At 36.8% G+C, this 61,878-nt stretch overlaps 2 protein-coding genes across 9 annotated transcripts; one reads left to right on the forward strand and one right to left on the reverse strand.

Moving 5' to 3' along the window:
• The first annotated feature begins 35,976 nt into the window (after nt 1-35,976).
• On the forward strand, nt 35,977-38,254 carry LOC144702282 (protein NUCLEAR FUSION DEFECTIVE 6, mitochondrial-like). Of its 8 annotated transcripts, XR_013581221.1 has the most exons (6): nt 35,979-36,169; nt 36,256-36,380; nt 36,579-36,647; nt 36,935-36,994; nt 37,251-37,373; nt 37,632-38,254. XR_013581221.1 is itself a non-coding variant. In XM_078574268.1 (4 exons), the coding sequence occupies exons 1-3, from the start codon at nt 36,036-36,038 to the stop codon at nt 36,596-36,598; spliced, it is 279 nt and encodes a 92-aa protein (XP_078430394.1). In that variant the 5' UTR covers nt 35,979-36,035; the 3' UTR covers nt 36,599-36,647; nt 36,935-37,166. The 8 variants fall into 8 exon arrangements, 5 of the variants coding, with proteins under 5 accessions (XP_078430390.1, XP_078430394.1, XP_078430395.1 ...); XR_013581219.1 differs by lacking the exon at nt 36,579-36,647 and having other exon boundaries at nt 35,981-36,169; XR_013581220.1 differs by lacking the exon at nt 36,579-36,647 and having other exon boundaries at nt 35,981-36,169; nt 38,040-38,254.
• A 13,552-nt stretch (nt 38,255-51,806) lies between these two features.
• Nucleotides 51,807-53,591, reverse strand: LOC144702283 (Peroxidase superfamily protein). Its single transcript, XM_078574270.1, has 4 exons — nt 53,321-53,591; nt 53,055-53,246; nt 52,401-52,673; nt 51,807-52,336 (listed from the first exon to the last, which is right to left on the reverse strand). The coding sequence occupies exons 1-4, from the start codon at nt 53,564-53,566 to the stop codon at nt 52,049-52,051; spliced, it is 999 nt and encodes a 332-aa protein (XP_078430396.1). The 5' UTR covers nt 53,567-53,591; the 3' UTR covers nt 51,807-52,048.
• Nucleotides 53,592-61,878: the final 8,287 nt, after the last annotated feature.

Here is a 61,878-nt window from a genome sequence, read left to right on the forward strand (position 1 = left end):
ATAACTTTTTAAAGTTCTCATACCGTAACAAATTCAAGATGCCATTTTTAAAATCAAATGTTAGTGTTCCTAGTTCTGTCAGAGAGAGAGTGCAAGAGAGAAGGAAAGGGAGAGGGAGAGGGAGAGGGAGAGGGAGAGAGTGCGTGAAAGAGAGAAGAAGAGGGAGAGCATGAGGGTGAGTAAGGGAGAGGAAGACAGAGGGAACGAGAGTGATGGTGAGAGTGTGGGACAGTGAATTGGAGAAGGAAAGGGATAGGGAGATAGAGAGATAAAAATAAAGGGGGAATTAAAGACAGAAAGGGAGATTTTGATAGATAGAAAGGGGGAATAAGAGGGAGTGAGAAAATCAAAGAATTAGAAGGAGAGAGAGAATCGGAGATAGAAAAAGAGAAGATCAGCGAAGATAGAAAGGGAGAAAGAGATAATTAGGGAGAGAGAAAGATGGAGAAAACTGGAGACAGAGTTAGGAAATGAGGGGAGAGGAGCAAGCGAGGATAAGAGAGAGTCAGATAATTAGAGAGAGAGCGCATGACAGATTCATTGATAGAGTGAATTTTGAGAATGGTGGAGAGAGAAAGACAGAATTAGATAGTGATAATGAGAGAATGAGTGAATGAGGAAGAGAGGATGTGAGAGAGGTAGAAAGATTCTGCAATTTTTCTCCTCAGGATTTTTTTTTCAAAGGCCGTGATCTCTCCTCATGGCGGGAAATTAAATTTTGGAAGAAGAAAAAACACTATGTGGAGACATGTCCTTGAGTAAACATGTATTTTAATCAAGAAAATGCAAAACGTGGGGTACACCATGTCTATTTTGAAGAGTACGACTCATTTTTAAAAGAAAATAACTGTCTTTAAAATTGAAGTCCCTCTGCACACCCAAACCTTCAAAATTCCAGTCAGATTTTGAGCTGTAGAACTAGCTTTCCGCCTCCTGGCCGAGTATATCTTTCGGCGATGGTTGAATCCTGTATAGCGCCCTCAGCCCGATGACGAGCACTCCTATTCTGCACATGTAAAGAAAATCTTATGATTGGAGACAGAATTAGAGAGACGAAGCAAAACAGAGATTTGATGACGGAGTTACAGAATGAGAGGAAAGTGGAGAGGTTAAAGCGAGGAAAAGAGAGAATCAGCTAATTAGAGAGATATAAGGAAGATAGAATCAGAGATAGAGATGATTATATGCAAAGTAATATGTATATGCAAAGTTGACTGATAAATCCATATAATCAGATAATTAGAACCATAGAGAATTTCAGAGAAGGACTGAGTTGGAGATTTAGAGAGTACTGACAAAATTATGTGAAAGGAGATATTTAAATAGTGAATTAGTGAGAGGGCGAGAGGAATAGAAAATTCAGAGAATTAGGAAAAGAGAGAATTACAGGTAGAGAAGGAGGAAAACAGAGAATGGCAGAAAGAGATGAAGAGATTACTTGGGTGAGAAGAAGAGAGAATGGACGACAGAGAATTAAGGATAGAATTGGGGGACTAAGTAGAGAGAAAAATAGAGTTTTAGGGACAGCCAATTGAAGAAATAGAGAGGGAGAGAGCGAAATAGAGAGAGAAGAATACCACGTCAGATATTTAGAGACAGAGAAAGAAAGATACAGAGATAGTGATAGGGACAAATAAGAGAAAAAAAAGATAGAGAATTTGGGAGAAAGATTGAGTCGGAGATTTAGAGAGGTAGTGAGAACATTATATGAAAAGAAAAATTTTAAATACAGAATTAGTGAGAGGCCGAGAGGAAGAGAGAATTAGACATAGAGGAATAGAAAATTCAGAGAATTAGGAAAAGAGAGAATTACAGATAGAGAAGGAGGAAAACAGAGAATGACAGAAAGAGATGAAGAGATTACTTGGGTGAGAAGAAGAGAGAATGGACGACAGAGAATTAGGGATAGAATTGGGGTACTAAGTAGAGAGAAAAATAGAGTTTTAGGGACAGCATATTGAAGAAATAGAGAGGGGGATAAAGACGTGAAAGAAACGTCGTCGAGAGTCGAGACTCGAGAGAGATGGGAGGGAGGAGACGGGATTCAAGAGAGGAGGGAGACTGGGAGCCTGCCGCCTGGGAGTGGGACTAAGAGAAAGACTGAAAGAGAGCGAGAATATATATTTTTTTTCTTAAAAAAACACTGTAAATAATTCGCGCAATTCGAACAAAGCGAACCGCACAGCTGCATGTGCGAAGTTCTGTTCATTTTCATTGGTGTTCTGTTCGGAAATCCGAACAATTTGCGCAATTCGCGCCAATTCGCACCATCCAAACAGAACTACCATGTCTAGTTGTGATAAAGCCTCATTATCTGGATCCTGAAGAAAAATACATGCTACCTAAATATTTTTGTATAAATGTAATTCAAAGCCATCATTTTTAAATATGTAGGTTTGTGATATTTGGTTACAAGGAAAATGTAAAACAGAAACAGTGATGGCCTTAAAAAATAACTCAGCAGCGCCAATATTAATTATTAAAACAGGAACAGGAAAACATTTTAAAATACATAGACTCTTAGAAAGGGCATAATCAATGGTGGAGTAATTAATGAATTTCTTATTGACAAGAAACCTTCATAGAACTAATATTTGGTCGTTTAGATGCAGGGATAGAGAAAATTCTTGACAAAACAGAGACATCATATCATATTCTTCTGCATATTAAAATATTTTGGTTGAATCAAATGTGAATCATCGTAGTTGTATTTAATTTTTAGGTCCCAGAAAACTCTGGACATTTAATGAGGTTATAACCTAACTTACGCTGGAATCAACAAAGAACAAGAAATATGCAAGGCAAGAGTGTTTCTCATATTTATTCTCTCCATTCTGTTTTGAAAACTGATTTTATAGTAGGAGCTGCAGGCTAATTATTGAAAAAATTCCCAAAAAAGCAATTCCACTGAATTTGAAAATTAACTAGATGATAAAACAAAAACTAGGAATGGCACAAGAATTAGCTAGGATTACATTGTGCCTTTTTTGCTATGAATTTAATATCCAGGGAATGGACCAAAGGACAACAGTTCAGATATTCCAGCAACGTCAGAAAATCACATAACATACATCAAATAAAAATTATGGAATAACACACAAGAAGATAATAATAGTAAAAAGTTAAACGGTATAATGTATCTCATTATTTCCTTACCTCATATCGGCTTTGATATATTTTATATAAATGAAGCATTAAATACAAGTGAATTGGGAATGTTTTGAGGAAACTTGGAACTTTATTTTGATATGGTGAGGTCAGAAGATTTGAAACACAATCAGATAAACTTTTGGAAACTAGAAACATGCAGTTGAGAGTTTTTATGTAGGGATATGAATGTGATATAAGAGTACACACTATTCTTGGAAATAAAAATACTTTTCATTAGATTAAATTGATATGCATTCTTTTTTTAGTTTTGAGGGGAACATCTAGACTGAGTTATTTTGATAGTGACTTTTGGATGACAATAAGAGAGTAAGTGCGTATTGAAGATACATCTCAGATTTGATTTTTGATATTCTATTTATTAACTTTTCTATAAACACTGTTGAACTTATTACATCATCAAATTTACGATTGAAGTGTTTTTTTAAATTGAAATGCTGTCACAGGGAGCAATATTGGGACCCCTAATTGTAGTTTTATTTTTATTTGGCTTCTTGAGACTGGGTACTTAATTTGATATTGGCAGGGAAGTTATATTGATAAAGATGTAGATTTTAAATTACAGTATTTAAATTTTATTCAAACTATGTTGTATTTTGCTCCAACTAACCTGTTTACAAAGAATTAGAAATTTTAGATGTCTTGAAGCTTTGGTGGGTGAATAATCAATTTTAGGGATTATGTTAACATTCACTTAGATTTAACATCCCTTTATCGAAATATAATTGGAAATCTAACTTAACTAAAATTTTTTAAATTATCTGTTCAGAATATTCATATCGAAACAGTACGATATGAAAATTTACAAATATAACTCTTAATTTCATCCACATTTCATATAAATTTGATAATGTGAAATATATATTCTGCATAGATACTTTAAAACCTTTTTATTAAAACCAGATTTCCATTAATATTTTTATAAATATATTTTCCCTATTTATATTTAAAAATAAATTTATAGTTTTTTTTCATTTTTTTATTCATTTAAGCTACTTAAATACTTTGTATAATTATTAATATATCTTATTCCTTGTTACCTTTTACTATGATTCCAATGACTTTAGGTATAATTTTTCTTATTCGGTTTTACCTTTTACTATTATACTAATATGTTTATGTTTAATTCTCTACCAATTATTTTCTCATCGTTCTCGCGCCATCTATATCCCTGGTTAATTATATCTTGTAAACCTTTTTTCTATTCATCCCTATGAGTACTTATTTTTTGTTATTATATATCATATTCGCTGTCACATATTATAAGATATAGATTATATTTATATCCTTAGTGTAATCTTGATATTGTTTTTTCATTGCTTCCATGATTTTATTTGGATCACATATGTAACTAATTGAGTCATCTGGGAATCATATATGGTGTTAATTCGCAATCAAATTTTTGTGGAACTTAAATGATACATATGTTTTGTACCTGAATTGATCAATGTAACAAACTCAAAATATCTTTCAGTTAAAAGTTGGATTTCGTGTGCAGAAGCCTGTAAGGTTGACTGAGAGGAACTGTGACTGGGTTGGTTCTTAAAATCAGCTTTGGAATCACAGTCAAAACTGACAAATTGTATGGGCTGCAAGCTAATCACAGTTTTATGTCTCATTAAGTTTATTACTCATGTATGATATTTATAATACAGTCCAGGAATATATGGTGTGATTAGGAATAATGATGATATCTTAACAAGCGTGTCACTTATTATTAAACATTTTATAAACACTTCTTTTCATAAGATATACACAGATTCTAAAATACACATAGAATATCACTATCTATTCATGCACATGTGATGAGGTGGTTGATAATATAAACATTTTATTGGAGAAACTAAGGATATATAATCCTTGGATGGTATTATACTCAAATGCCAATCAAGTTTATTAATGTTACACTTGCATAAGTGGTTGATGACTCTCAAATATGTCATCAAATAATTAAACTTTTTAGTTTTCATTCATCAAAATTATAATGTTAATTCATGCTAATATCATGCATATGCATCATTTTATGAAATCACTAACCCCACTTGATCCTTCGAATCAAGTGGAATATATTTAACATTTTATGGTTAGTAAACATTCAGAGACAGGTTAAGAAGATCAAGGAAAGAGACGAGGATCAAGAGGAGCGGGCGAAAATTCAAAGAAGCAAAAATTATGAAAATGCCCCTGGGCATGACTTAAGAGAAACCTATAAATACTCTCTTGAGAGTTGATTTTAGGTGGTTCAGAATTCCTCTCAAGGAGCTAAGGCTTGGAGAGGAAGGATTTCTGCACCCTCCAAGAGCTGCTGAGCATTGGAGTTGGGAGGAGAAGGAGCCTGAGGTTTAGCCGAAGCAAGAAGATCTCTACCTCGCCGTGAGGGACGTGATACCGGGTGGAGAGATTGTTGAGGTTTCAGAATTCTCTCTTCTCCCTTCTGAAGACAATCTGTATTGGATTGAAGATCACACCTTGTGTTTTCAGCAGTTCCAATAACAATTGTTGGTAGATTACTCTTAGAATTCTATTCAGTATTGTTTTCATTGATTTTCTTCAGTTATCCATCTCCAATCTTGTTCGCCAGTCTGTTCATCCAAATTCCAGCAAACCCGCAGGTTCAGCGAGAAGAATCGCAAGCACAGACCCTCTGTGCAAGCGATTCAGCGCGCTGAACCGGGCACCCGACCACCTGCGCGCGAAGCCTGTGACAGGCAGGTCGCACGCGCGCAGGTACAGCCTCGCGCTACGAGAAGCACCGCACGGCCGTAGCGCGCGAGCGGCTACGGCGTGCGAGAGTCGCTTGCGCGCAGGCACCTTTGCGCGCAGGCATCGCATGCCCCGCGCGCAAGCGCTCTTGCGCACAGTGACCACCGCAAGCAGCTCGCGCTAGCTTGCAGCGATCGCTGTGCTCTGTGCGCGGAGGCACAAGCACACCAGGTGCTTGTGTTTTTGTCTTCTTCACAAGCGTGAGCTTGTGAGAAGGAGAACCTATAGAATTTTTATAATAAGTATATTTACAATTAAAACGGGGGTCATTCTGCCACAAGAGAACTTACTGTACTGACCTAAGGTGATTAATTAAATTTCCCTGAAGATAGTTAAGTTGATTAAAAGAACTGAATTATATATTCCCCGAGATAAACTAACTCAAAAGCGAGAATCAGTACTGTCTTACTTGCTCCCTGTGGATCGACCCTCACTTGCCCTAAGCCGTGAGGTTTACAAATTCGTTGTATAAGCTCAAATCCTCACACTACACATCAGTTAAATAACCAGTAAAAAACACTTAAAAACTCGAGTTTATCAGTGGTCCTTAGCTATGAGCCATCCACATATTGTGGATGTGCAGTTGTGTTTTGACTATGGCCGATGAGTTCTAATCACAGGGTTCTAATTCATCTCAGTCTGAATACCAAGAAAAGTCATTTTTTAAACTTTTTTTAAAAAAATGGGATTACTGGCCATATGTGTAAGAGAGGGACACACAGGAGGAAGACCATATAAAATCCTTGGCTGAAGAAGCGTAAATATTAAAAAATAAGTTCTAGAATGATTTTCGCAAGCATCATTATAAAATAGGTCGAATTTTTATGTTTTGATAGTTTAAAATAACCTAAAAATTCTTAGGTGTGTCACAAATATGGATTACAATAAAATTTCAACGAAAGATGTATTTAACTCTATAAATTTGAGAGGATATAGTGTAACTTTACAGAACACATCTTTGCCCCTTGATATATATTTTTAAAAATTAATACATGATTAATTAATACATACTAGATATAGTTAATTAATTTATTTAGGTAATAAAGAGTTTTTGGGACATTGAATTAATTACAAGGCTTACATATGGGCCTAGAGGCTCTTGCACACTAGGCACAGCTGAATTTGGAGGATATACTTGGATTTTATTGTTTAAATGTTTTTTGGATCCTTATAAAAGGAGAAGCCCATTTTGAGGAATACCCAAAGATGGTTCCCGATAGTGCCCTCGTCATTTTTTCTTGAACATCCTTTGTGTCTTTAAGTGATTAAAATCTTAAGCAAATCTTCAAAAATTTCTTGAAGTATTGTTTGAGGAGACGATCAGGTGATTAACCATATCATGGATTGACTGGATACATATTGGGCCAGACATTTTTTCAGCAAGAAAACTCATTCAAGGCATAAAATCTTTGTGAATTTTACTTTGTGCAAGATGATTATATCATAATTTAGTTATCAAGGTTCATTATATTCCATTGTTTGATTGATGTGTATCGTCAAACACTGCATAAAACTTAAGAGTGTTATCTGAGGCAGGTTGCTTCTGTATTTGGCATTAAAAATATGCTTTGGTTCATCCAAAATGGGAAGGAAAATGAGTTAATATTCCACTATTCAAGGACAAGAGGTGTGCACACTAGTGAGTACGGGTAGCTCAGGTATCGTTGCGAGTGCTAGTGATAGTGAGCATTGTCACCACATGCAACAGTGGCCATCATTAGTATCAATACCACAATTGATGCCCCCAGCAATCACAACAACCATGTGGACCATCAATGCCACCCATCTATTATGAGCTGAAAATGTATAATGCGCATACCCTACAAATTGACTTTTATCCGATTTGCAAGGGGTGACACTAATGTGTTAGTGAGAATAAGTAATGGCTCGTGTGATGTAAATCATATTTGACACCAATGACAAGAGGGGGCCCCACATGCTCATGAACCTTCCTGATGTGCATGGGTTTGACCCAATCTGCAAATGGCCACATTTCCTATGAGATCCCACTCAACATGTCTGGCCATTCTATGTTGTAGGACCATCAATGTGGCAGGCCACTCCACATGGTATACACGCTGCATGGCAAGTTATATCACAAGGGGGGCTTGTGAACCTCCTGTCATTGGGGTGGTAAGCTGTTTTTTAATATTGTAAATATGTGATGTCCATAGTTTTTAAAAAAAAAATTAAAAGGTTTGCGTAATTCAGAAATAATTATAAATATAAATAATGAGCATATATAAATATGTATTCAATTTTATTGAAAGATTTATATTTTTATTAATATAATTCAAAATTCATGAAAAAAAATAAATAAACACAAGCTATTAGTGTCTATAAAAATCCATAAAATTAGAAATTAAACATTTTGGGCTTATTGTGATTATTTAAGTTTCAATAAAATACATTCCAGCTAAATCATAAGGGTTATACACATCTGCATGTAAATAAATTATAAAATTACCCAAAAACATATCGCCTTATCCTATTCTCCCTTAAAAAAACTAAAAAACACATTAATTTATTTTCCATAATGTATTTCCCCTATACATTATGGAAAATAAATTAAATCAAGTTATTTAAAAATATTAAATCTTATTCTTTCCTCCACTTATATTTTTATTAATGTAATTCTTAAATATATATCTGTACGTGGCGCACATGTTTCTGCCCGTTATTGGATTTAAATGGGAATGCACTGACGTGATGCCCACTGATGTGCCGCCACGTCAGTTGTGACATAGCTAATTAAATAATATAATTGTATTCCTCAGTTTTATCTTTTCCTATGGCAACCGTGGCACGAGGAGAGCCATTGATCGTGGATGATGAGGAAGAATCTGAGCCAATCATCACTTTAAATGCTAGGATGAGACAAAACCCTAATCGAACAGCTTAACAGTGCTGACGAGGATGAGGAGCGAGAAATCTTTTGAGGAAATCAACAACTAGGAATCATCTAACTTCTAGGCTTGATAGCTGACAATCCAGAACTTCAATTGAGCAAAAACTTTAAGGGTAGCTTTCTCTTTATGTCCTTTATCCATCTTCTGGTTGGATCTATAACTTGAGCTTCCAATTTTTTGTAAAAACATCTTTAAGCTCAATTCCTCCTAGAGAGGCAGATTGAAAGAAAGTAGGTTTTGAAGGTCCATCAAGGGTATCTTGGTGTCTCTAATTCTTGGAAAGGGTAAATAGAGAAGTGGGAAGGTTGATCTGCATCAAGAAGATACCGTGATCCTGGTAGAACATAGGGATCTATGGATAGCTTCTTGCCTTACACAAATTCATCTTCTACAAATTAGGTAGTTATTTATCATCAACATCTAGCACTTCCATTCCTCATTCTACCTTATTTTCATTACATCCGTCACCACATCCCACATCATCATCATCATCACCATTCCTTCTCGTGTCTCCATACTCCTGTATTCTATTAAACCTTAAGATAGTAAATCCTAATTATTCAACACTAAACCAAATAAGTCTTATCATTAACTCTAATCTCGTCTCACATCATCATTTTATGCCTTCTTACCCTCTAGCTCTGACTCTATACTAGTCCCATCTTCTTAAATTGCTAGTTACCTCTATTGTAATCACTAGCTTTGCCCTCTTACTATCTCGTATGTTGTACTTAATCCATCTCACCTTATCGAATTCACCAAATAGAAAGAGCTCTTTCCCAAATATCCATTCCCTATGGATATGATCCTTAATAATCACTAACTGATTAAATTATTTTATGAATAAAGATATTGAAATCAATTTCATGATGACATAATAATTTTGCATTCATCAGCCGTAGCACTGACATGTAATAACTGGAGAATTAAAAATATCTCGGACCCCAAAATTATAGACATCCATGCAAGGAAGGATTATAAAATTTTATTTTCTGATCCTGCGAAGCTAATGAATGATCATAGGTCCCTGAAACTCATGCTAACTAACCTTGAGGCCCAATCAGTTCTATCACATTCTTGGTATCAACCCACATGTATTGTCACAAATTTGGATGAGGAGCGTAGCCCTTTCATAATCTAAAAATTATGGTTTTAACTCATCATTGGTATTCTTGAGATTACTGAATAAAAATATAAATGTACATTCACTCAATAATCTTAGCTTGGGAACGGTGATTAAAGATGTGATATTCTTATATGGTCATTGTTGAGATGAGAAGAGATATGTACTAAATACAAAATTATGTGGAAAGAGAATATGAGGCAAGATAGCGATATTAAGTTGAGGAGAGTAGTTAGTAGATAGTGATAATTTGGGTTTGAGAAGAGCGAGTGAATGCAAGAATGAAACAACATTGACACAAAGCGTGATGAGAATGGAGTAGAGAAAAATCAGACCCAATAATTGACGATGTCAAGAAAGGGCGATGAAAGGTGAAGATGCTTACTGTAGATCTTCACGTTCCACCAAGACCATGGCGATTTGCGAGTGCAGGTAAGCTCTCCTTCTTCTCTGTTTCTTCTTCCCACACACCCAGGTCAACAAGAACACAGTTCATGGATCTCGAAAATGCACTACCTTTCAATCAGCCCACTTGAAGATGAATCAATTTTAAGGATGATTTTGACTGTGATACACACTCTATTTATAGATCAAAGGGGAAGACAAAGCATCCCTGAAAATTTCAGCTCAATCAGACCTCTTAATCGTCAGATATCATGATTTGGATTAGGAGAAATCCTAGTAGTCCAATTTTTTCTCTCTACTCATCATTAGCACCGACACTTCGTCTCTTTCTTGTTTCCAATTAAATAGTCCCAATTTCCAGATACATTACTGATTGCATGATCGCCTCAACTTTGACAACAGTGGGCTTAGAAATCACCATGTTTACCTATAGGAGAAAAGACAAAAAACAACTTGAAAGTTCATTTTGAAAGTTGTGATGTAGTGGCATGTCGTCGTGTGACACATCACAATATCCCAGTATTTTTTGAATGATATGTTGAAGTGTGACATTCACGTTAGAAAAAGGGGAAGATTCTTCTTTATTGCTTGATGTGGCACGTGTTTCCACATGTCGCATTAGCATTATCTTCCCTTTTTAATCATTTGTAGTTGTACACATGTGCACCAGGCATACCGCCACAACTTTTAACTTTTATCATTCTTTCTTAGTTTAAAAATCACATTTATTGTAATTTATATCTATCTCTTTTTTTCATTGTTCCACGTCATCTCCCGTGAGAAAGTGCATATTAAAGCCATAGTATGGCGCATTATGGCGTTGTAATTCACGATGCCATAATTGAACCCTTTCGCAATGATTAATGCAGTTAATCTTTGCAGGATTTCTTGATTGGTTGTCATTGACGAATCGAATGGTGACATGTGGCAGGCACATATTAAACACTGATTAATAAATAATTATAAAATAAATAAAATTCATAATAATATAACAAAAATGCGTTTCAACTTAAGTAAAAAAATCATTCAAATATATCGTGAATAGGAAAACTAAGTTCTTTAAGGATACAATGTCAGAAAAATCATTTAAAACATGATTAAATCCAAAAAATATAATATAAATTTAAAATGGTTTTAATAACTTAAAGCTCGATAACACACATTTATATTAATTTTAATCTACAAAAGGTGCAACTTTCCCATGATTAAACCCAAAATTTACATGATATCGCCCTTCACTGCTTGTGCTCTCTTTAACTCCATCATCTTTATCTTCCCTACTTTTTGAGAAATATAGTTCAGGGCCAATACTTATGGCGCAAAGTTGGAGGGCACAATAGAGGAATTAAATGAAGAGGTTGTTGGATCATTCCACACATATTATATATGCCTACGAAAAAAGGCAATGCACAAACACACCAAAAAGTAGCTCCATTCTATGGGGCATTATTTTTTAATACTCCATTGAGGAGGTTCTCAAAATATATATGGAAAGCTTCAACATTTTCTATGTACCATCATTGTTAAGGGACTTTCAAATATTTAAGGAGAAGATATTAAGCTGCCTCATTCCAGACCCAAACATTAATATACTTGACTATGAACAAAGGGATTTGATGATTGTATGCTTGTGGTTTCAAGGATGTATTTGATTCATATTTTTTGCTGCATAAATCTCATGTGGGAGTGTTGATTGTGTCAAATCCAACCACATAAATATTAAATTGAAAATATTAATTTCATTATGAATAATTGATAATGTTGGTGACATACAGTAAAAGATAAAATACATGGAAATAAGCCAATTGGATGCCCCTTTTATCCGACTGTTTTTGGTGGAAAGATGTGTATAAATGTTGGGAAGAAGACTGAATAAAGAAAAAATATTATAACCAATATTAAAGCTCCTTCAATTTCCTGTAGTCTAAAAATTCAGAGGCATAGAAATACGAAAAAATCCATTTCGACCCATGCCAGAAATGGTTAAATTGTCGGAAATCTGGAAATAAATTATTGAACAGATCTTAGGCAATATAAATGGATATCAGAATAGAAGGATAAATGAAATATTTTGGGGGAACGTGATGGGTCGGAATTCAAGAAGGTAACTCAATTTAATAATTTTGATTTTTTAGTTTCATGATAACATGTTAATGTGATGGATGTAAGGAAATTATTTATTATACTTAAATTTTATGGAAGGTTTGAGGATCAACAAGGCCACGAGTTTCATGAAGAAATCAAGATTTTTGAGTCCCTATAGACATTAATCTGTCTCTCTCTCTCTCTCTCTCTCATTCTCTCTCGTCCTCTCCCTCTTCCGCTAGTTCAACCTCATATGATATCTTGCTCACTCACTCTCTCTCTCTCATTCTCTCTCGTCCTCATTCGCCCTCTCCTCTGGCTCGCCCTCTCGTGATCTCTTCCTCTCTCATTTTCTCTCTTTCTCACTCACTCTCTCTCTCTCCATCTCTCTCTCTCTCTCTCTCGTTCTATCTAATTCTCTCTCGCCCTCTCCCTCTCCCTCTTCCTTAGGCTTGCCCTCTTGTGATCTCTCCCTCTCCCTCTTCCATTGGCTTGCCCTCTTGTGATCTTTCCCTCTCCCTCTTCCTTTGGCTTCTCCTCCTGTGATCTCTCCCTCTCCCTCTTCCTTTGGCTTCCTCTCTTGTGATCTCTCCCTCTCTCACGTTCTCTCTCTCTCTCATATTCTCTCTCATCCTCTCCCTCTCCCTCTGGCTCACCCTCTTATGATATCTTGCTCTCTCACTCACTTTCTCTATCTCTCTTTTTCTCTTTCTCATTCTCTCTCGTCCTCTTTTGCCCTCTCCCTCTCGCTCGCCCTCTCGTGATCTCTTGTTCTCTCATTTCTCTCTTTCTCACTCACTCTCTCTCTCTCTCTCTCATTCTCTCTAATTCTCCGTCGCCCTCTCCCTCTCCCTCTTCCTTTGGCTTGTCCTCTTGCGATCTCTCCCTCTCTCACGTTCTATGTCTTTCTCTTTCACACACACATTTTCTCTCACTCGCTCTTTCTTACACTTTTTCTTTCTTCCTCTCTCGCTAAGACTCCCTCTCTCTCGTTGTATCTCCCCCCTCTATCTCTCTCTCTCTCACACACATTTTCTCTTCCCCCCTCTCTCCCTGTGACTCTTTCCCTCTCGCTCTCTCTCTCTTTCTCTCTCTCGTTCCCCTCTCCCTCTGGTGCTCTCTTTCTCTCTTTCTCTCCCATTCTCTCTCTCCCTTTGACTCTCTCTCTCTCCCCCATTCTCTTTCTCTCTCGTTCTCTCTCTCTCTCTCCCATTGTCTCTCTCTCTCTCTCTCACAGTCTCTCTTTTTATTGCGCTCTATCTCTCTCTCTCTCTCATTCTCTCTCCCTCTGGTTCTCTCTCTCATTCTCTCTCCTCTTTCTCTCTCTGTCTCTCACTGTCTCTCTTGTTCTCTCTCCTTCCCCTGGCTCTTATTCTCTCTATCTCTCTCTTTCTCTCTTTATCATTCTTTCTCTTTTCCTTTGGCTGTCTCTCTCTCTCTCTCACTTTCTCTCTTTATGGTTCTCTCTTTTGCTCTAGCTCACTCTCTTTATTCCTTTTTCTCATTATCTTTCCCCTTTGGCGCTCACTCTTATTCTCTATCTTTCCCTTTGGTTCTTTCTCTTTCTCTCTTTTTCTCTCTCTTTCCATCTGGCTCTTTGATGAACTCAAATTAAGGATATTAATTTTTACTCATAAATATTTGAGTTATTCAATAATAATTTATTCTTACTCATAAAACAATTTGACTAGTTAGTGATGAGAAAGGGCCTGCTTCACAGGGAACAAAAAATAGAATTTAAATAATCTTTAAATGATGATTCATGAGGGATGAGAGGAGATGCCTATAAAATAGGTGATTGTGATTTGATGAATAGGAGGTAGTCATGGGGTGATAATAAGTATTTAAGAAGGATGATATGAATAATAATATGACGAATATGTAGGAGGATGTGGATGGATCAGATGAACATGGAAATGGAGATGGATGAAGACGTAAAGTGATCATGGATGCAGATGATCAGTAGTAAGATAGGATGATCAAATGGGTGAATGTGTATGGATAGATGATTGTGAAATAGAATGGTGGCAGAAAAATTATAATGATGTAACTAATGGATGTGATGGAAGAACATATAGGTGGCTATGAGATGGAGAAGATGATGATGGACTAGATGATTTAAGTTTTTTATATGAGATAAAATTCATGAGATCAGGATCTAAGACGGATGTGGTAAGGTCAGATGATGGAAGATAGTAAGTACAAAGAGACGATGAAAATAAGAGTGTAGGTAGAACTAAAGGGATTTGAAGGAAACAAACCAATGTAATGCAAGAGACTAACCATAAATCCCTATGTTCTACCAAGATCAAGGTATTAATATTATGCAGATCAGCCTCTCCACTTCTTTGTTGATCTTTGCCAATCACTTATAATACCAAGAACACGTTGATGGACCTTCAAAATCGACCAGCCTATGGAGGAGGAAGTGACTTAAAGGATATTTTTATAAATATCCCTGAGGCTCTCTATATATATCCATCTGAATGGATGGAAAGAGATGGTAAAAATAAAACTATGACAAAATTTTCAGCCCCAAAGTCCTTTTGGATAATAAGATATGACAATTTGAATTTGGATCATTCTCATCCCTCTGATTTTCTCTCTCCGATTTCAGAAGATCAAAAAAGTCAAACATCCAATCAATAATTCCAAAAAGAAGATATTAATTTTTTTAAAAATATATAACTATATATTTTTGACTGTTAAACATAGTATCTCTTGAATATAATGCCAAACAGATCAGAGAAAATCATATTTCAACTCAATTTTTTATTATTTCAGAATATGATATCATATCATAAAGAACATTAATATTACTTAAAAATTTTATTAAATTTAAAATATAGTTTAAGTTTTTTAATCATTTTAGGTTTGGTAACACGCATATACAATCCATTTAGTGCAAAACAACATGTAAATATGGTCATATTAGCCTACTTAAAATGTCTGTTATCACTCTCTATCTCATTATCTCTATTTCCTTCTGGGTCTCTTTTTTTCCTCACTCATTCTCTTTGTTGGGACATGAAAAGGAATGTTCACAACTCCGAATAAATGTTGTGAAGGAGGTAGAATATTAGAATGGGGGAGAGAAGGAGATCTTTAAGAAGAAGCCTTGTTCCTTTTTGATTTCAAGAAGTACATATTTATATAGAGAATGAAAGAAACTGTCACTAAGAAAATAATTGCATGGAGAATACTTCCCCGTGTAACTCCAGGATTGAATGAAATGATTTGTTTCTTAGAGAAGAGAAAAGCAACAAATAGTGGTGCACCATCTCCACCACTATTCAAAGAGCAGTTTGTGGACTGGGCTTATTGCCTTCACTCTCTCTTTCCCTATGTCTCTCTCTCTTGCTATTGTTCTCTCTCCCCCTATTGGTCTCACTCTCATTCTCTATCTCCATCTAATTTTCTCTCTCACTTTCTATATGATTCCCTCTCCCCCTCTTGCTCTTTATGTAGCTCTCTTTCTCACACACACTCCCTCTATCTTTATCTCTCACCCACTTGTTCTCTATATTGCTCTCTCATGCTCACTCTCTATCTCTTGTTCTCTCTCTAGTTTTTTCAGTCTCATGTTCTCTCTCTCCATGTTTCTCTCTCTCTCCCTCTCCCCCATTTGCTTTCTCTAAAGCTCTCTCATGCTCACTCTCTATCTCTTGTTCTCTATCTAGCTTTTTCTGACTTGTGTTCTCTCTCTCTCTCTCATTTTGTTTATTATACATTTTAATTATTATTCCGTATTAAATCAAACAATTAGATCTATCCAATCCAAAATGCCTGGCTAAAATAAAAAAATTTGGATTATTGAAATCAAACATTGGGCTGGATTGAAAAATATGATCCAAAATGGGCACGAGGATTGAGTACAAATCAAATTTTACCAGGTTTGATTGTGGTCCATATTTGATCATTCAAATTCTCGATCCAAGAAAATATTCGAGCAGTCAGTTTGAATCGACAATACCTCTTTAGGAATATATTGTTAAGGATCTGCCTTCCTTTGGAAAACAACATTTCATGAAATACAAGTCTATCAAAGAAAATTTCAAATCTATAAGTTATGATCTTAGATGCAATCTTGAAGCATATATTATAAATATTAATGGGCCTAAGTATCTAAAAGAACTAGGGTTATTAAAACCTCAATCTGAGTGGGATTAAAGTAGATTTCTTTCTATCTTTAAGAAAAAAACTCTGCATGTGAATATTTCCTTGATATCCTAAATTAGGTCTCACTGATCATATCCTAGCAAGCACCAAAGAAGTCTGATAAGAACTCTTGAATCACATTTTCCATGTTCCTACTTATAGAAATGACCACATCCTTTATCTCTACTAGAGTAGGAATGATCAATCAGGACTACATTCTTTTGATATGTCATCAGGCATGTGATGCAGTATAGTGTATCATCAAATGTTTTGGTTGGATCAAAAGTAAGGAGAACCCAAACATATTCAACTCATTGCTCTGTTAGCTGACCTGGATCCTGGTTATACATTTCTATGATAGACATATAACTATGATATGATCAATACTTAAATGATGTGTGAAAGAAATGCGAATTTTGATCAACCTCTCTTAGTACGTATGGAAGTTCTGAATAAAGTATATCTCATATCCTGTGATGTTTTAATATAGTTGCTCACTCATCTTGACCTTCTTCTTCCAAGTTGCATCTTTAACTTGGGTAAATATGTCCACAGTTACATGCATATTCTACTATTTCTAATGGAGTTTGAAATTCCTTAATCAACAATAGAAGGTGTCCAAGGAAGAGGTGAATATATATTCATGCCAATTGCATTACATAAAACTAGCTACATATTTCAATTGAAGCCCCATAGTCTAAGTCTGACCAAATTTTAAGGATACTAATCTTAATTCAGGAGAAAGAGGGATCATGAATGATTGAATTAGTATATAGGTAGGACTGTCAATTATAGAGCATTGTATCATGGCACTGTAATTTGTAAAAACCAACCCATAAATTGGTATATATGGGCATCTCCTTATTTCTGGTTAAACCATGTCCACTTTTCACCTATACTCGGTGGCTTGATCAAAGCCACATATTTAAAAAAAAGCTATTGTTTTACCTTGTTGGGCGCTTCATGGTGTTGGATTCTTCGACTTTGATTGAGTGCTGGAAAATACTTCACATAGCGGAAGCTGTTAATATATATGGATCTGTTCTATGGTGCATCAGATAACCATATTAATTTTTGGGGAACTAATTCCATCATTGGGGGAGACTCTTCAAGCCATTCATGTGTTCACCCTTGAGATGTATCTAGGCAATAAATTCTATTATTGATGTTCTCTGCTTCTTCTCCTGCCCTTCTTTAAGTGCTGTTTGATGTTCTCACCATCAAGTATTACTAGTGGAGTGAGTGGAGTGAGCAGAAGGGAACAAAGGGATGTGAATAGATCTGACCAACATGGGCATCTAAAATGGGTGCCCCTCTACCTATACTTATTTGCATACTTCGTAGAAAAGTCTTTAACAAATTAAAGTATAGTCACAAATTACCATTAATCTATGTGTGTGATTATTTAGTCCCATGTATCATTCTACTCAATAACTTTAACGTCCAAATAACATTTATTCGCCAACCTTATACCTTCACAAATATTAACAGGTATGTTAATTAATTAAAGATCTATGTAATCCAATGGACAAGTTTAGAGTCCAGCCAGTCTGTGGGGTGCCAAAGTACATCTTGTGCCCTAGAAGATACATAATAGTCACTGAACTCTCTCATGTAACCCTTTTCATCATCTTTTGTTCTATATGTACAATCATTCATTCAAGCACGACTACTGAATGACATAGGTTATGAATAATCATCAAACCTTAATATGTCATTCAGTTAGTATTATTGTGTAATGGTGATCATTGGATAATGTCTGTCTTGATGTATCCTTTACTCCGGACAATAATTTAATGCATATTCTTCCTTGAGTCAATCTCGTCCTACATCTAACGACAAATGATCCCATCTTCACCACTCGATCACCTTCATGCACTTCTTGGTATATCCAAACTAGACATGTTTGAATTCTGTGATAAAAGACACATACATCTTAGTTAGGGAAGATTAAAATTTTATGTCTTGATCAAGACGTTAAAATGTACCAACTCCCTCGATAATTATTTGAGGACATTAGGCTTAAAGATCTGAGCATGAAGAACGAAAAACCTTACGTACTATGACAAAATGTAGTTGTTGTCTTTGTGAAATTATTGACTTTTTTTTACTATCGAATGTTTTTTGTGCATAACTGAAGCATTAATGGCCACATTTTATAGCTCGAAGCTTTCCTAAATTTCTCCTTAATGTCAAATTGAATTTGCACTCTTTGTTAGTAATGTGCTTCCATGACTACATGGGCTTTGAATTTCCTTGGAGCTAGGTTTTAGTTTAAGTGGCTAACGAACGATGTGCTTGACCTACTTAAACTTGGCACCCAAAGGCTTCTTCTTATGGCCCCCAAAGCTTTAACCTGACTGGCCATAAATACATAGCAAGGACGATATCTTTCTTAACTATATCTTCTCCTCAACAGCACTTAGTATGACAAATCCTTAAATAGTATCAAAGACAAGGGCCTATTCATAGATTTCAACACAAATATTTTTAGATCAGAAATTTTTTAATTCAGAGATAAATTCATAAATGTAACTATATCTTCCCTGTAGTTACACCTCCCTGTTTGTAGTCGTTTTTTCTTCAAGTCCTCTTCTCCTCCACATTTTTCTTTGGATGAAATTCCTTGATTTTTGTTTGACTTTTGGACCTTATAACTCAAATATGTTTTTCATTCCTGCACCAAATGTGATGATTCTACCTGGAACGGTTTTTAACACAATTTTGCACAACTGTTATCTCACATAAAGTGTTCAAATAAAATCAGATAAATATCCAGAGATCAATCTTTCCACATTCTTAGTTTACCGCCTGATTCATACGTGTCCAACGTCAAGTCCCTGTAACTATTTCAAAAGTGAACTAAATGATGTGATTGTAATTTATTTGGTTTGTATGGATGTTAAAAACTATTCATATGTTGAAAAAAAATCTCAAAATCAGTATAAAGTTATTCTAAAGATAATAAATCACAAGGTCGAGGATGTGTGACCTTATGAGGACAGCCTTCTTTGCTTTAAATCTTGAAACACCCTACATCAAAAACCACGATTCCAAGTTTTATGAACTTGGATTAATGTTAGAAGAAAATGATCTCTTCAAAGAATGCTAAAAAACTACTTGAAAATTGCTCCATGGATTGAAAGATCTCTCTAGCTTGTGGATTGTTATTTTCAAACGGCAACGAGAAGGGAACTTAAAATGAGGGCCCAAAAATGTAGATATGGACTTAGAAATCCAAAAGGGCATAATAGTAATTATTCAGCAGTGCAACAATCATATGTATTAATTATGATAAAAAATAGGGTTAATATCACGGTTCAGCCCAAACTTTTTTTTTCGCCGCGGCACAGCCTGAACTCCCTATTTGGTCCGCGGGCGTAGCCCGGCTGTGACGTGGAATCGACGTGGCTGCCAGGTGGGTTTCCGGCGGAGTCCACCTAGGCGGAATCCACCTGGCAGCCACGTGGATTCCACGTCATAACGGGATTTGGAGAAAGTGAGATATATGATCGATTAGTCTGTCCAAGTAGAATCACCCGGGAGAGAGCTCATAAACCAGTTTTGACAGAGAGGGGAGGGTGGAGAGGGAGAAGGGCGTGAGAGAGAAGGGGCGGCGGATTGTTGCTATTTGCAGTGGAATCGTTACCAGTTTCTTCTTCGCTACGGTTTTTAGTTTCTTGATTCTTCATCCGGTCGATCCAAGTCGCTGGGGCTGAAGACGGAGTCTTTCTCTGGCGGGAAATGTTCTTGAGGATTGGTGCTCAGATCAAGGATTAGGGTTTCTTGGATTTTGTTGAACGGCGACGTGGCGTGATTGTAGGGCGTGGAGATGGAGAGATTAGGGTTGCCCGGGGAATCGCCTGGAGATAATTTCCGGAATTACCCTGGTATGTTTGAAATTTTGCTCTTTTGGGGGGTTTGGTTTTCTTTGTTTCTTGATTTGGGGATTTGAAATTGCGTATTTCTCATTTCTTATCATGAATTTCTATTTCACATTTGGGGATGCGAGGGCCACCTGCTGAGAGACTTCTTCTTTTTATCTCCATTCTCATTCAAAAAATTGCCCTAATCCATTTGTCTCGTCCTGCTCTTGATTTCCTCTTTATTTTTTATTTCTTCATTACTGGGCTTCCTCTTCACATTTTTTCATCGATGAATCTTAACTATTTTTTGCTGTTAACTATGAATTTCTTCCAATTTTTCTCCTTCTCTTGACAGATTAATTTTTCTCTGCAGAAGGTTCATCAAGATTTGACGCTTCGCAGTATGACTTCTTTGGCAAGGATATCGCGGAAGAGGTAGAATTGGGGGGTCTTGACGATGAAGAGGAGGAAGATGAGGTAGTCATTTATTTCTTAAATGAAGCAATTTTCTGTAAATTCATGGTGTTTTTTGTTGGATGTATAATGAATCAGCTCCTGTTTGTAGTCTCCTGTTTGGCTCAGTTGAGAGAATTTCTGATTAAGTAGTTAATCAAAATTCGTAGTTGTCTTATTCTTGGTTTTGAAGAACCCTTTGATTTTGACGTGTATTTTCAATGAGGATGTATTATTTTTATCGACAGCTCGTAAATAGGATGTACCATTTTTATCGAAATCTCGTAAATGAGGATGTATCATCTTTCCCAGACGGGCATATTATATTTTGTTGCGTGCCTCTATTTTAAAGAAGCATGGAACATAATATAATCTGTTTTATTGGAAAATAATCTTTTGGTTTATTGGAAAACAATGATCATTGAAAAACATAATATAATTAGTCATGACTCCGGCTGATTTAATTCGTAAGAATCTTTTGGTTTATTGGAAAACAATGATCATTGAAAACTGGTTAATCTTTTTAATTAATGCGTGAGTCACGCTTCCGCGTTGATTGGTTTATATCTGGTCTTCAGCTTTTGACATTTTACAGGAGGAGAACCCCATTTAGATCGGTCATCTTAATGGTCTTTTGTTTTGTTGCTTCTCTCACATAATCCTTCATTTTTATTCTACATTTAAAGAAAAAACCATGAATGTCGAGTTAATTGTTACTGATGTTGATGCCACTATCTCTCTGTCGTTGTAGGTTCGAGAACTAAGATGCACTTTTGCCAGCAGCATGAGACCCTGCTAAGAGTCTACGTCGCTGGAAGAGTCTGCAGCATGAGATCAGCATGAGACAATGCTGATCCTTTTGCGGCGCCGGATGCTGGCGGGTGATAGTGAGAAAATGTTGTAGAAGAAAGGCACAATTTTAAAATTAAAATGTTAAGTTATGGTTTCAATGCAGACGATTGGTGCACTTGATATTCCATTGTCCCCTATTAGAGAAAAGAGAAAATAATGAGAAGGACAGAAGAGATGCGAGGGCTGAACGTATTCTCACCTAATCGATTCCAAACTACACGACAATGCACATAAAGTCTAATACTGAAGGATAAATTTACTGATGCGAAATTGAAAAATGAGGGACAGGAAAAGAGGATACAACTTTAGCATGGTCCTGGGATAACAATGGCTTTTTATTAGTGGAATGTGGATCCTCATGGTCAACTATAGAATTTAGAAAAGTGAAGAAAATGATGAAAATATATTATAATTACGTTAAGGAAAAGAGTGTCATGAAACGAAAAAAAAATGATAAGAGCTATAAAAAATAATGAGAAATCAATGGGAAGCTCAAGGAGTTTAAATATTATGACTGTGTAACGTAGACCGTCAATTATTTTAAAGGAATGGTTGGGGTTTGGTCCATGACGAACAAGAAGGACCGACATGCGCCGAAATTCATGGATTATCGAGCGCGAACATCGCAGAACAGTCGTCATTTCTGTTACTCTCATTTAATATAAACCATTTAATCATAATTTCCTCATAGCCATGGACTGCTAGAGGGCCTGAAATAGCAAACATGAACGGAAATTGTGGGAAATTAGACAACAAAGATCATATCATTAAATGACAACTAAATCGTGTTCTGCAAATGTTCTGACAGTACAAGTGAATGATAAGCTTGAACGCGTGGAGGTTTCGTAGCTCCATTGCAACTTCAACGGCGATGGTCTTTGAAAATTGGCGGATATGCGTCCTCTACTTAAACACGTGGAGGTTCTGTAGCTCCCTGGGATCCCTACATGATTGATCAAACAAGTTCATTATTTTATGCTGAAAAAACTCCAAGAGGCATATAAACAAAGTTGGAAATAAAATTCAAACCGTACTTGGCCTCCAGCTTCTATTCTTGGTTGGGTAGATATTTTCTGATAATGGCAAACTTGGTGGCAGAGGGAGCACTTCATATGCACGCCTTTCTTCAATAGTCTTTGTACCATGGGTTCTTTCTCACTGACGTCAATTCTCCTCTTCCGCTTGGGCCTTCTAGGTTGTTTCCTCGCGAGAGGAGGGAATACATAGCTCCCATCAGCATCGCTCCATAAGTTTTTTCCATTCATTGGCGGGATACCGTAACTATAAGCTAGCTGGTAGACATCTTTCTTCAACCACTCACTGACAAAAATGACAGGGTCTTCCTTGATCCAATGAATGCAAGTAATAGCATGGGGGCATGGAATGCCTTTATCTCCCAATATCTGTAACTACATGTTCTACGAAGTAGATCAACCACAAATCTATTTCCCAAGTTTGTAACCTCGAATTGATACTTGCCTGCATGCCTAAGAGTGCATGTCCTAGACTTCTTCTTGTTATCTTCGACCAACTCCCTTATTCGAGGGCATAATTGTTCAGTTCTGTCAGAAAACAACTCCCTTTTTTTAGCTACCCTCTGCATGACTGCACCTCTAATTTCTTCCAACATGTCTATGATAGGCTTAGATCTAGCCTGTATGATGTAATTGTTGAAGCACTCGCAAATATTGTTATCAATCACCTCACACTTTTTATCCTTACTAATGTACGCCATGTAAAACTTCTTTATACCTATATCTTCGAAGTCTTGCGTGGCTTGTGGTTTCAATGTGCTCATCTCTCTCATAATCAGTTGGAAATCTTCATGACTTGTGCACTTCACAGCTTTCCAAAATAAGTTCTTCAAAATATCTGTGGAATGTCCTTTCTTCTTCCAATTTGCATAAATATGTCTAGCACAATTCCTATGCTCCGCATGGGGTAATAAATATGACACTGCATTTTCCAGTCCTGCACAATGTTAGAGACTACCAATCTATTAGTGTACTACAATTGTTCGACAATAAGCATTAAGACTTCAAACAAATAAATATTTATGAGTTAGTTAAGTACCTTCTGCTGATCGCTAATAATAGTCCAACCATTTCCGTCCACGATTCCTAAATCATTCATCAGAAGTTGAATAAACCAAGTCCATGAAGCTTGATTTTCCCCTTCGACCACTGCCCAGGCAATGGGGAACATTTGATTATTCCCGTCTTTGCCCACAACACTCAACAATTGGCCTTTAAGTTCGGTCTTCAAAAAACATCCGTCCAAACCAATGACTCTTCTACAACCTTCAAGAAAACCTCTTACTATTGAATCAAAGCATATGTAGAGCCTCTTAAACCAAACCAAAGAATCAGGAGTGGCTTTATCAAGAACCAGCTCAAAAGTACCATTCCTATTGGCCTTCTTTAACTCGGCAACATAAGCAGGAAGCATGTGATAATGATCATCCAAAGTTCCTAGAAGCTTCATACGCGCCTCGGATCTAGCTCTATAACAGGTTTGCTTTGAAACTGTGATTCCAAAAAGAGCATTTATTTCTCGCATCATATCTGCCACCTTTAAATCCATATTCATTCGAATTTTCTCTAAGAAGTGTTTCGCAACCCAGTGAAAATCGGCTTGCCTATTCCTCGGAGCCCTAGTGCATGTATGAGTATCATTAAGTGTTTTCACAACAAAAGCCTCTTTCATACCATCCCAACTAGCGTATATCCTCCATGGGCAATCTCCCTTGCAAACAACTTCAACTTTCCGGTCACCGGACCTTATAAAACTGATGTTGAATCCGTTCCATATAACATGGTCCTTCACAGCTGCTCTAAACTGAGAAGCCGATTCAAATTTCATGCCCAATTGAAATATAAAACACTCAGTGGGGCATCTCGGATCATACCTCTTGCCCTTGTACATGTTCCTTCTATTTTCACCCTCATCATCGGTATCATTGGGGGTTAACATCTCATCCTCTGAATCATCATACTCACTATGATATCCAGCAACAAATATTTGTTGTTGGACTTGTTCGTTTCTAATTCTGTGGCCGTCAACCAATTCCTCATTCCATTCGTCACTTGAATATTCGTCGGGAGCACTTGCATACACGTCACTTTTCTCATCTTCCTCACATATACCATATTCACAATCATCATCGCTATCGTAATCAAAAGCAAACACCTTTCTCTCGTCATCAGCCCTGTTTAAGAGACAAATGGAAAATAGTAATTGATCATGCGTTCAATATACTTAAATTACCAGGGAGAACTTACATTCTTCTACACTAATAGGAGCGCGCTAGGGGAGATCACCACTGCACGATAAAGAACCGGACCTTAAATTCAGTCCGATTTTAGATACTTCTTACGTTCAGACCCTTAAATGTAAGTAGGTTGGGTCATGGTCCAGCTCGTTCTGCTTCGTTCAGACCATAAATTTAGGAATGTGAATTTCAAAAAAATATAAGACACCATAAAAAAGAAGTAAATTTAACAAACTAGGTTTCATTTACAATATAAAAGAAGATTAGCTGAACGATACTAAAGAATTAGAAGGGATTTCAATCTGCCACGGTAGATTGATCCTTCGATAAGAGCGACAGAATGATGCCAGACCACTGGTACATTGGTGGGAAAAAAAGGATGGAAGATGGGGAGTGGAAACTAGGATAGGACAAAGGGAATCAGGCACCACTGAGAAGAAGGCAAGAACCCCCATTGGAGAAGAGAATATGGGGACTGGATCAGACCAATTGGTTCGTTGGTTGTGAAAGTAGAAGCAGGATGAGAGGCAATCGGGAGATTTGGAGGCATTTAGAGAAGATGAAATGCTTGTAAGATAAGAGGTGCGAAATCAAGGAGGTCACCTCCACACAAGATAATAGGAGTGGACAAAGTGGGAGTAAAGAATAATGTATCTTCAGAGAATGTGACATAAGTAGAGACACAGTGCCAATGTAAGGAAGGGATATATCAAGAGGGTAGCTCTTCTAGCATTAGGCGAAACACAAAAAGGCACATTCGAAAGATTTTGGGAGGCGCTTGTTACTGCTAGAATTGTGATGGTGATTAATACCGATGCGACAAGAGATATGGGATGGAATGGAGGGATGACGATGACAGGACTGAAGGAGGTGAGAATTGATGGCGTTGTGAAGGAAAGTAGGCGTCGTATGCTAATGAAGGAAGAGGATGGAACACCATCAATCCTATCCTCCAAGGTACATCCATAAGCATAAAAAAGAGTTAGCGGCCTACACAGTTGTGCCAAGTATTCCTGCCTAGAAATCCCATTGGTGAGCAATTCTCCATTCACATAGCATGGAGAACATAGATGAGTTGAAACACACAGCCATAGTCTGACAAGAGGGCATTAATGGACTTGTCAAATTGTGTTTGTGCCTGGCTATAAAAGGAAGAGAAGATGGAGAGTTTTTCCGAGAACTTTTTATCCAGTAGACCCCCACGGTACATTATTAAACTCGTTTGACAAAAATCAGAAAAATGACAAAAACCTAAATATATACAAGTGGATTGGATCAAAAAGGGCAGATTCTTGATGGGCACTTGTGCCAAAAACTGATTACTTGAATTTAAAGCAGTGGCATCAAGTTAACGTTGGGCCTGATGAAGTAGCTGGGATGAGTTGAGGCAGCTGCCGGTAGACCTCAATAGTCGTAGTGCTTGTTTGCATCTAATTCTGAATGCAATCATACTTCTTCTGAAAGGTTCATGTGTCAATGTCATGGGTACATGAGAGAGCATACTTCGGAGAAAAAAGTGAGGCTCCCTATAATAAGTCAAGCGACTCTGATTCCACTTACTCAAGTGGGAGACCATGTTTGTAATGGCAGACACCATCACATTCCATGGTGCACCATGAAGGGATGAGTCAGCCCAGCATGTGGTGATGGGAAACTTGTCATATGGCCGAAAAAGAATTCACTACCCTTTATTCAGCGAAGTTCAGTTTAATAGTTTAACTCTCTTTCTGCCAATGTAAGGCAGATAAAGTGCAACAAGTGAGCAACTTGGTGTTTAATTCTTGTCTCCTTCATATCTCCACAGATCATCCAAAAGTTAATAAACTTCAATCTCCAGAATTGGCTGCGTTGTGCTACCAGAATAGGCAGCCGATTAAGGAGGAAATGACAGAGATGGCTGCATCATGGTCTGTTTCCACATCCTCTTAGACCCTACTGACTGGTGCATGGCGTGGAAATGTGTAGTACAAACCGGCGTACATGCCATGTGGATGTTGCAAGGGTGAGCAGGCCAAGCAACAGTTCAGTGTCAGAACAAAGGGCAAGAAGTCTACTTTAGGCCAGACCTCAGGGTCAATGCACGGGTGCGTGGTTGGTGCTAGAGCATGCAGACAAAGAGAGGTGCAGATGGCTCAGGCTAGGTGGCATGGCACAGATGGCACAGCGCAGGGCAGCTCAAGACATGAAGAGAAAGGATCTCTACCGTGGGTCTGGTACCATTAAACAGAACTGTACATTTTACTTCACTTCACTGGAAAACATAGTTATATGCATTCATCGAGAGAGGGTAAGAATGCCAATACGAGGAACTAAACATAAAATCATATGAGCGAGATTCATGGAACAGCTGAAGTATTTTCAATTCTCTGAATTGGAGAGCATCATACCTTGTTTCTGAGGTTTGCGACTAAATTTTTTTTGGATATAAGGATTCACAAGGCCATCTTGTAATAGTGATTACGAGCCCACCAAAATCCTCACATTTCATACGTTTCAGTCATGCTCTAACATATTTCTCTGAAGTTCTTCTTCTATAACTTAATATCTTTGGTCATATTCGGCATCTCATAAAGAAGGGAACCAGTTAACTTGCATTAAATAATGAAAAGAGTGAAAATACAAGTATTGAAAATTATATGAAGTAATCAGAACAGATATCCCGCCCCCTTAAGTGATGGAAATCCCCTACTGAACATCTGAAAAAAGTACTCTTCAGAAAGGCAAAAGGATCATCGACAGAAATAACAAGGCTAACCTTAGAAACACCACGCCACCTTTTCAAATTTCCAAAGGAGCGCAAAATAATATTCAAATCTTGAACTTGGAAAATTTTCTCCAGCTTGAAGAATCAGGAACGATATAAGAATCTTCCAAGAGAAGATAGCAGCATCGGTGGAATTCCCCACAATCATCAATCTTAATATGATATATCTCAATTTTAAAGTATCATAGGCCTTTGAAAAATTCCTAGTTCTCCACTTATTCACTAAACAGCCCAAATTTCATTTTTTTGTGAATTCTACTCTTCTTGCGCAAATTCTCAATATAGATCAACCAACAGTCAACAAGGACATCACACCATTTTTTTCAGATAGATGGCCAAATTGACAAGACGATCCACAAATTTCAGGTAATTCCCAAGAGATAAACTCCGAGAGGATCAACAACAAGATATTTGAGCTAAAAATTTAACAAAGACAACGAGAAGGACACAGTCCATATGGGAAAGCGCAGCAACTTTCAAGAATATTCGAACGGAAAATCAAAACTTTTCATACAAGTTAATCCTTTAGAACAATCAGCTTTAAACAAGATCACCGCAACAAAAAAAATTCCTATAGATCGCCGAAGTGACGCAATAAACCGCAATACTTTCGGATAAATTTTCAAAAAAAAATGAGCTGCATAATAAGAAGATTAGGAGGGACAGAGAGCACCTTTCTTGGATGAACAAGACCAACAGGGGAGATAATAAGGCAGCCCCTGACAACGGCAATGAACCCTAGCTCGTGGAACTCCCGTAGCGAAGAAGAAACTGGCAACGATTCCACTGCAAATAGCAACAATCCGCCGCCCCTTCTCACTCACGCCCTTTCTTCTCCCTCTCCACCATCCCCTCTCTCTCAAAACTGGTTCTGAGCTCTCTCCCGGGTGATTCTACTTGGACGGACTAATCGATCATATATCTCACTTTCTCCAAATCCCGTTATGACGTGGAATCCACATGGCTGCCAGGTGGATTCCGCCTAGGTGGACTCCGCCAGAAACCCACCTGGCAACCACGTCGATTCCACGTCACAGCCAGGCTACGCCCGCGGACCAAATAGGGAGTTTGGGCTGTGCCACGACGAAAAAAAAGTTAGGGCTAGAACGCTGATTTTCGAAAAAGTTTGAGCTGAACCGTGATATTAACCCTAAAAAATATAAAAAATTAATCATTTTAATTTTAAAATTTTTATATTTACTATTTTGCCATAAGTTCAAAATACCTTTTAAGAGTTAAGAGCAAAAACTAGCTGCTATGCCAAGGATTTCAGCTTAAAATAATCTAAAACTTTTAGGTATGTTTACCACATAATTTTAATCAATATATCACCATTGGATATTAATATCTTCATATAATTAATTTTCACTAAATCATCAGTAAATACTTTAAGGTAGTAAGCATTGAGTTCAGTGCCTTGGTTCATCCATGGAAAATACGTTACATGGATGCTAAAGCGTGTCTATTGATTCACAATCAATCTTTGAAACAAAAATTTGAACGTACCTTCTGGGAAACTTGTTCCACCCTTGACATGCTCACTTTGAGATCGTTCAGAAGCCGTTCATGCATCCGGCCTCTAGAAGTATCCACGCGATCACTCAGCGCTTGGATCTCCACCTTTTCTTCTTTAATTCTTCTTGAAAATCTCCCACCATGAAGACACTCTTCCTTGGATGAATGGAGAAGAGAGTGGAGAAAGGGAGGGGGCTCTCAAATCAGGCTTGCATGGGTGCTTAAATTGAGACCCATTTCCCTCTTTATATTTCACTTAAGGTTTTTCTCAAAAAACCCTACAAAGTAAAATATATCCACCAATGCCCTTATGACCTTGTGTGTGTGACCGGCTAGGCCCATTTATCATTCTAGTTAATAACTTTAGTGACCCAATAATATTCATTAGCTAACCTTATTAATTAACAATATCAACATATAAATTAGTTAAATAAGGATCGATTTAACCTAATCGATAGGTTAAGTTTCCAGCCCGAGGGGTGCCAAGCTACACCTCATGCTCTAGAAGATATCGAGTAGTCTCGAACTCTGTCATGGAACCTTTACCATCATCGATAACCGTATATGTATAATCCATCATCCGGGTGAGACTCTTAAATGACATAGGGTATGGTTTATTATCAAACCCTAATCCGTCATTCAATTAGTACTTATGCATAACGGGTATCATTCAAGAATGCCTTGTCTAATATCCTCATTACCCTGGCTTGGGATTTTTCTGCCTCGTCTTCCTTGAGTCAATCTCCTCTTACACCCAGGGCAGATGAACCCGTCTTGACCACTCAATCATCTCCATAAGCTTCGTACTACATCCAATCTATAACTTATTTGAATCCCATGATTAGAGGTTCAAAAGTCATAGTGAAAATGTAGTCATCTGATCTACTCACGAGATGTCCTTGGTGCCTCAGGTCAATGGATCACTTATACAACCGTGACTTGAATCAACCTGATTGATGTTTAGGTATAATACCATTCCGGGATTTGTACAGATCAATTCTGTGAACTCTTTTGCAAAAGAGCGCCCACTATCTGTCCTTAGTGTCACCACACTAATAGCTACATGATCAACTAGTTCTATTCTATCTGAATAATTTGATGTCCGTCTCGACCATCCATCAAATACAAATATTTAGAACACATGTTTAAGGACTAGTGATCACTGTATTATGATCTCATCATAATTCACTAAGTCATTGCATGTATTCACGGACTTCATTATAAACATCACACGAAATAATAATGAACGCAAATATTTTATTCAATGAACTTAAATAAACATGGTAGTATGATTGGTTTGACGGCCACATAATATCCATCCGTAATTAGAAAATTGGTACCTATCAAATGAGGTCAAATTCAGAAAAATATTTGAACAGTGTTAGAAAATATGTTTATCTTCATGTCATAGAAAATTACAAACCCTAAATACATGACTTGACTTGTTCACCATATGGTCAAACTAAGTACCCTCTTCATATAACTAAGGATGTTATTTTATCATCAGTAAAAATCAGTCAACTAGTTGAATGAGGACCTTTTGTGCTTGATCACAACCCCTATTGAGGCATGAATTACTTTCAGCATTCATCAAAAAACATTAAAGCATTTTACTAAATTTCCCTTAAAGCTTAATCTTCACTAGGTACATCTTTGCTATCTCATATATGAGATGCCATTTGGAGGTCAACCTCTTCGTTAAGATTAAATAAAATAGTGTTGAGATTTGTGAGATATCTTCCTTAGAGACTGGGATGATTCTCATTCCATCATATTATATATCCTCACATTGATACGGAATCATCATATGTTGCAGGCCACATACTTCTCTAAATTTTTTGACATGTAGGTTGAGTATATCCCTGTCACTCATTGGGTCCATGATGCTGCATAGGTCCCCATTGAGAACCCATTAGGACTATGGTCCGAAGAAGAGTAAAACTATTTTTTTAGGGCACACACCGATCGGCCAATGAGAGCCCAACTGCCATTTATGATGTGGTCGTATTTATGAGATTGATGGATCCAAAGGCTATTTCAAATTCAAAATGAATTTATGGTGTATCATAATTTGATATATTATTTAACAGAAAGGAGAAAAATCTGACGTGATTGTTTCAACTTCGCCTTAGTGGCTGAACTAATGAGCTACAATTGGAATGGCTGAGATTAAAGCTAAAATTTTAAGATATTTATATTATGAATATTTTTTTCTTAAAAATATTCTATCCCGCACATCCAACCTGGTGGCTACAACAGGCAACGCATAACTGAATGCTGATGCACATATCATGTTATTGGTAGACATTGTGTCCCTGTCAAGCGACTGATCTATGATAGCATTGAATATGGTTTCCTACATTGGATTGCACATTTCAGAAAGATAGAGGAATAAGTTCTCAATATATATTAGAAAGTGATTAAAATGGTAAGCACACGATAAAATTTTATTTCCACTTATTCTTCACCCAAATAAAATCAGGCTAAGACTCTCAATATCAGATTGGATGGTGAGAGTTTGCACCTTAAGGTGATGGGTGGTGAAAAAAACAAACCCGAAGTTGAAACACCTAAATCAAGCCTTGGTGGAATGAAATGTAATGGACTGAATTTCACCCATATGTGAAGTACTTGGTAATTACCAGGTTATAATATTCCTCTAAATAACTTATCTAAACTTATCAATCTTTGAAATCCTCTATGAAATTTGATATTTACCAGAACTTTTAGAATAAAATTGGGAATGAATTCAAGGATTCTTAACTATTCTCCCTTAACCTTGATCATTGTTATTTTATTCATAATTATATCTTAATTTTAATTTTTAAACCCCAAAAACATTCACACTCAATCTGAGACACAAATTTTAATCTCCCCAAATTATCAATATTAACAAAATCCTTTATTTTTGTATCTTCTTAAATTTTGCACTACAACACAAATCTTCCTAAATTATCCTTATCTTCATTCCAGTCTATTTAATCAAAACCAATGTAAGCATCTCTAAAAAAAATTACATCTATTTTCATAAATAAAATTTTAGAAATTACCAAGTTATGATTTATAATAATATTTATAATCTTAATCAAGTTTTAATAATGTGTATATCTAATAAAAACATAAAACTATTGAATAACTGATTTTCCTGTATCAATAAAATATCCTCAAGTACTTAATATTTTATATTTTAATTCATTAACATCAGCAACATAATTATGTCAGTTTTCAAATCGCTATGGGCTGTCTCTAATAATACCTCTGTTTAATGTGATATGACAAATATAAGGATATTTTTTTATTGTCTTTTAGTTTTTCTTCACTTTTATGAATATAACATTCTCTTCCGTGTGTCAAGTTTTTAGAAGTCTCTCTCTGTAAGTAATAAGGATCTAAAAATATTATTTGATGAATATTGAGCTGCTTCCAAATGTGAGATGAATACTCTGGATTTCTTTTCTATCTTACTCGAAAACTTTTATGTTTTAAAATTTATCTTTAAATGTTATCTGTCATCAAGTCTAACGGAGAAACGAAAGACATTGTAAAATTGAAATTTAAGTCATTATAAACATTTTATTTTTAAATGGAACAATTTGAATTATAAAGTTCATTCAAGCCTATTGAATGTCAGTATTATTTCAGATGTATCTCCACCTTCCCTGTACCAGATATTTTTCTGGATTCTATGGATGGAGAAGTTTATTAGCATAACTGTATTTTTTATATAAATTAGAGCATCTCCATTGTTATGAAGAGATGATTTTAATGTCTTTGTTTTATATATCTTCTGATTTATTATCTCAATTTCAATATTACTTTGTAACTTATTTTCTATGCTAGATTTGATGGCTTGTTTGACAGGTCAAGTTATTAATATCAATCTTATTTAGATAAATAAAATGTACAATATTAATTTAAAAACCACATTTTTTAAGGGAGTGAAATAAAATTATATAAATCATTATTTTCCAGGTTGATTAAAAATCCAGGGCTTTTAAAAAAGAGTTAAATGACTAATATTGTTTTAAAAAATTGGTAAAATAAGTTGGTAATTATGGGGGACAATTTCTAGTTGGTTGATTACACATGAATGGTTTTCTATAGATTATTGAACTTTCAAGGACAAGGAAGAAAAGGAATCTGGTGAATTATTTCAGATATATTCAGCCAATCACTACACAAGATATTTCATCAACATCTAATATACATCTTCACTTTTTGATCCATTACCAGTTTTTTTTCATTTATTGAACCTTCAAAATACATTTTTCTCTCTGTGAATGTAATCTACTTATATGAACGCTTAATTTGGTATTCACTCAGTAGATACTAAATTTAAATAATTTTTTCTGAGATAATTGCATTTATTTAACTTACATCGGAAAAAAAATCTCCATATCATTTACAAACATTAACGAAATGGTTAAGTAAACCCCAAAAATCCTAAAAATCATTGAGAACTGGATTTCCAAATTTTATCATACAATATACAAATTGATAAAAATAAATCAAGTATTTCTACTCATAGTATATCATGAATAAAATATTCAGATAGTTTTCTCCCAAATGGACATACATTTGCATAGAATAGCAGATGTATCCTTGGTTTGCAGTTTTAAAAATAATAAAATAGTATATATCCATTTAATGAGAGTTTCAGGTCTAAAGCTGTAGATATACATTGGCACATTTACCCTATATTTAAACTTCAAATAGTTTCAATACAACCATTTCTTTCAAATTATATTCACTCACCAAATTGTATTCTGATATGGTTTGAAAATGTGATTTTTGATAGGCCAATATTTTATGGTCACTTAGGACTTCAAGAAATAACTCAATTTCATTCTTCAATCCTTCCACCTCACCAAAAATTCAATAAACCTAACGAATCATTTCTCCACAAATGTATTTTAAAATTTTCCCATTAACAGAAAATAAAATTTTAAACACAATTTCTCTCAAGATTTTTACTCTTCCCTTTAATGGATAATTCATATGACCTAGATCAATTATCAAAAAAACTATTTTGAAACATCGAGGAAGAACACTTGATTTTATTTGTTCATTTATCATATGATACGACTGTTGTTCATTTATCTTATCTTAATGATAATTCATTATTTTTATGTATGCTTTAGTAGAAATTATTTCAATATGATTTGATATACGTACTTTAATTTTGGGGTCGCTATGTTTATTTAGAAAAATTCATGCTATGATTTGGTACATGAAATCCAAATTCAATGCAGCATAAACTAAAGATCTGTTACAACTGATCTCTAAAACACATTACATATAGAGTACCTCGTGGGCTTTTTCTACCGTTAACTTGTTTCTTGGGAGAGCTTTTTCAAGCTGTTCAGTTTCCCTGCATCTATAGATATCCTCAGTACTAGAGGGTTACTAGAGGTCCTCTCCTTCTTCACCAACTCTTCTTGAAGACCTAGAGAATCTTCTCACCATCAAGGAGTACAAGTGGAGTGAGCACATAAAATAGAGAGAGAAGAATGGGGAGGCACCCAGTTCCGGCTGGCACGGACACCTAAAATGGTTTCCATTTATATATACTTATTAAGAACTTTTTGTAAAAAATCTTATAAATCAAGTATATTTTCCAATGTCCTTATAGTCCTATGCGTGCAATCATAAATGCCGAAGTATTATTCTAGATAATAACTTTAAAGGTCCAATAATATTTATGAATCAACATATAGATTAGTTGAACGAGAACTGATTTAACCCAATCATTAGGTTAAGTTTTAGCACGTGGGGTGCCAAGCTATACTTCGTGCTGTAGAAGATATATAGTCTTTGAACTCTCTTATGGAACCTTGTATATCATTGACTACTTTACATGAGTAATCATTTGTCCTTGCTTAACTCTTGTATGAATAGTGTATAATTAGCCGTCAAACCCTAATATGTCATAGGGTTAGTACTGACGCATAATTGGATCATTGGAGAACATGTGTATCAATAAAACAATAATACATGTGAACCCAATGACCACCGTATTGTGTCCCTTTATCATCTCCATCATGTGTGAAAAATCCTTCAATTTTAGCCAAAAGTAGCACATAGTGATTTGAGTTGAGACCATGGAATCAATCACCATGATGTAGGCAATGATTGGTCCCACTTAAGTTGAATCCAAAAATTCCGAAATCCACCATCTTTCTGATTGACGCTAAATAAATAGAGTTTAATATTTAGGATTTTAACTATTAATATCTGTCTAATAACGGGTAAGGACGATGATGAGCCATCATCATGCCCCCAATTAGTCCTCGTACATCACTTCTAGTGATGATTCCGTCATCATCTCAACAAAATCATGTGTATCATTGTCATCCTTAACAAGATTCAAATGACCCAACAAAATCATCATCATCATCATCATCTATTCGCCAAGCTCACTCATATAATAATAAACAATGCCAATGCTGACTTCGTCTTCATTACTGGTCTACAAGAAGACAGTGATAAGGAAACTTGCATCATCCTCCACTTTCTACCATCTTCCTGATTCTTCCCTCCAAACTCTAACAACAAGTTGCAGTAGAGCAAAAAGAAAGCTATTTTAATTACATGTTAATTATTTTAACTCTCTTAATTATTTTATATGATTCTTTGGCGAAGAGAGCTAGCGTTTTTCCCTTAGAAGTGCGCTCTGATAAGAGTAGAGACAGACGAGCTATCAATGGCGTCTGCAGCCGGAGCCAGATCTCTTCTCCGATCGTCTTCCCTAAGAAGTGCGGGGTCGAGAGCTGCTGCCAGTGGTAGAAATGCCTTCTCTCATCTCCGACCACCGCCTGCGCCTCGCGTCGCAATTAGGTTCTTCGATCGGTCCTCTCCGTCGTTTTCTTTGTGAATCTTGCTGTTATTCTTCTGATTCTTGTTCGTTTTTTTTTTCTGGAAAGATCTCCGATCGAGATGAGCAGCTTCTGCGTGGAATCGCTTCTCCCGATGCACAGCGCCACCGCCTCGGCTCTTCTGACCTCGATGCTGTCCGCCTCCAGGCGTCATCGCTGCTGGTTCTTGGAAGGTAAGCTTATTCCCGGTAGTTTTTCACAAAAAATAGAATTATTTTCTGTTTATCGTCTGTCGCCTAGGGTTTTGAAGTTTACTACGCGTAGGTTTTTTATACTATCCTCGAGAACTATGGACGAAGATCCGGCGATGTATGTCTTTTTTTATTGGAAGATCGGGTCGGAACAAATTCTGATCATTTTTATGTAATCAGTTGGAAATGATGACGTGTGACAAAGTATGAGGGGGAATTAGCAAAATCATTTGTCCTGTGGCATGCTTTGTGAGTATCTTCCAATGTTCTCTCCCTTTTGGACTGCTGCTATTTCGCCTTCAGTTTGTGACACAAAGAAGAAAAACTATCTCTTCGATTACGAATTCATCCTGGAACTACTTCAGCTATATTGCTAAAGAAGATCAATTTTTCATCTGTCTCTCTTTCTTCGTCTCTTACCTGAGTATCTTAATAAAGTTTTTATTCCTCTTTTTCTTATTGGCTCAATTTCTAAAATAACCCATAATCTATCATTCACCTATCACGAACTTACCAGATTCTCTGCCTTGAAACAGCTTGCAATGATGACGTATGAAGAGGTCCCTAATGGGCTCAGGTTCAAAACCTTTCCGCAGGTTAACATAACTCCATCTCGAGACACTCATATTCTCTCTCTAGATTTTGTTCACTCTAAAGAGGATTTTTAGGAGATCCTGCAATAGCTCTCTCCATTTCTTGAGAAATCTTGGAGTTGACTAGGTTGCATTTCTTTCTATCTTCTAGAGAGAGAAATATTTCCCATTGGTTGCCTAAGTTTTCCCCGAAATTCTGTTGCATTTCTTTCTCCTTCCCCCATCTTTTATCCGTGATGATGCCTCGAGGCTGACGCAGTGGCGCTGTGCATCGGAAGAAATTTTGAAATCGAGGTTGAGTGGATTGAGTTGGTGGCACCGAGGTGATCAAATAGCCGCAGTTCAGACTATGGAAAGCTCACAAGGGAGAAAAGTTTGAAAGGTACTCGCAAAGTATGCCTCTAGACAAATGATTTTTGTAGTTCTCTCTCATACTTTGCCACATGTCATCATTTCTAACTGTTTAAATAAAGATGATAAGAATATGTTCCGATTCACTCTTCCAATCATAAAAAAATGCATACCTTGTTGGATCTTTGTCCATTGTTCCTAAGCATAATCTAAAGAAAGAGCAGTTGTTTTTAAAACCCATATTTACAATTTTTTTGAAAAACTGCTGGAAATTTGCTTACCTTCCAAGAATCATCTGCGATGACGCCTGGAGGTGGACAGCATTGATGTCAGACAAGTGGAGGCGGTGGCACTGTGCATCGGGAGAAGTGATTCCATGCAGAAGTTGCTCTTCTCGATCGAAAATTTTAAAAAAAAACAAGAAGAACATCATCATGATTCATCAAGAAAACGATGAAGTGAACAGTTTGAATAACCTGATTGTGACATGAGGCATGGGTGGCAGTCGGAGATGAGCCAAAGCTCAAGATAGTGCAACTGTTCCAGCTAATTTTTTTAGCAAGCAATCTTTCACCATTCTAACTACACTTGCTGCTATAGTGCATGCACGCAGACGGGATGGTTATTTCGTCTGAGGACTAAAGAATTGCACCGTTCGGGAGTTCGGATGAATGACGGAACATAGGATTGTTTGTAGGTCTCAGGACGAGATGACTTTTTTGTCCGTGGATGAAATGACCACCCCCGTCTGCGGTCTTGGACAGTGGACGGCATGGCTTCTGCATCCCATGGGAGTACAGTAGGCGCCTGACAGCTCCAGCTGGACAACCAAGTGCTGCGCCACGTGTCAAATTCTGATTGGTCTAATGTTGAAACTATTACAGTGAAATCATGATTCACACTATCAGCAAACTTGTCCCAAATATTATCCTTCGAAGATTTTTGAAAATATTTTTGCAGCTATATTTTAAATAATAGTTATTTCAAACATCCATACAAATATATTAGCGTGAGAACTATAACATTTGAGGTAGGATTGGAGAACTTATAAGGATGACAATATTGTAACTCAATATTTGCACCATCAGCAACCTTGGCATGAAGATCATCCTTTGGAGTATTGGTACTTTTTAATGCGTGAATAAAAAAGTCCTTATTTCTAACATTAATTTGGAAATTGTCATTTTTATAAAAGATCGTCCTTATTTCTAAAATTTCCCTAATTTACAAAATTACCCTTTTGCGACCACCATGTTGGAGGAGGATAATTTGGGCATTGTCGCTTCATGGAATACTTATGGGGGACAAGGATGAAATATATATTTATAAAATGCATAAATACCCAAATAATCCTCAAAAAATCTAACTAAATATGGATATCACTATATCTTATAAAATATTTATTAAACAACTAGAGAAAAAATGTTTTATTGCACATAACTCAGGAAACACCCATCAAATCATCAATTATTACAGGAAAAACTTTCCAATATTTGGTTAAACTTAGTTTCTAATTTGAAAGTTTCATCCATAACATTCTATAATCTTAGAAAACATATCTGTATTTAAAATATGAAATGTTACAGTCATGTGAACGTTCACTAGAGTATGCTTTATTCCAATAGATGTTTATTGATGCATGATTTTAACCAAGTTAGCTAAGAACAATTTTAACTAATCTATTCAAAATTTGAACTCAAGTACAATGGTTCTAAAATTTTTAGCTTGATAGAAAAAGCTACAAAAATTAAGCAAATTTATGAATTACAAAGATTATACTTTAGCATATCATCTTTGATAATTTTAAAGGCGTATGAATGAAAATAAATGAGTTCAAAATATTTGTGATTGGGACGTATAGATATTTGAATTTATTATTGAAGTCCAAGATGAAAACCCATATGAACTAATTAAAAGGGCTTTACGTATGTTGCTAAGAAGAGTTCATAGTCTATGATGTTGAAATCACACTTGAAGAATTATTAGTAAGTTAAATATATTTTTTAAAAAATAAGCATAAATTAAAGTGATTTTAAAAGTTTTTAATGCTAGAGCTCTTATAAGAGTTGAATGTTTAGACAATTAAATGCTACATGATATCTAAAATTGAAGAAAAGCCTTTTAAAATCCATATTTAAGATAAAAATTGGTTATTTAAGAAGAGGAAATTTCAATATTTGTCATGCTATGTAAGACAAGGTGGTAAAGAATGAGACAAAATTTTGATTTTAAAAACTATGAAATATTATCATGCTATTTAGGTCACCAAAGCCTAATCACGATGAACAAGAAGATGCAGAAAATAAACTAAAAAGTTACACCGGGAGAATCTGGATCTCCAGCTCAGCTCCAAACCCTTATGGAGATGGGTTTTGTTTTTCTCTTTTTTCAAATACCCAATCATTCTAAGAGATACTCTAGGGGTTTGCATTAAGTAACACAGCAGACCAATTCTAATTAATCAAATTCTAATTATAATAATGTTATATAAAATATATTTTCACATCATTTTTACCTGATTTTAATGCCAAACTCACGAGAAAAAGTAATCTCAGAGTCCAAATAAATTCAAAGTCACAGTTAAATGAATGGATAAATGTCTTATACTCTCGAAGGCAAACCAAGGTAAATGTTTAAATTTTAATGAAAGTGCATTCTAATAGTTCTCTCTAATTACATTATCTCTATCAGCTTTTACCAATCAAATAGAATTTCTCTGCATTTGACTCAATAAAAGTCACACATTTAAAATCAAATCTAGCTATTTCAATATCCTAAATCAAATATAATTCTACTAACTGTTAATCATCATAAGGTGTAAGGAGCTTACATCTTACTTGAATTTAAAACTCTTTAACCCTAAATATAATATCACCAGAAAACTTTAAAACCACCTATCTCATGGAAAATAACTAACATGATCAAAACTTTATTTATTCTCAACTGGCTCCTTTTGTACAGATATTGTTACAGATCACTCAAAATGCATTTCAATCGATTTCATTCCAATAAAAATATGATATTTAAATAGTTTTGTTAATTTATATTTCTCAAATATTATGTTAAGCTATTACTTTATTTGTAACAACTTGCTAAATTCAGATACACCTAGATATTTGAATTGAAGGCATGAATGCAATGTATGAGTTTGAATTCTGTAAAAATTCAAAGACCATATATTAAAATTTTAATATTTTTAATTATTACAATTATTTGATAGTGATGGTACTACGTGGATATAATTTACACTATGAGAGAGAATGGGTGAACTGGTGCACATGGATTTTATTTATTTTTTACGTTCCTTTTTATATGCATTGAGTTACAATTACCTCCCCTTCTTTAAACTTGATATTTTTTACCTTATTTTAGAGACCCTAACATCCATACACCTAGCCACCTAGGATGCAATAGATTCTAAATGACCATTAGCAAATACTGGCGATGACATGATTTTGAATGATCTTTAAAACATATCAGAAGTCCTTGAAGTCTACCCTGAATCCCTCACACTAACGTCATGAAAGCCCTTCACCATTACTTACTACCTTTGAGCTGGCCTAAATCTCAGATGTCCTTCCATCCTTGACACCATTACATGGGTACCAAGTGTGCATTCTCAACATGAATGATCCTCCTTTGTCCCAAAATGCAGTAAAATTCAACACAGCCTCACTTCTCTAAAGTCAAGCTCTAACTCTTTATGAAGCCCTTTAAAACTCACTTCAAGCCACATCTCGACTCAGGAGCCAACCGAATATTCCTTCAGTCAACAAATAGGGTCTTTCAAATAAAAATAAATTTTAATTTAACATATTTCATCCAAAACTATATTCTACTTCCAATCAATATGATAGTAATATTTTAATGCAAGTTTTATAATGTCTAACATCAAGATAACACTAGCCATTAAATATCATTTTGAATATCCACATTCTGAAGTATAAAAGAAATCTTGTCTCGATAACTAGGATACTACTCAAAATGGTTTAATCCAAATTATCATATAAATCCAATCCAGGCTGTTAATATTTATATCGTTCAATTTTTTAAGCCGATTACCCTTTCAATATGAGTCTCACTGTATGCATGATGTGATGCGTAATGGAAGTAATTATTCATCCAAATCAGTACACTTAATTTCTCATATAATCACTAAATGAGACTCAATTTCACAAGTCATAAATATTTCGATAATTATCCGCGTCATATCTGAAATAGACCGGCACATATAATTGGTCGATAAAAGGTAGAATGGCACGACTTCAGCTGTGATAAAATGTTTACCAGATGATAACTAAAATATACCAATATTAAAGATAAGGTGTGACTTTGGGGGAGTTTACAAGATGAAGTTAGTTCAGGAGTGAAGGCAGTGCTAATTTATAAACACGTTAGATAATGAGGTTTAAATGGAAAAACAGAGAAATAAATCAAGGAAAATGTGAAAAAAATTAAAATGTGTTTCAATTATTGATGACATATATTAAAAATCAATAATTTAAAGATGAGTCTTATCACAATGTATTCAGCTATATACAGTATAAAAAACTTGAGATGTATTTATAATATAAGTTAAATTCAAAATCACCCAATAGTTTTTTCTCTCATACACTATTAATCACATTTAAATCTACACATCCACAAAAGCCTTAAAATAGAAAATTTTTAATCAACATAGTGAAAAATAAAAAATATTGATTCGAAATTTCAATAATATTCAACAGTAGAGCATAACATCAATGACATTTCTCATAAAACTACATTTTCCAACTATTTTCTGTCAAATTTAATTTTACCGAAACTAAAAGATGTCTCAAATTTAATGTACGACTTAGGAAAATTCAAGACACCATTTCTTTAATTTGACATTAGGAGTTTGGATTATTCCATGTTCAAATAAAAAGTTCTCAAAAATAAATTTAAAGAAACAACCAATAATTGTTAAAATCTGAAGTGATAAGGTTTAAGTTTTATAAATTTTATCAAAAAGGTGATTTAACATAAGTGATTTATATCATTAAACTAACAAATTTGAAAGTTTGAAATGGGAAATTTGAAATTTTTTGGATGGGAAATCTAACAAATTCATAAGAAGTTTTTGGCTCAATATTTGAAAGAATAAAAAATGAATTTTTCGCTTGAATATGTAGAAAGGTATGAACATTGGGAAAAGTGGTATAAATATCTTTCAAAAATATAATCGAAAGCTTCATGGAATAAAAGTACTTTCAAGATACCTAAATTTCATAACTTTTTGCTGGTATAATTTATTTGGTAAATAGAAATGCTAATATATATCAGATAAACTAGTCATGGAAATTGTCAATGGATGTCAATCTGGAAAATTGAAAAAAACAGATCATAGGATTCATGATTTAAGAGTTACAAGTAAAATAGCTTATGAATCTCAAAATTTATGCATGCATATTTCTATAGTTACTAATTTTCCATTATTCATAAAGTCAAAATAATGTATTTCAACATGTAAAAATTAATTTTTTTATTCTTAAAAAAAATTCAATTAGAAACGGTTGAAAAATAAGATGTTTAGGAAGTTTGAAAAAACATATTGGTTAAGAAAATTCTAAATATGGAAACAACAAGAAAATCTCTGGGGACATAGATAAATATGTTACATAGATCTAGGATGAAAAACACAGGTCAGCAGTAAAATTTTCCCTAACGCTTTGACGTTAATGTTTAATATTAATGTTTATAAAATTTTTGAATGACATCACAGATCACAATCTTGTTTTTTTCAATTTTTTGTTGTGCGCACTGTGATTTGGATTTTGTAATCCGATAAAGCCAGTGAGAGAAAATCAAGTAAAATTATATATTATATGATAGAAAAAGGGAATATGTCATCTCAATATTTTAAGTTAATTTATTGAGTAATAAGTTACCTAGTGGGCCAATAATTAAGATAACCCTTTTTAAAATGAAAGTTGACAAGAAAGAATTCCTTCAGTTTTTTATTTGATGCAATTTTTCACAAAGAATTATCGATGATTATGTTCATGAATATCACTCCAGGGAAGACACATTAAAAAGAAAAGAGATAATTGAAGCTCAAGAAATAACAAAAGATACTTATCTCTGTCATGTGTTAGACCCCTAACTAGGCGGCATTCCCTGCTCAGAGCCCTGCGTGCTTATTGGGAGGGCATGTTCATGTTAGACTCACGATGTGTAATGACAGAGTCCTATTTATTGTTACGCCGCACTAAGGGTGGTGACGCCCTACCTGCTCTTTCAGGCCATCGCCCACGCAGTGGTGATACACTGCGAATGGTGTGTGTGCCTGTTTGCGCTTAGGTGGGATGGATCAGGTGAGCTCTGTGCATGCTGGGCACGCGGCCTGATGAGAGCGCGCGTGCGGGCGCCAACACTTTGCGCACATGCGCCAAATGCCGCGCGAGAGTGCCTAGCGCCGCACGTGGACGTGGGATGCGCAGGCCGGGAGGTAGTGCAGCGGGTCAGCGTGTAGAGTTGTAGGGGGAGCCGTGTAGCACACGCACAGGCCTCGCATGAATTGCCTAGATCTACGTGACTGATAAGCCAAAAATAGGGGTAAATTTTATGCAATTTTAAACCCTTGTCGTTGTCAATTTTAGCTTATACAATAAAATTTATAAAAACTCTGCTTAAGATGTGTAGTGATAAGTACGAGTGTCGTCCAAGGGAAGCAAGTAAGGAATCCAATTGATGTTCTTCTTGAATAATTTGAACCTAATTGGGGTTAATTTAATCTTCAACAGAGATTAAATCACCCTAATTAGATGAGAAATTTGGAGGGGGGGGAGGGGGTAGAAGAGATGAGAGGAGTAGATGAAATAAGGGGCTCTAAGTTGAATTAATTGATCCAATTGAAAGGATCAAAGAATTCAATTACAGAGATTAGGAAGAAAATTTAGACGTGTTTTGGTTGGTTCTTTAGGTTTGACAATTCAGTATTAACTACTCACTTGGATAATGAAATGGAAAATTTAATATCCTAGAATGTTAACCCTCTTTATAAGTTTTTTTATAGTTTTCTTTTATATGCACTTGGAATAGCTAGGAAATCTCTCAATTTCTCCTCTAAATCCTAGTCAGGGCTTGTACATTCCGCTCAAGCCAAGCGATTTAGATGTTCAGACATGGATCAAGAAGAAAGATTAAGAACTTCAACTAACAACATCCAAAATACACCAAAAGTTCAAATACAAAGAAGGAAAAAATACCAAATAGGTTGATCCAAGCTGGAGCTCCTCTCTGTCTTGTATCTGTGAAAGAGCACCATCAAGAATGAGCTCCCCCTCTCGAAATTTAGCTTTTATAATTAGGTTACATGGTAAAAATTACCATTTTACCCCTGTTTAGTAATTAATTTTTATCTATCAATGTAGGCTGGATCTGAATGATCCAACCATAAAGATAGAAAGAGGGAATCAAGACGAGCAAATCCATAAAAAAATCATCTCAATCGGACTTCAAGATCAAAAGTTATTAATAAATGAATTTTAAACCAATTTAATGCATTGGATTTAAATTGATTTATTTATTCATTTCTTTCTTAACACGCCATGACGTGTCACTCTCTCATTGGCTGGCGCATTTTGAATTCTCTATTTTGTAGAAAAGTCCTTTAAAAAGGCCAGAATTGCTGTTGGACGACGCCCAAAAGTAATTGTGTATATGCCCCTTGCGCACTCTCTCTCCTCTGGTTTCTCCTAAAAACATTATAACAAATATTAAATAATTGCAATAAAACCCTAGAATATTTTAAATAATATATTTACGCCTGCAACCACGACCAAGAGCTGTTTTGAGGGTATCATTGCAACAAAATTTTACAAAGAGGCCCTCCAAAGTTCGAAAATAATCTTAGTACTCATTTTTTCCTTATAAATATACTTTTTTTCTTAGAAACAATGCATTTCTTCTTCAAATAAATCTCATAAAATTCCTAAAAAATATTTAAAAATCCTAAAAAATTCAACAAAATTTACTGATTCATCCCCGTACTGATAAATCTCGGAATTAAATATTAAACTTGCCATTTTCATTCAAAAATAATTATTTCAAGCTCAAATAAATCCCCTAAAATTCATAGAATTAACAGAAAATTAGGGAAAAATCAGAAATCACTTGACAACAGTATTTTCATGTAAATAGATGATAACAACCCCATTTTAAGCTCTTTAAATGCATAAAATTGTGCTAATAGCATGAAATAAAGACCGAATTTAGGGTGTTATCAGTGACATTTGCACATTGATATATTTAATTACAATAATAGGGGCACACAAGTAATCATTAAATAAATCATGAGAATGGAATGAAAAAGCATGATTAGAATAAGATAAATCAATGCACACGATTTCAGAAAGGTCAAAATTTTACTACTTTTTTATTTCCAATAGAATGCATTTATCACAATAGATCACATCTAGCTCTTTTAATGAGTGAGACAAGGAATAAAAATAGTAAAATTTTCCTTTAGCAGAGATTGGGAGATGGCTCTCTAGAAAACGGTTCCCGATGAAGATTTTTAAATTCATAAATAGCGGTATTTCCTTAATTTTCAAACCTGACACATGTTCAAAGTTTCTGATATAAATATTATAACATAGATTTACAACTCTTTTATATAAATAAATTATTCCTGAGGGTTAATTTATTAAATTTCACATAAATGATGGCCTACAAAAAATGGTGATGTCATAGTGACCTTGAAAAGTCTATTATTAATTACTATAAATATATTTCTAGCCTTTCTGAAATTAAAAAATAAAATAAGTTATTATCTTCGTGGAATATTAATTGAAAAAATTAAATAAACTAAACATACTTCCATCGCCAGTCATACCAATGGGCATCATTTGAGTAGTGAAAAAAATTCCATGGGATAAAAATTTGAATCATTCTCGAGGGGTATTGTTACTAATTAACGAGTCATTAGGTCCCCATTCAAAGGTTCAACCGCTTGACCATTCAGAATGTCCTAAACGTAATGTAAATCTTGGACTTACATGGGTTTGAGATTTCTAACAATGATGAAATGATGAAACAAATTGAATGCTAGGAACTGTTTTCGAGTTTATGCATATTTAAGAAGTAAAAATCCCTAAACTCAATAACAATCCTAAGGTATTAATATCATTACATCCCAAGGTGAATAATACTATCCCATTATCACTGTCAAGAATCATATCACTGATATTTAGTGCCACACAGCTGCACCTAGTAATATTCATATGAGTCAAGAAGTTTATTACTAAAATATTTCATTGTACTATGTCAGCAGGATTTTAGGTGAAATAAAATTGAGAGATGTTTTAGGATCCTATGAGGATCTTATTAGAGACGTTGAGGTCCAACGTGAACAAAACTGCATATGGGACTCCATGATGTGGAATTGAGGGGACCCTTTCACACATTGGATCCTTTAACCACTACTCCTAAGAGAGAAATTCATTATTTAAACTCCATGCAATGTCAACCAGTGAAAAAATGGAGAAATAAATTTCAGAGGAATAATAAAAAGTGAGAGGGGGAATTCATAAAATCAATGCAATATACATGAATATTACTTCTCTCTCTCTCCTCATTTTTGAGATTGATCTAGTATTGGATTTCCAAATTACAAATATATTAAAGGATTTACATGTTGATATAGCCATTTGAAGTTTAATTTTAAGAAGTAATTTTTTTAGCTCTTTGTGTCTCCATGAGGTTGAAAATTTCTTTGGTCAGGGTAGAACATTCAAAACCAAGGTATGGTCTTGGAAGATTGAAACTCGGATATCGAAATTATGTCTTATTTTCTTCATTCATCACTAGAATTTGTTTCTGCTCAAACAAACCCTTTGTGGACCTAGGGCATCCTGATTCTGTCAAGATGATCATGAGTCTTTTGTTTAAACAATCCCCCTTAATTTAATCTATCTATAGTTAATAAATATATTTCAGTATATTAAATAAATTTCTAATTCTAAGATTTTTTCCTCATCATCCCAAGTACTTCCTCTAATGTAAAATCCCGAACTATATTCTATGTCTTCCTATCGATTACATCCCTCTATTATTTTTTATCCATTTTGAATCATATGCAACCTAAAGATGACAATCATTTGAACAAAAAATAGTGAACCACTACTTTCCATCATATCATGATAGAGTGACGAGGTAAAAAGTCTAATATCCTAATTTTGGGGTCATAAAACAAAGTTTAAGAGTCAACTCTCGATATTAGAATTAAAATATAAAAATAAATCTACAAAAATTACCTCAAATTGATTTTTCATTATTCTTTTTTAAAATAAAATATTTATATGACATGTACATGGATGGTCATGAATTTACCAACAAAAAGTGAGCGACCAAGGTTGAATACAAAATATAGAGCTTCAGGTATCTTGAAGGTTCATCCAAACAATCACTTGGGATACTTATAAAGTTTAATTTTATTTCATCAATATACTTTTTATTGAGAGATGTGTAATTTATACTTAGTAGGTTTAAGGTAAGTGCTTAATACTTAGGTAAAACAAAATATTTTATCCGCCCGGATAGTTTTCTTAGTTAAATGAACAAAATATTTAACTCCAGGGTAAATTAAATACAATAAGGGATTTTTCTTTATGCATGTGACCAACTAAAATCCATGGATGCAATTATACTTATTTTGCAATCATATATATGATTTATATATAAAATGAATTGATATGTTTGTAATATTTGGGACCACGGTATGAATTGACTATATTTGAATTTTTTCCTTAAATTATGGAAAGTTTTTATTTTTTCCTTGAAGCTTTCAACATATGATTGTTATGAAAATTTAAGAACATGGCTACATTACTTAATTATTTATTCTAAATAAAAGTCAGAAAAGTAATTAAATAAATAGTAGAGAAAGAAGGGTAAAAAAGGTTCAAACACACCTTGAAGCAGATCATAAATTTAGACGTTAGATTAGAACAAGAGAATGTTATGATTAGATCCTATGGCGGTTCACAGAGTATACAGAGGCAGCCCATTGGTTGACGAGAAGTTAGAGATAAATTATCATTTTGAAACTATGATTTATGAAAAACAATTATAATATTTTTCTTACTAAGCATTGTGTGTATAAGGGTCAAATCCATAAAGAGAAAGTGCTGAAAAAATTAATTTTCTGTACAAGATACTTATTTTTTATTTTTAGTATATTTATATTTTTTACATTTCTTATGATTTGATATGAAATAATTTAATCCAAAAAAAAGCTATTTAAATCAAGTTTAGAAAATAAGACAAATATGCATTTTAATTATAATCAATTTACTAGATTTATAATATTTTTAGGAATTTTCAGAATTTTGAGCACATGAATTGAATTCAAAAAATAATTGACTTTCAGACAATGGTTTTGTTACTCATGCACAACGTGCACTGTCGTTAGGGGCCATTGCGCCCTGAAGAATTGGGTTACAGTTAGGGGTGCATGAAAAAAGTTGTAATTTTTTATGCATAATGAGTTTCAGAGTGTGGAAGGGTGTGTTGGGAAGTTCTAAACATAATATATTTTCCCGCATTATAACCTATCAGCAAAGATGAGAAAAAGTGTAGTTATTATAATATATTATCTTTTTTTTCTCAAAATCAAGGGACTTGGATCACTTCTATCTCCAGCGGACACCCTTGAGAAAGAGTATAACTAAGAAAACTGATGCATAAAGGATGCCAACAATGTTTTGGATCCGAATTCAATGATGGGATATACGAGGGAGGAAGTGAGGTTTAAACCTGAGAATGATAAATGTTATCAGCCCTTGGATCTAATCTTAGGGATATAGGTAGGGTTGGACATTTAGGACTGAGGATTGGTTTGACCGCACTGAACCGGGATCATAGGCTCTCTATTTGAGTGTGGACCGGTTTTTCAGACAGGTTTAGATCCAAGGGACAAACCATACCGGAACCATAAGTAAATTATTAAATATTTATATAATATTTTTTGTAAAGCTCTAAAAAATTATCAAATCCACATTGTCGGAGAGGTTTTGATTGAGCTCAGCATAGCCGTCATATATTTGACCTATCTGGGGGCACTCACTTGACATAGAGGATATTTAACATAACCATGAACATAATTTTTTTTTATTTTGACTATGACACTGACTAGTCAACCCGATCGGACCGGGACAAGTCCACCCCATACCGGGACCGAACAAGAATGGACCGGAACCGGACCGAAGTTTAAGTAAGGTTTAGTTCTTTGTTAAAAATCCGGAGTGGACCGATACCGTCAAACTCTAGATATAGGATGATGCTAAATATGAAAATCAAGTTTTCTTTTATCTTCCAATAGGAAATCAGCTTCTAAATCCAAATTTATGGATTAGTTCAATAAATCATGCCTCCTTTTGATAAGGCCTCTAAAGAGGGTTAAGTTGGATTTTCCTTTTCCTCCATTTGCATCTGGAACTCAATAATATTATTACCTAAATCTTGAGTTTCAATAAAACACCAAGAACATAGTAATAATAATACACTTGATTCAACAAAAATCAAGGTTAGTCTCAAAAATTAATAAATTCAATATATTAGAATTCAGTAAATTTATAATATTTCATTTTTAATAACAAATCATCTGTAAATGTATATTTATAAATAATAATAATAATTTAATAAGCATAATCATACATAATTATCACCATATATTTGATATTATCATTAATGGCATCAACAGTTCAAATAGGCTCCTCCTTGACCCTTTAATGGAGATTGTGGATCATTTCTAGGTATTTTGTTTCTGGAAATCTCAAATTAGCATGTGACATCCCTGCAATTTGGATAGCCCGATGAAGAATCTTGAGAAGCTCAGGGAGGGAACAAGGAAGCTCCATGGAGACCAGGATTTGGGCTAGCATAGAGAACATTCTTCAGAGAAGCCCACCAAAGTAGGGAACTGCTGTTTGTGTCCCTTTCTCTATAAATCATGAAATCAATGCAATTTTGCTAATTTTTCGTTATATGAGAAAATATTATTTTTTATTTCTAGTAAATGATTGTTTCGAACTCATCTGAATCCAAATCTGACGTGAAATCTTTAGATAGTTTCATTGAAGCCTTTTCGAGATCACCTTATGATATTCTCTGTTCACAACCTCTTTTACTATTTTCCCTTTTATTTTAAATTTATACTATTTAAAATTACTACATAAACCTATAAATATATCCCCTTTCTCCTCCTCTTAAGATAATACATTCTCCTTCCATTTATTTGCATGACCATTCCTTTAAATTCTCTTACTACTCCTCTTATCCCCATTTATGTTCCTCTATATTTCTTGCTCTTAAATTTTATTAAAAAATATAAATAAATATTTTTTAAGATCTAGACCTCCATTATTCTGATCACTCTTTCAATGTTTAATTTCTGTTCTTCACATTGACTACCTCTCACTTAAACATAATAAAAAATATTCGCTCCCCTAAAATATCATCCCTCTTATTCTCTATTACCTCAATATTTAACTTACTAAATTGCACCATTAAATCATCTTCAACCATCTTCTGACCTCATTACTCATTATATTAGTCTTTTATTAACCTTATCATCGTTATCATGACTATCTAACTCAGCTCGGATTATTATGTAGCTTCTCAACTATTATCTTTCTGATTATCATCTTAATATCTCGTCTTATCTAACTACTAACGTAGATCTATCTCTAACCACCAGTTCCTTTGGAGATGACATCACTCACCATTGGACATTCTCAGTGAGATAAAATACATAAATTTATTTTATCAAATTAAGTTAAAGTTACGACATAAAATTATACACCTTAATTTTTTCTCGTCAGTCTAAGATTACTCTGGTTTCTTCTCTGATAACCCTTACAAATACACTAATTATACCCCTTCATCAAGAATCTATTGTAGAGGTCTACTGATGATGAATTATTTTGGCCCAACAACTAGGTTTTATCGATATGAGGAAGTCGGTCTTGGTTTATCGTCTAAGCATGCCTTCGGATAAACAGTGTTATCACGCACACTTCATAAAACATTCATGTCCTACTTGATTTTGGTCCTAGAAATCATGATATCTATGACTCTTTATTTGGTATCAAATTGGTACGAAACTTATTTTGTAATAATGCACATAAACGTCATTGTACTAATTTAGAAGTATTTTCCTCTGAGACAGTGGTCTCAAAGACATTGCGTCTCGGGAATTTCCATGAAGGATATTGGACCTCTGGAAAATTTCTAATAGTGAGGTTTTATGTTCTACAAAACTCTTTGGAGTCTACATTTGGAAGTTGGATACAGGTTCATCAGTCGCATCGTCCTCTCAGGTCTCACATATTCGGAACATGGTATTTTTACATCATTTTTTTTACTAGGAATTGTTGGAAAAAAGAAGGCTTTGCCCTTGTTGATTCCCAAAGAGAACAGAGAAACAAGACAGTGCGATGGATTGGGAAAGAAACAACTGCAATCTATTCATAAGCAGATGCCATACACTTTTATACTGAACTGATTCATCTTTTTAAAGCACATTTGCAATGAAACTTTGAAAAGAAATTCTAAAGTCAAGGAATAGATAAATTCTAGAACTGCTGGAAAAGTTTCGTCTCTCCATTATGGCTTTTCAAAGTCATAACTGCCATTTGTGGCTCCCAAAGGCCAAGATTACGCCCAACAGGAACGAGATAGACCTCAGTTAAATCTGGAGCAATCCGTTCTAATCTCTCCTTGTGTCCCAGTCTTCACTCCAGTCCTCCCCAGCTTTATCATTGCAGCGGTGAAAGCCTTGAAGAAGCTAGACTGGCTTTTGGCAAACTTTAGAACAGTGGGTTTGGAGATGCTGTCCGTAAACAACACCTGATCGGAAGTCAATAACCCTTTTCCATTGATTAAGTTCCTATAGTAGGCGTTGTCAAACGTGAAGGGAGTAGCAGGGTCCAACTGGACGACAGCGTCGGGGTCAGCATTCGCCGGACACTCCTGAGATAAGCCAACTGTTATCAGATTCCAGAACGGTCAAAGCAAGTGCAAAACCATCCTTTACCTGGAGCAGCTCCTGAGCGTAGTCGGGGTTGAGCGTGGGGTCAATCGGGTCAGACTGTAAACGGTTAGAGAAGTGGACACAGTGGGCAGCCCCAACGGTGTGGGCGCCAGAGAGAGCGATTATATCAGTGGTGGAGAGATTATTCTTGCGGAAGATAGCTATCAGCTGATTGAGATTCAAAGTGGGCTCAGGCAGATTTCCCGCGACGTTCCCTTTCGCTGATACGAGGCCGTCTAGTCGACCCAGCTCAACGGGGAACCCAGGGCCTCCAGCCTGCTCAGAAAATAATGTGTACATAGCCCAGCGATTAGATACGAAGATGGATGACTAATTTATTATCATCCTTGTCCTCAAAGAGTAAAAGTAGAGAAAGCGATGAGGGATGAAGGATGGGTAATATAAGCATAGACGAATACTTATCGTCCTTGTCCTTCTTCCGCGTATTGTTCACTACGACGATGACGAAGTATTCATATGTGCTTATCTCGTTCGTCCCTTGTCGCTTTCTATATTTTTACTCTTTCAGATAATGTGGACAAGGCGAAGAATTCATTGGGTTTATATTACTTCTTCTTTCATCCCTCGTCAGTCTCTGACTCGTCATCCTCGTCAAACAGTATCGGAAACAAAAAAAAGGAGTAAACTTAAACTTACTGCTACGACGACGTCTCTAGCAGCTATGGCGAGAACATCGGCACAGGAGACGACGCCGGGACATGCATCCTCGACTGCAGCTTTGGCCCTGGCCACTGTGTCGAAGCCGTCGCCGGCAAGGGATTGGTTTTCCCCCGCGTCCTTCTCTGCGTCGCCCGTCGGCGAGAATATCAGTACAGAGGCGTCGCACCCCTGTAAACCCCGCATATCAGTGTTGTCCACTCGATGTTATAATTTCTATCTCTCTCTGCCTTAACCGATCTAACCTCGACGAAGCAATCGTGGAAGAACAGCCTGAGCGTGGAGGCAATGGTGATGATGGTCTCGCTGATTTTCGCCTCCACCGTTTGCCTTACAATTGATTCTACGTCGGGGCAAGTCGAAGCGTAGAAGTTAACCCGCAATCTAGCGTCGCCCACGGCGACAATGGAGAGCAACACCAGAGCAAGAACGACCGTCTTCCTTAGCCTCATGTTTATCGAACGCTCTCCCTCTCGTAGAAAATACTTCATCCCCTAGCAGTGAAGACGGAATAGGCCAGAGCCACCTATTAAAGATAGTTAGAAAGCCGCCCCCAGGCAGTGCTAAATGCTTTGACTAATCCAGGTCTGAACTACAGGAGTATTGCACTTGGCAAGACGCAACTCTGCGAAACGTCTATTTAGCCCAGCCTGTCTATCCATACATCTTACATGAAAGGGCAAATTCTACGAAACGTCACGAACTCCGTTTTTCGTTCAAAAAGTAGTACAAACTTTTAGTTTTGTTCAAAATATAGCACGCGCCAATCAGAAGACGCCATTTGGCGTCTTCTTTTTTGCCAGCGATGGTCCAGAAGCTGACGTGGAGTCCACCTGGTAGCCAGGTAGACTCCACGATGGCATCCACGCCAGGTGGACTCCACGTCAGCTTATGGACTTCGCTGGCCGTTGCCGCCGCTCCCCGTCGCGGACGGCCACCGCGGGCGCCCGTCTCTGGCCGTCGCCGCCCGCCGCCCGTCGCCGCCCGCCGCCACCGCCCGTCGCCGGCCGCTGCCGCCGCCGCCGTCCGTCTCCGGCCGCCTCAGCCGTGGCCGGCCGTCCGTCTTTTTCTCGCCCTCGCTCACCCTTCCAGTTTTCTCCTTCTCATCGTCTCTCCCTCTCTCCACTCGTTCTCTCTCTCTCGACCTCTCTCCCCCTCTCCTGCTCCTTCTCTCTCCCTCGCTCTCTCTCCTCTCCGTCTCACCCTCGCTCCCGCTAGTTCTCCGTCTCTCATCCCTCTCTCGTGCTCCCTCTCCCCCTTCTCTTTCTCATTCTCTTGGTCTCCCGCGGTCGTTCTCTCCCCAAACTCTTTCTCGCCCTCTCTGTCTCTCATCCCCTCTCTCTTTCTCGTTCTCTCTGTCTCTCATCCCCACTCTCTTTCTCGTTCTCTCTTTTCCCCCCCTCTCTCTTTCTCGTCCTCTGTCTCTCATCCCCTCTCTCTTTCTCGTTCTCTCTGTCTCTCATCCCCTCTCTCTTTCTCGTTCTCTCTCTTTTTGCCTTCTCTCTCTTTCTCGTTCTCTCTGTCTCTCATCTCCTCTGTCTCCCTCGCTCTCTCTCTTTCCGCCCTCTCTCTCTCTCTCTCTCGACCTCTCTCCCCCTCTCCTGCTCCTTCTCTTTCTCGTTCTCTTGGTCCCCTGCGGTTGTTCTCTCCCCCAAACTCTTTCTCGCCCTCTCTGTCTCTCATCCCCTCTCTCTTTATCGTTCTCTCTCTTTTCGCCTTCTCTCTCTTTCTCGTTCTCTCTGTCTCTCATCTCCTCTGTCTTCCTCGCTCTCTCTCCTCTCCGTCTCACCCTCGCTCCCGCTAGTTCTCTCCCTCTCTCTCTGTCTCTCGTGCTCTCTGTCTCATTCTTCCACTTGTTCGCTCTCCCTCTCCCCACATTTCTTAACACCTCCCTCTCGCCCTCTCCCCCGCTCTCTCCCTCTCGTTTTCTTTTCCTCTCCGTCTCTGTCTCTCTCTGTCTCTGTCTCTCTGTCTCTCCCTGTCTCTGTCTCTGTCTCTCTGTCTCTCTCTCTCTCTCTGTCTGTCTCTCTCTGTCTGTCTGTCTCTCTCTCTCTCTCTCTCTGTCTCTCTCTCTGTCTCTCTCTCTCTCTCTCTCTCTCTCTCTCTCTCTCTCTCTCTCTCTCTCTCTCTCTCTCTCTCTCTCTCTCTCTCTCTCTCTCTCTCTCTCTCTCTCTCTCTCTCTCTCTCTCTCTCTCTCTCTCTCTCTCTCTCTCTCCCGCTACTGATGTAGCCCTCTGTCTCGCTCGTTCTCTTCCGCTCTCTCCCTGTATCTCTCTCCCTCGTTCCGGTCTCACCCTCCCTCTCGTTCGCTCTCCCTCGCTCCTATATCCCCATCTCTCCCGCTCTCACTCTCTCCCTCCCGTTTTCTTTCTCCCTATTTCTATCCTACTCTCCCATTCCTCCCTCCCTTCCTCTCTCTGCCACCGGCTCTCCCTCTGCTTTCGCAAGGCCCTCTCACTCTCGCCCTCTTGCCCTCTCTCTCACCGTCTCTCCTGCTCACCCTCTCCTCCTCTCTCACCCTCACTTTCTCTCTTACTCTCTCTTGTCATCATTCATCAATCATTATCAACATAATCTCACCGCAGCTGCCGGCGAAATGCTCGTCGCAGTCGTTAACAACGGCATCGAAGCTGTCCACGTAGCCCTACAGGCCGGATGATTTTCCATGGCCTTCGTACTCTACGCCGTAGACCGCGTATCCCGCCTTGGTCAGCCGAATTGCCGTCCCTGCAGCGATACCATTCAATTCCAAGTCCGTCAATCCTCCGCTATTCACTTATTTGTCCGCTTATACCATCCGATATTCTCCATCCACTCACCTCTCATCGAGATGCCGCCCTCCATCGCATACCCTGTAGGACACAGATAAATGGGAGAGAGATGCACATCGATACTGTAGATTGATAGACTGATAGATAGAGTGAGAGAGATGGGGAGACAAGATATAACAAGAAGTTGAGATAGATGAGAGAGGAATGGAGAGAAGAGACATAACAAGAGATGGAGATAGATGGGAGGGAGAGATGGGGAGGCACGATATAACGAGAGATGGAGGTAGACGAGAGAAAGATGGAGAGACGAGACATAACAAGGGATGGAGATAAATGGGAGAGAGAGATGAGAAGACAAGATATAACACGAACTTGAGATAGATGAGAGGCAGATGAGAGAGAGAGATGGAGAGGAGACATAACAAGAGATGGAGATAGATGGGGAGACACTATATAACACGAAATTGAGATAGATGAGAGAGATGGAGAGGAGACATAACAAGAGATGGAGATAGATGGGGAGAGAGATGGGGAGACACGATATAACACGAAATTGAGATAGATGAGAGAGATGGAGAGGAGACATAACAAGAGATGGAGATAAATGGGAGAAAAAGATGGGGGGACACGATATAACTAGAGATGGAGGAAGACAAAAGAAATATGGAGAGATAGTACACAACGATATATGGAAACGGATATATGTGGGCGAGAAAGAGAAGGAGAGACAAGATATACCTTGAGATAGAGATGGGGAAAGATGAGAGATAGATGGGGAGACAAGATATAACAAGAAATGGAGATAGATGAAAGAGAGATGGAGAGACGAGACATAACAAAAGATAGAGATAGATGGGAGAGAGAGATGGGGAGACAAGATTTAGAAAGTGATTTAAGGGGAGAGAACGACCGCGGGAGACCAAGAGAACGAGAAAGAGAAGGGGGAGCGGGAGCACGAGAGACAGAGTGCACGAGAGAGGGATGATATTGATTTGTGGAAATATTGATTTATTGCCATAGGTTTCATAGCGATCGTTAAGTTCGCGACCATCATAGGCATACAACTTGGTTAATGCAAAATAGAAACCCATTGTTTGATTGTTGTAGCCGAGGACTTCTTTATCGATTGCGCACTTGTCCTTGAGTTTTATTGAGATTTTGGTTGGACTGCAAAGGAGATGTATCTCATAAAGTATGTAAGAACTGAGAGGTGGAATCTCGGGTAACGTCTTGAAAACATAAATCCTGATGGGTGAGTCTAAGATTTTTTAGATTACCGAAGGAGAGACCTTTATATACTCAAGGATGCAACGAATGATCTTAGAAACCTGGGCAACATAAATTTCAGAATTCTGCATACGAAAGGTGGTAAGTCAAGATGATCTCCATTGAGGGCTTCAATAGGCCTAATTAAACTCCTCTTTAGTTGATTTTAAGAACATTTCTGGTTTTTTTATAATGAATGATAATCATATAAGTGAACAATTTGTTCTGGGAATGATTAAAATATTTCTGCGAAAGCATCTGACTAACTTTACGATGAAGATGAGGAAAACACAATTCTCTCGACAATATCAGTCATGATTTTAAGGGATCAATCCGATGCGAGATTGTGTAGCCTACAAGTTTTAAATAACTCGAATCTCCAAATCATGTCTGAGCGAAATATTCATTTTAATCCAAGCCTTGGAGGCTACCCACGGCCCTCATTTCAGCTTTTTGTGATTCCTACAGACCGATCTCCAAAACCAATTCAAATAAAAAAGAAATCTTTCTAGAAACGCCTCCGAGCGTCGATATTTCAAAGCTGGAAATCGCATGAGAAAAAGAAACAAATAACAATGAATATCAGAGACGACGGGATTATCTAAAGCGAAAACCTTGTATTTTACTTTCCGCTGCTAAAGAGAGAGAGAGAGAGAGAGAGACAGAGAGACAGAGAGACAGAGACAGAGACAGGGAGAGACAGAGAGACAGAGACAGAGAGAGACAGAGACGGAGAGGAAAAGAAAACGAGAGGGAGAGAGCGGGGGAGAGGACGAGAGGGAGGTGTTAAGAAATGTGGGGAGAGGGAGAGCGAACAAGTGGAAGAATGAGACAGAGAGCACGAGAGAAAGAGAGAGAGGGAGAGAACTAGCGGGAGCGAGGGTGAGACGGAGAGGAGAGAGAGCGAGGGAGACAGAGGAGATGAGAGACAGAGAGAATGAGAAAGAGAGAGAAGGCGAAAAGAGAGAGAACGATAAAGAGAGAGGGGATGAGAGACAGAGAGGGCGAGAAAGAGGTTGGGGGAGAGAACAACCGCAGGGGACCAAGAGAACGAGAAAGAGAAGGGGGAGAGGGAGCACGAGAGAACGAGAGCACGAGAGAGGGATGAGAGACAGAGAACTAGCGGGAGCGAGGGTGAGACGGAGAGGAGAGAGAGCGAGGGAGAGAGAAGGAGCAGGAGAGGGGGAGAGAGGTCGAGAGAGAGAGAGAGAGAGAGAGGGCGGAAAGAGAGAGAGCGAGGGAGACAGAGGAGATGAGAGACAGAGAGAATGAGAAAGAGAGAGAAGGCAAAAAGAGAGAGAACGAGAAAGAGAGAGGGAATGAGAGACAGAGAGAACGAGAAAGAGAGAGGGGATGAGAGACAGAGGACGAGAAAGAGAGAGGGGGGGAAAAGAGAGAACGAGAAAGAGAGTGGGGATGAGAGACAGAGAGAACGAGAAAGAGAGAGGGGATGAGAGACAGAGAGGGCGAGAAAGAGTTTGGGGAGAGAACGACCAAGAGAATGAGAAAGAGAAGGGGGAGAGGGAGCACGAGATAACGAGAGCACGAGAGAGGGATGAGAGACGGAGAACTAGCGGGAGCGAGGGTGAGACGGAGAGGAGAGAGAGCGAAGGAGAGAGAAGGAGCAGGAGAGGGGGAGAGAGGTCGAGAGAGAGAGAGAACGAGTGGAGAGAGGGAGAGACGATGAGAAGGAGAAAACGGGAAGGGTGAGCGAGGGCGAGAAAAAGACGGACGGCCGGCCACGGCTGAGGCGGCCGGAGATGGACGGCGGCGGCGGCAGCGGCCGACGACGAGCGGTGGCGGCGGGCGGCGACGGGCGGCGGCGGCGGGCGGCGACGGGTGGCGGCGGCCAGAGACGGGCGCCCGCGATGGCCGTCCGCGACGGGCAGCGGCGGCAACGACCAGCGAAGTCCAGAAGCTGACGTGGAGTCCACCTGGTGTGGATGCCATCGTGGAGTCTACCTGGCTACCAGGTGGACTCCACATCAGCTTCTGGACCATCGCTGGCAAAAAAAAAGAAGAAGACGCCAAACGGCGTCTTCTGATTGGCGCGTGCTATATTTTGAACAAAACTAAAAGTTTGTGCTACTTCTGATTGACGCAGGAAACACCGTGACGTCGACTGGACACCTAATTGACAATTGATCGACAATGAGAGAGAGAGAGAGAGAGTAGGAGATGGTCATACCTTAGACCAAAACAGAGAGACAGAGAAAATTCAATCTTCAGAGAGGGACAAATGATTATCATATCTGAAAACCGGTCTGTGGATTGCGAAAATTGAGGAACAACTTACAGGACAACCAGAAGAATAAAGAGGATGTATGAAATGACATTTGAAGCTTGTGATGCACGACAGCTCATGAAAGAGAAGGAAACCCGCGTATTCTGCGTACTATATTTTAGATGCCGGCACCGATTGCTTCCCCTGGACATCGTGCACGAAATAACACGTTAAGCAAATCATTTAAAAATACGTTTGTCTGAACTTTTCCCGATTTCATTCTACTCTCCCTCTATGACCTCTTTCATTTTCTGATATTGTTCTGACTTTAATCTACTTTAAAGTTATCTTGGTTAAAAATGTGACCTGAATCGACAAGGGTTGTAAAAATGAGATTCAATCATGTTTTTCGGAAAAAACTCCAAATCTAAAAATACGTTTCTCCATCGATTATAAGCAAAAATAAGAAAGTCTATTTTGTGGAACGGGAAAGATGGTCTAAGATGTCTCTTTTTCTTCCTTCAGTTTTCCAAGAGTCTACATCTATCAGCGTAATCAAATGTTCACAAGGCTGCCGGAAGAAATAGGTTCGCGGTAAGAAAGAGAGCGTGGTGAGGGAGAGGAAGTCAGTCCGTCAATCACCTTCATATATTTATTTTCTGGCATATCCTCATGCAAGTGCCTGATCGAAACTGGGAACGATCGGCAGACTTTGACCATGCCATCAAGGTTATATCTTGTTACCGAATGTCCCGCCGGTTCATTATTTTTATTTAATTTAAAATTTCCTAATGACTGTGTTTCCCAAAAAAATTAAGCCTCTTTTTTGTGAAGGCCCCTTCTCATCCTTTATGCATGCGTTGACATTCGACAAAAATGTTGAGAACATCGTGAAATTTTAATTTTGATTTAATAAATCTTCATATAATCAGGACAGGACTCCAAATTAAACGAGACATGATTTATTTTAAAAATTAGAATTTTGTGTTGCAAATAATTAGCTAGACCTAATTCAGAACGTCCGGCAATATGGACGAATTTTGGCAAATGAGCATGAACCTTGTCATTTAATTATAAAGCAAATTGAACTGCTTTAAAAGTTTGTCCAAGATGTTGGACGGGCGAAAATATAAGAACTGAAAATAGTAGCTTCGAATATATGGCTTTACTCGTTGGTTCATGCTTATTTGCCAATATATGGCTTCGAATATATGGCTTTAAAAGACACCCCACTTCACCTCCCTCGTCTGACTCATGGGCCAACTTACCAATCCATCCATTGGCTCTATCTTTCAGGGTAAAAATATATGGCCGCATATTCATGGTTCGGTGTGTGATTTCTCAAATTGGTTCAGGTTACGAATGGAGGATAAATTCTCAATAGGTTTATAGGGCTCTTCTGAATAAAAGGCCATGCACTAAAATTAGGAGGCCAATGAAAAAACAAATATATTAAAAATCATATACTGGTTTAATGGGGTATTGAATATCATTGTTGTCCTACACACAATAGAAGTTGAATGATCAATAGGTTTCTTCCTACTTTTATCAGCTAGGTTCTTTTATTCTGAATTCTGGATGCTAAACCTAGTCTAATTCGTTGGGAAAGCGTGGAAGAAGATTCAGGCTGGTCTGTGACCATCTAGGTATTTTAAAAAGCTTAAAGTATTTTGTAGGAGCAGTGATGTTACATAGAATTATTGGTTCGTGAAATCACTCCACACTCACCTACTCTGCATGCTCCTTTATGCAGGAATATTTCAATCCGAATTGTCAAAAGCGTCAAATCCGCATGAGCTTTAAGTTGTCGTTAATGGATTGTAAGTTCAAGCTTTCACATATTTAGAGGGACCCATCCTCCAAGGGCTCTGTCATGTTCGAATACAACTAACATGTTTTAACTAGAATCAAATTAAATTAATATGATAGCTTTTCTACACCATCGAATATAAATTAGTTGATATGATCATTAACCTTGGTCATAGTTGTTACTTTTTATAGAATAAATGAGTGGAAATAATAAAAAAATGAAAAGGATGAATCACAAGTAACATCAATATACATAGTTTTGATAGAACTAATAAGTTTGGAGGATCTAATTTAGTATATATATTAATTTATACTAATAGTACAAATATGGAAAAGTATTATACAAATTTATTGATGTTCTGAGATAATCCCAGAACAGATTTGCAAGTCAGATTCTTGTAATTAATATTCACTAGGTTTGGCCATGATTATTGTGGGTCTTCTCCCATTTCCAATTCAGTAGGTTACATGGGAGGGAGGAGAGAGAGAGAGAGAGGGAGAAGTGGGTTACATGGGTCTTTCTCACATAGGTCATCCCTCAACATATATATATATATATTATATATATATATATTAAGGCAATCAATAGGTTCAGTTGGCCACAAATTATTTTTTATTAGTGGTGTGGTAGTTATCTCACAAGGGGGATTGAATTTGGAACTATAAATGTTATTTCATTTTTCTATATTTTTGGAACAAGTCCCATATGTCTGGCCTTGATAAAAAAATGAAG

This window comes from Wolffia australiana, chromosome 4 (genome assembly GCF_029677425.1).
Source record: "Wolffia australiana isolate 7733 chromosome 4, ASM2967742v1".
NCBI classification, from domain to species: domain Eukaryota; kingdom Viridiplantae; phylum Streptophyta; class Magnoliopsida; order Alismatales; family Araceae; genus Wolffia; species Wolffia australiana.

Coding starts and splice junctions, on each gene's coding strand:
- LOC144702282 (XM_078574264.1), top strand. CDS start 36,036: ATGGCGTCTGCAGCCGGAGCCAGATCTCTTCTCCGATCGTCTTCCCTA. Junction 36,170..36,255: donor GCGCCTCGCGTCGCAATTAG/GTTCTTCGATCG, acceptor TTTTCTGGAAAG/ATCTCCGATCGAGATGAGCA. Junction 36,381..36,471: donor TCGCTGCTGGTTCTTGGAAG/GTAAGCTTATTC, acceptor TACTACGCGTAG/GTTTTTTATACTATCCTCGA.
- LOC144702283 (XM_078574270.1), bottom strand. CDS start 53,566: ATGAAGTATTTTCTACGAGAGGGAGAGCGTTCGATAAACATGAGGCTA. Junction 52,674..53,054: donor CTAGAGACGTCGTCGTAGCA/GTAAGTTTAAGT, acceptor TTTTCTGAGCAG/GCTGGAGGCCCTGGGTTCCC. Junction 52,337..52,400: donor ACGCTCAGGAGCTGCTCCAG/GTAAAGGATGGT, acceptor GGCTTATCTCAG/GAGTGTCCGGCGAATGCTGA.